Below are 71,354 nucleotides of genomic sequence, written 5' to 3' on the forward strand. Positions count from 1 at the left end.
TTAAGATGTTTAAATATTTTTTCTACAGTCTGATATTATTCAAAGTGATTTTTTTATACAGAATATAATATAATACACTATATCTTTATCAGTTTAGTTTTTAATATAATCAATCTTTATACATTTAGTAAGATAGTGATTGATATTTTTCTGTAGTTTATTCTTCATATGAGAAAGTCAATACTTAAACTTTGACTTCTTATTATTAATATGATGTTTTGAATCATCAATTTTGATAAATCTTCTTATATTCTCTGAGAGAGTGATATTTTGACTTATTGCTTAATTGCTGATTGTTATATAATTTAAAATATAATTAAACTTATCACATTTTGCAATGAGTCTATTAATTTAACTTTATTTGATAGCTGTCTAAGCTGCAACATCATTTCATTTCATCTGCAGATGTGTAACTATATCTTTTAGTACTTTTTTATTATCAAAAATATTGTTAAAGATTGCTGCTAACTCATTAGAGGTATAATTTTTATCTAAATAAATTATTTATCTAAATTTTTTAAATGAGATTTATGATTGATCAGTTGATTTTGTTAGAATATATCATTAGTTCTTTTTGATCTTTTCAGAGAATTAAAAGTCTAAAATAATCATCTTGATCTAAATCTTTCTGATAATTAAAAAGAATAAATTTCTATTCTAAGCTGACTATGTTTAGACTCAGTATGTTATCATATCATCAGATTCTTGCTAAGCAAGTTCTACTCAATTCTGAGTAGAAAGAGTAGGATGAAGCTTAGTATTATATTAGAATGCAATTGAAAGCTGCATAAGAAGAAAACTTTCTACATTACTAATTGTCAGGCTATCTGCCTTCTTATGTAATCCGCACTGTATATAACTTCCGCATAGCTAGCAATCACTTCATAATCAATCAAGCAATCTATTCTTCACAGGTTATGAGACCTATTTTGCGCAAATAACTGCCAATTCAGGGAATTCTTATCAAATATAGTGTATATTAATCACTACTTACTTTATTCAATATAATATTGTCTTATTTTATATCAATTGATCAATTTGATGTACTCTTATATTATTTTTTTTTCTGTGTTTAATCTGTTCACTTAGTGGGTGAAAAAATCTGCAACTCACTAATTTTTCAGTGACTGATCACACAAGAACATGTCAATTCACTTAATCAAGCTTATAGGCAAGAATCTCACTGAATAAGATTACTCTATTATATAGAAAATTAATATGATATGGCAGAACATATGATGACTCACTCACAGTCATGATTGAGTCAATTCAGCTAATCTGACTAATCTGAAAATGATCAGAGGGGCATGAGCTCACTGACCCCCCCAGGGGTGTTCAAGAGTTCCAATATTGGACTTTTTGAAATGCTCAATCAGCAAGCTGAGCTGATTACAGCCTCTATCATGGTGAGGCCAGTCTGCCTATGTCGTGTTGAATATGCTGATCCAACTCCTTCAGAAGATGAGGTGAAGATGCCTGCAGTGATCTCTAACCTGCTGCCAGCAACCAACTCTGAGGAATTGCAACTGGGGAGATTGAATCTCAAATGTCAAAAAATTGATTTAGAACTTCAAAAAGAGAGGTGCAAAGAATTGCAGCTTCAACTTCAATTGAAGAGGCTCTACACTCAGAATGACAGAGCTGTGATGCCCACAAATCCACTAGTGGGTTGACCATTGGCATGAGATCTGAACTTGAGGTCTCAAATGCAATATAACCTCTATGACCTGGATAGCTGCATTGGCAAGGCAATCAGCCAGTTCAAACAGAATACTAAGTATGCCATCAAGCTGAACACTCTGGTCAGATCTTCAAATTACCTCTCCTGGTATGTGAATATGAAGGCCAAGCTAATTGATGCTCAATACTGGGTTATATTAGAGGACAAGCAAGTCAAAAGCCCTGATGAGAACCCCAAATGGGCTTCTTTTTGAAAGGTCAAAAATCACTGGCTTTATACATTCATTTCAAATGTGTTGGCAGCCAGCATTCAGCTCTGTTTTAATAAGTATGATGAGGGCAGGATCACTTATTCTCTTTGACACACAGTTGAGAAGAAGTTCTTCATTCTGAGAATGCAGCTCTGCAGGGAAGCAGTCTTGGCATTTACATCAATGAGTGATGTTCATGTCACTAACATACACATATTTTTCAATAAGTTCAATGATGTTATTATGAAATTGGAAATACTTAATATTTTACTGTCAAATAATGTGGTATTCCACATGTTCTATTCTGCACTTCTCAATATATAGTGAAACTATGTGCAAAAGAAAATTGAGAAGGTACAAGAGTTCAAATTGAAGTCTGTCATGTTGGACATTAATTTGATTATGAAGGAAATATACTCTCAATTGAACCCTCTCAAAGAGGCAAAGAAGGTCATCCAGGCAGCTAATTCTTCAGCCAACATGGCTCAGATCTAAAATGCAGCTGCAGGTTTCAATAACAGCAGCAACATCCAAAATAATTCAGCCCATAAGGGCTGATCCAGGGGACGCGGAGGCTATCAAATGGGCAGATGTTCAAATTTTGACCTCTCAATCTGCCTGGAATGTTAGCATCATCATGGTAGGCTCTGCTGGGCAGCCAATCCAGATAGTGCTTCTGAAGAATAGAGGACCACCAACACAGCAAGAATAGGAAAATATAATAATAAGATGAGTATTGAGGGTAAAAAGGCCCCATCAACTGCAAATAGCAGCTTTGAGATATTCCAAATGGTGAATCTAGTGCAGGTCATTGGGGTGCCTGTGTACTCTGCTGAACCAATTGCCAATCTGCTCATCATATGGAATAGTGAGGCCAGATGTCATATTGCATGTGATCAATCATGATTTTTCTGAATAATAGAGGTTAGTAGCCCTACAATTTAAGTGGCCAATAAGACTACTTTGAAGGTTCAAGGAATTGGGGTTGCCTCCATCCCAGTCAGAGAAAGATTAATCAAATTCAACTATGTCTATTTGATGCCAGACTTATCCGCCAACCTCATATCTGCTGGCCTATTGGAGTGCCAGGGCTATATTCACCATGATCTGCAGATGGATGCTGAAAATTACTTTGAGATAATAGCATCTACAGAAAATGACATCTTCTACATGAATTTGAATTTCAATAATATATATGTTCTATCTGACACCTTCTCTATGTTCAGAGGTATTATGAATGATCTGGAGCTTGAATCACTGACATACTTGATGGTCTCAAAGCCCAGGGCAATTTCAACAGATTATGATCTGAATGCTGCATCACTGGGTCTTTTCAACTGCAGTGATATGGAGCAGCTAATTAACCTGAAGGATCTAAATACTGATACCTTCATTTTGTCCCCATCAATATGACTACCTGCCATTATGCTGAAGCAGCTACTGATTGATGAATGGCATTAGCAATTGAGTTATATTGATGAGAAGAATCTAATTAAAATGTCACAGAAGTTCTGTTTCAGAATTGCCATCATCAGTCTGAAGAAGCTCTCATTCTGCACTATGTGTGTTAAAGTCAAGCATAAATGTGCAAGTTATAAAAACACTCTGCTATGCCATGCCACCCACAAAAGTCTTAAGATCTAGATGGACCTATTTAGAGGTGGAGAAACACTTGATAATAAAGAAGATACACCATCTTATGTGGGTAAGAAGCTTGTAATAGTGATCACTGACAATGCCACACAAATGCAGTGGACCTTTCTATTGGAGTGCTGCAATGAAGCTCTAAAATATATACAGATTTTCAATCAATTTATGAAGAATCTGCTCAATCATGATGTTGCAATTATTCACTCTGACTGCAGCAAGTTGAATTCAAACACCGCAGCCGTCTATATGATGAGTGAGAGTATTAAATGGGAATCAACCCCGCCCTACACTCTGCATCAAGATGGTATGTCTGAATATTCTATTAGTCTGATTATTGAAAAAGTCTGAACATTATTAATAGATTCCTTCCCCCCTCTTCAGATGTGGGGCGAGGCAGTAATTGTGGTGACTGAAATGCTTAATCTTATACCAACATCAGCCAAGCTCTATAACAGTATAGAGGATCTGAATCTGAAGCTGGTCATCTCATATGAAGCTTGACTCAGAGCCTTGCCCTCTGCACATGAGATTCACCAATAGGAGTGCAAGGCTTATTTAAAAATAGTACTCAAGTTAAATATGAAAATGATCTTGCAATCACAGGAGCTTATATTTACAGACTATGATGGCTTTACTAATTATAGATTGGTCAATTCTCCTAACAGTTATCTTTACATGTCAAAAGACATGATATTTCAAGAAGATCTTCATTTGATGAATCCTCTGGCTCTGTCTGAATGAGGTGCCAAGAACCTGCCTTCCACTGCCTGTATAGTTGTGGTTGCAATTCCCTCCACTCAACATGATTTATCAACAGATAATTTTATGATGAATGAGAAGTTTCTATCTGCTTCTCCAGTATTTCTACACTCTATAAATAATTGATAGATAGACTATGAGATTACTATGTGAATTCTGACATTTTTAATGCAGAACACTACTGCCCTCTCAGAGTCCACTTTAGAGACAGAGAATTCTTCAATGCTCACTGAGAATATTACTTCAGTCAGAGAGGCCTCAGTGAGAGATTTCATCAACAATTTGACTGATGTCCCTGCAGACTCTGAGATTGCCAGCTTGTCAGTTCTGAAGAACCTCATCTAGGCTCAGATATCTGCAGATTAGAAATATTACTTCCATGTCTGCATTAAGAAGATTAACTGTCTCAAGCAGATTAGTGCATAGTGGCTAATTGAAAGGACCTCAGATATGACAATTCTACATGATCAATGAGTGTTCAATAAAAAGATTAATAATGCAGGTAGAATTGATTAATATAAGACTCACTAAGTAGTCTGCAGCAATTATCAAGAAAAGAGTGTCAACTATTCAAAGATATTTGCACCAGTTGTATCAGCCTCCACCTTCTAAGCACTTATGGTGATCTTGGTATTCTGAGGATGATATGTTCTTCAGATTGACATGGTTATAGCATTCTTAAATGCTCAGCTTTCTGCCAATAAACATATATATATACATCAATCTGCTGGGTTCCGCAAGGGATGCAGCAATCTGATATGTGAATTGATGCAGGGACTATATGATCTGAAGCAAGCAACATTATTATGATATGAGAAGCTGTGAAAAATGCTATTGAAAACAGACTTCTGTGTCAGTTCTCATGACACTGATTTTTTCACAAATGACATCTGCAAGGTCTATATAATTATCTATGTGGATGATATTCGTCTATATAGTCTGAATATATCAGATATTGAATGGACAAAAGCCCAGATCACCGCTAATTATGAGATCAAGAATGTGGGTGATTTGAACTGATATTTGGGTATGAAGATTGATCAGAATGCTGAATCATTATCACTGTCCCAGTCACTGTTCATAAAGAACCTGCTTAAAGAATTTTCAATGGATAACTGCCACTCAACATCCTCTCCTATGGAGGAGAATGTTGATTTTATGAGTGATAACAAAGAACTGATTGCTTATACAGTGGAATTTACATTACATTTCTACTAATTGAGGGTTGGCTCTCTGCAATATCTCACTGCCAACACACACTCTAATATAAGCTTCACTGCTGGCTTTCTAGTGAGATTCAGCTTCTATTCTATCTCAAAGAATTGAACAGCATTCAAGCAAATTCTTAGATATCTACAAGACACTCCCAACATAGGTGTGTCCTACTGAAAAGATGTGGATATAGAATCTGTGGCATTCACTGATGCTGATTGAGTGGGCTGTGATCCAGGTTCCCACTCCATCATCAGATATGTCATTTATATGACAGGGGGTTCTGTTGCTTGGTGAAGCAGCAAGTAGACAGATATTTTGAAATCATCTACTAAGGTCAAATATATCACATCCTCAGAGGCTGTTTATGAGCTTGTCTGCCTTTAGAAATTGCTGGAGGATGCTGGCTTTGTGCCATCCTAGCTTAATAATCTTGATGATAATGATAGCCCAATTGAATCACCAGTCAATAAGCTAGTGTATACAATTCAAATGGATAATAAATCAGCAATTGAACTGGTCAAAAGTGAGGCTATTCCACATCAATCTAAGCATATAGAGATCTGCTTCCATATTCTTCAGGATCTCATCTGCAAGAATGAGATCTCAATTGATTACGTTCTGTCCGCTGAGAATGCAGCAGACAGACTGATCAAGCTGCTTGAGATGACTAGATACACTCTATGACAGCAGATATTAGAAGATGTGGTAAGCAGGCAGAAATGATTATATGGAGGAAATGACTGGTTTTTCAACAATACAGGTTTTCCAGTCAAATTATGTACTGATACCTAGCTACAGGCTATTTTTTGCATGTAATCTCGCGTACAGTTACATCAGTGAGTGGGGGTGTCAGGCCTATCCGCCTTCTTACGTAATCCGCACTGTATATAACTTCCGCGTAGCTAGTGATCGCTTCATAATCAATCAAGCAATCTATCCTTCACACTAACTGCTTTATAACAGAATACTAAGCTTGATGGGATGAAAGAAGGTGCTGGGGCCTGCCCACATTATAACAACCTGCATGGTCACGTGATGAGGGTTAGGCCTAATCGGGCGTCGAGCCTAATCCAACGTCGAGCTAATCGGGCGCCGGGCCTTGGTCAGGCTCAGTGGGCGCTGAGCCTAACAATATTGCATTTATTTCAAAAGTACTATATATCATTACAAATATTATTTCTTGAATTAGTTTGCTTTTTCTTCTGAATATTTTGAGTTTAAGTTTATCTCACTATGAGAAGAATTTTTTTCTTTCACATTGAGTAGTTAACAAAGTCAATCAATATAATAGATTTTTTGATTAATTTTACTTAATCTCTGAACTTATCAAGTAATTTAACTAAAATCAATGTTCTGCTCATCTGTTATAAGTATTTAGTTAGATCTAAGCTGAAATTATCATCATTAACAAAGATTTCATTGACTCTGCTAGCTTTCATTTATTCAACTTCATATTGAAGTCTGATAATCTTCAATCTTTTATATATATCTTTACTCACATCAGTATGATCTTTATAATCAACTCTATTATCTAACATCTTATTGCTATCTTACATTTTATCATTATTAGTTAAATCTTTATTATTTATACTTGAGTTGTTAATTATTCTTCAATTGTCTCATTAGATTCAAATATCGCTAAGATAGCTATTCTTTATTCAGTTGCAGATGTAGACAAATCTATATTCAATTTTTATATTTCTAATATTTTTGAATTTCTTCTTCTACATGATGATATATATTCTTTTATTAAATTAAATAATTTATCATATCTTAGATTGATTATTTAATTTTATTAATTTTTTATAATAAAATATTTAGATATATATATATTAATATATAAAAATATATTTAGTATATTATTACAGTAGTTTTTTATAATTTTCTCAAAATCATAATCTATGAGAAAATATTATTATTATATATTTATTAATAACTATATAATAATAATATATAATATGATATGATTATATGATAGAGTAGCTATAGTATTCATCAACATTATAAACTATAAAATAGATTACATGATAAAGATAGATCTAATTTAATACTGAGTCTAATCTGATACTAAGTCTTAGTACACTGAGTTTAATACTTTTTAGCAATAATCTATTAACTGCATTAAAAAAAATAATATACTAAGAATAATATACTAAGGAAAAAAATATATAAATAGAGTCTTTCTTAAAACTATCTTTTAAAAATTATTTTATTATTTTATTGAAGTAGTTTATCTAGTTGACAATCAAATATCTATTTATTTATATATAGATTGAAGTTATAATAATTATAACTATCTAGTTAAATTAATGAATTAAGACTTTTATTTTTATATTATTATAACTTTAAATTAAACTATGATACTTAATATTTTATTAAATTATCTTATTTAATTAATAATTAAGTATTTATTTATCAATATCTAGATTAAAGCGGTGATAAATTAAAAAGTAAATGTAACTTAAATATATTATTATTCAAAAGATAAATTATTTAAATATCTATTTTAATATATATATAAAAGTCTTTAAGACTCAGAATATATAAGCAACTTCATAACTAATGAAATAGTCTTATTTGACTTAGATTTAGTTCTTTAATAGTTTAATATTTAATTGTACAGCTGTGCAACCTACATCTTGTGTGGATGTGCTACATCAAAATGATAAAAATACTGAAATGATAAAAATCTTATAATTTCATCATTTTCATCATCTTCATCAATTAATAACTCACTACAATATTAAATAAGAATAAAAATATCAAAGACTGTATTCAAAAAGCTGTCACTTATCATCAAAAAAACACAAATTTCAAAATACTGTCTCTGTCATGAGAATTTGAGGTTTCTTATCAACATCTCTAAGTGCATATCAATGGAAGGAATCTGAATACTGCAAAGATTCCAGTTAATAAAAGATTAAATGAGAGTTAGAAGAATGCAATTAAATAATCAGTCAAGTTATTTGATGAAAAGAATTATTCTCTCATAGTTGAACATATTGAAGATTTTATAAATTCAATGCTCAGATGTTAGCATGTAGATTCTACTATCTTTTCTTCAAAAGTCAGCAAGATGTGAACTTACAGATTCATTGAACATATATCTGAGTATAAGAAGATGAAATAGAAGTCAATGAATTCAAAGAGAGTGACAGTTGAAGATATTAAATATATCAATACATGATTTGAACATCTTCAGATTTTATTTAAGCAGTATTAATTTCACATCTGTGATATATACAACTTCAATGAAATTGATTTTCAAGAAGGACAAGGATGTGGAGAATGAGTTATAACTGCTTTTAAAGAAGCTAATTTCATCATTTCTTCATCCTTTTCAAGAGATTTAATTACAGTCATTGAATGTATATTCATAGATAATCATAGTATTTTGTTATTGATAATCTTGGCCTTCAAAACACACTTGAAGAATTGATATACACAGATAGATTTGCTCAGCAATTATAGAATTGCTATATCAGATACTGAATTTACAAATGATGAGATTGAATTTGAATAACTTAAACATTTTAATACTACTATAGAAAAGAGACAGAAAGAAAGTCATTAATTACTTTTAATGAATAATCATGAATTTCATATCATTGAGAAGTTCATACAATATGCAGATCTTCATAAGATAATTCTATATGAATTTTTATTGCATGTCATTCATTTGCTACAATCTCTGAATAGTTTATCATTTCAACAATATAAGCATTATTATTCAAAAGCAGTCAACTATGCTGCACATCATGGTTTTGTTAAGTATAAAAAACAGCAGTTTCTACAAGACCTCTCAGCTATGTGAAAGCAGATCTTTAAATCTGATACAATAGCTGCAGAATGAGCTCAACATGTGTAAGAGGTTGAACCCCTAGATTCGCTCTGGCTGGCTGACTCAGCCTAGCCATCATTTGCACGTGCGCACGTGATCACGCTACGCGAGCTTGCTTAAGCTCGAGTTCTCATCTCATTCTTTTCTTCCCTTTCTCAAGCAATTCGTCCTTGTTATATAGGAGGACTAGCCTCTAGTTCTTAGAGCTTAACCCTTTACAACATGACATATATTCATGAAATTTTGACTGAGTTCTTGACACTCTTAAGCAGTGAATCTCATCACCTCCTCCACTGCAGATTTATAAAGATGAGAATGATTCAGATTACATATCTATCTCTTTCTCTCAGCTATTCTCATTAAAAATAATTCAAAAGCTGAAACATCTTATTGATATTGCAGAAAACACCATATAAAGTATTAAAGATACTTTTGATTTAAAATCACTCATCTTAACATGTCATTTGAATAAGATATTCAAAGCAAGTCTAATCAATATGAAACTTAATAAGCAGCAGATTACTGAATTAGAGAACTTTCTCAATATCAATAAACACCACAGAGCTAAAACAACTCATCATCAGATTCAAGTAGAGGAAGTCCTCACTATTAAATATGTCAATAGAAAAATCAAACAGCATAAGAATAATGAAGCTGAAAAAGAGCAGAATAAAAAGTGATAGAGACTTAAAGTTGATCTTATGAAAATTGACAAAAACTCACTCACACCACTGACAGAAGAGAAATTAAATCAATTTAAAGATGACTCACATACTGAGAATGATGTAGATAATCTTTTTATTATAAATTAGCTACTAATTGTTGATATAGAGTGCAATAATGAGGGTGTGATTCAAGATTTTAATCATTTTAGTGTTTTTATCGTTTTGATGTGGTGCATCCACAGGAGGTGTGAGTTGCACAGCGGCATGATTAGTGTAAAACTTTTATCTCTCCAGTCAACAAATCTAAGAGTTTTATATTATTTGAAATACTTTAAACATCTTATAATCCACTGGAATTGAATAAGCAAATGAATAAAATCATGAATCTAATAAGATAGTGATTTGAGAGTCCTTCTTAGAGCCTAGTGAAAGATTTGAAATAAATTATTAAAGTCTGTGAATATGAAATAACACCACTATAATGAAGAAGTAATATCAGTGTTTATTTGCTGCAATAAGAAAGAGAAACAAAAACACAAGAGGTCTACTCACAGGACTAAAAGCGCAGGGGATGAAGCTTAGAATCTTATTATTTCATCCACTGAACTTGTTGAATGACCTGTTATTCAACCTTCTGAGCCTCCACGCTCTGACCCTTTGCCATACTCAAGAATAAGGTTCCTGAACCTAGTGTAATTTAATTTAATTTAATTAGAGATTGATGAGCGTAGATAATTTAAAATAAAATCTAGCTGGTACAGTGATTTGAGTGTTCGCTTATTTGAGGTATTCACTCGTATGTGGATTACGTTAAGACCTTAATAAAAATGATAAATAATCGTGTCACACTCTACTCATCTCAGCAAAATTCAATGCAACGCAACACAAGACTCTATCAATAGATTGTATATAGCTATATGTATATCGCGCGCGAGATAAGATAGAGAGGTATTGGCTGGTGAATATGGCCGTGGAAGCGTGGGCGTCGCTACGGGGGTCAAGAAGACACTATTTGATAAGGTAAGAAAATAAAAGATAGCATAATAGGGGACGAGGGGAAATAGCTCTGTACATAGAGACGTGGTTATAACAATAGAGTACCACAAACAGAAAAAAAGACGATTAGTGAGAAGTCAAGAACAACAACAAAGGAAAAGGGGGAATCAAGAATCAAAGAATAAAAGGCAAAAGGTAAATAAAACAAGATAAAAGAATGAAAGTAAAAATCGCCGGCTTGTACATTTAAAAGCATGTCTTATCTTGAGAGCCATTGAAGCCACATGACAACCCATATGGGATAGCATATCAAGTGTCTATATCGTCTGCACAGGTGAATGCCGAGACAAGCATAGTTGGAAACCATTGATAGTTCGAGAAATCAAGCTTGAAAAAAAAAAAAAAAAAAAAAAAAAAAAAAAAAAAAGAGCAAAAAACGGATTTGTAGCCTTTTGTTTCCACCCAGTCCCTTTCTAAGCGTGAGACGAAAATAGCAGTCGATACTTCTCGTCACGTGTCTCGTACAGCCCGGCCTTGGACCTCTTGCCATTTATGATAGCGTTGAACTGAACACCAAGGATGGAAAATTTACCATTTCTTAGTTCCATCCCAGCGAATTCTCGGCCATTACAGGGGCACTGATCATCTGCGTCTTCCCACTCCCTGATCCACCACTATTATGGCTGTTCCGCGCATCATGCTGAATGGAGCTGACATTTCCGTCCCCGCGACCACCGGTCATCAGCGTGTCTGATGTGATCGGCCAGGGTTCAGGCGTACTATTATCTCCAATCCCGCTCGTCAGAGAGCTGGTGCGACGGTGCATCTTGCGCTTCTTGCGGTAGCGGCGTGCGACGAAGAACATTGCTGCACCATAGAGGGCTGCACCGCCGACGACACCGAGACCAATGCCAACCGAGGTTGCGCGCACATTGGATGAGCTGCCTGAGCCGCCGGGACTTTCATTCCCACCTGAGCCGCCATCGTTTCCGTCATCATTGCCACCACCCGGGCGACCGGTGAGGCCACCACCGAGCCCTCCTGTTTCCTGGCCGAGAGGGCCGCCGCCGGGAATCAGGGGGATGGACGGGTCAATCAGGGACATGAGCTGGGCAACGGAAGGGTTTGGGTGCTTGTAGATGAGCGAAAAAGGGTTGTGCAATGAGACAGAAAGTTCTGTCACGAGGTTCTCTGGGATGTAGATAAGAGCCAAAGTGGTAGTGTAGGTGTTCTTTTGGACTGTGTCGTATGGCTCGATGGATCGCATGACGGTGAGACTGCGGGAAATTTGCAGACCATACGAGATGCCGATTGGAGTGTAGCTGAAAATTTGAATGATTGAATCCCTGTTTTTGACAGCGAACTCATAGGGGAGCGAGCCGTTGAATCCGATTTGTACCAGCCTCGAGTCAGCTGGTGCTTGAGGAATGCCACCATCTGGAGATATAATACGGGGAATGGCTGTGGGTTTGTTGGCTTGCGATGTGTTTGGTGGGACAGGAGTTGGCTGGTAGACAATACTTGTCGGGATGTACATGGAAGTTAACGAATCTGTTGAGAGTGGCTTGGTCTCCGTCTGGGTTGGTGCTGGTGCACTTGGGGTCGGGGTGACCACATTTGTATTGGATGGAGACGGTGTCAAAGAAATTCCAGTTCTAGAAGGGCTTGGGTACGTTCCGGTGGGGATCGTTCCGGTGGGGACGACCGTTGAACTAGGAAAGATACCAGATGGAATGGAACTCGTGGTTGAGGTAGTGCTGTTGTTGGTCACAGGGGGGATCGGAGTGAGGGTAACTCTGCCGGTAGGAGGGATACTTGGGGAGCTACTGGGTGATTCCGTGGGCGATTCCGTGGGCGATTCACTGGTAGTTGACGAAGGAGGCACTACGGTGGGCAACTCGGACGTTGGAAGTAGTGTTGTATCTGTCACGTCCGATCTTGTAGTTCTGGAGGGTGAATGGGTGGATGAAGAAGATGGTTCAGAATTCGACGGGCTTGGGTCTGGAATAATGGTGGGAAGAGTAATAATTGGTCCCTGTGATGTCGTAGTTGGTTCTTCACGAGTAAAAGTTCCAGTGCCACCAGGAGCACCTGAGGTTGAAGTACCATCAGTCGGAAGCTGCAGGGTTGGAAGCTTGAGTGTGGGGAAAGTACTGGATGATGATACATCTTCATAGCTCGACGAGGAGGATGGGGTCACGGTCGGAGCAGTGGAACCTGTTCCTCGTAAAGTAGATGAAGAACTGTTGGACGAAACGGTCTCGGTCTCTGATTCCGATTCTGAGGCAGAGGGCGTGCTAAATAGATTCGGTAGACCAAGACTGAGATTGCCCATTGGCTTTGTGGCAGACGAACTGTTGGGTTCGCTGGCGGTAGTGATTCGGTGAGCTGGTCCATCGTAGGAATTTGACGGCCTGGTATTTAAAGGGGGGTCGTTCGAAGCGGTGTCGCTTGAAAGGGGCGTGCTCGAAGAAGTAATACTCGAAGGGGTGACACCTGTTCCTCCAGCAGCCTGGCCTCCTATCGTAAAAGGTTTGCCATCAGGACCTACGTAGACAGTGACGGGTATGACCACAACGGTGGTGTCCTGGTCATTCAATTGTGGAGCACGTTTATCCACGGGTGCTGGAACGGCAGAGCCGCGCTTTATTTCCCGCGGGAAGTAATATCGTGGTCGCGCTGGAGAATCTCCCGCTCCTCGAGCGTGACTTAGAGGAGCGTCCAAGGCACCCAGGGCCAGCAAAGCAGCCAAGATAGAATATCTGTTGGCCCGCATATTTGGTGGTTAGATTTAGGCTGTCCTTTAATTGGATTTCGTAATCGTCAATCCTGCAACCGCATATTAGATTTTGACACAGGCAGCCCACTATATGATGTTTGAGATAGCGGCCTCACCGTTAGAATATGGAGGAATAAAAACGAATGTAGGTGACCAAAAAAATTGTCAAATGATATTGATCTGTCTGGAATTAGTATATGCAGCATCATCGTCATGATGAAAAATGGCAAAATGAAGATAATGATAAAGATAACATGGTCGAACAAATGAGATAGGACATGTTGATGAGATTGATTGAGAAACAGGTGGGATGGATGAAAGCGCATACCTTTTCAAAGGAGTGGAAAGGGACAAAAGTCCCAGATATGAAAGAGAGTCGGCAGTAGAGTATCAAATTACTGCCTCACTCAATAATTGCGGCTGTGAGTGTGAATGAGTCTTAGTGAATTCAACACAAAGTAGCTGGGCGCAAAATCAGATGGAGTGAATTGTGTTCTTTTTTCTGTATTCAGCTTGATCTTTCCCTTGTTTGCCCAGATTGTCGTATCTCCATTAAGTCAAGCAATTGACATAAGTAATTATGGGAGATTATTTTTTAGAATTGACGACAGAATGCGATCGGGAGTATAGAAATTTATCAGAGCGAGACGGCAAAATGTTTTTGCGAATTGTTCCAACCACGGTAAGAGAGGCAGAAGACCAACGTCGCAGGTCCTTTGGGTCCAATTGCAGGTATGTTTTGGTTCCCCGTTATATATTAATAGGAACTTGGCAAGTAGCGAACCAGTCGTTCCGTTACGTGTCTCTTCGTCCTTGTTCTCGATTCTCCTTTTACATATGTATTGTTTCTCCGAAGCTAAAAGGCAGACATATCCGATGCTCGAACTGGTACGCTTGATTTCCACCCCCTCTTTTTATGATTCGTCCAGGGGAAGATATTAGATGGAATAGAGAACGTGGGGGAATCCGACTCAGCCAGAATCCGTTGGGAGGAGAGGGTGCGCGGGTGTTGAAAGGGTCACACACAATATTATTATAATATATAGACGGGTGAAACGAGCGGCACCCAAAGAAGAAGTCCTTGGTGTTGGAGATTGAAAGAGGGGAGAAAGGGCCTGCGGTAGGTTCTCTTTCAGTTACTTAAATCGCGCAAGGTGAGATGGGATAGAGCGAGCAGGGAGATGAGAAAGGAAGTGGAAGATCAACAACACGGACCGTCGAGAGTCAACGTGGAGGATGGATGATGATAAGAGAAGAGGAGGAGGAGGAGGAGGAGAAGGAGGAGAAGAGAGAATAGGCAAGGTTGGGAGAGGAGTGGAGGAGAGGAGTGGAGGATAAGAGGAATAAGTGTGGAGATTAATTGGATTGAGGTTGAGGCTGCTTGAGATGAGAGATGGGAACAGGGGAAGCGAAGGAGCGTAAGGTTCGCATTGAGCAGTTCCAATACGGAACAGAAAAAAACACGATCAAAACAGCGGACATGGGGCGGTCTGCAGCACTTTTTGGTCAGAGTATCAATACACGTAGAATACGAATACGGGCCAATCTCCCTGGGCACATTCACCAACGCTAGCGTGGGTACGGTGCGTATGGGCGTGTAAGCGTATATCCATTCTGCTGCTAAAGAAGAGGCATGGATTTATTTCAAGAATACAGCCAAATCCGCAACAAGGCAGTGATTGGCAGCCCAGTGTCAGCGATGGTCAGCTATGGTCCATTATTGGAGCCTTGGGAGATTCTGACGGCTCCACTCCGCCGAGCCCGTCGCAGGGCCCCAGTGTCTCCAATGATCCAGTGCTTATTGAGGTTAGGGTAGCCCGCCCCCAGAAAACACTTGGAGCCAAGGCTTGACCATTAATATTATTATGAAGACTCTGGATTTATTATTTCGCCCTTGATCCCCAGTCAAATAGACACAATTACATGTATTGCGCTGTAATGGATGTAGTGAACAGACCAACAACTTGGGTAGTGGGCACTTAATAATTATGAAGTATAGTTAGATATAACTAACTGTACGGTATTGGAATCCGTTGGGCACGGAACCTTTTTGTGTTCAGGTACAGATCCATGGATCCTTGGAACAGAGCCAGTCAAAGTCTGGTCTGCCGTCCTGTGAACCATGGAAACTGCTCGCTGCCAGACCAACCAAGGGATAATTCTGGTCCTTGTACTCTGTGTTTCTCCGTGTAAGATGATAACAGAGCGTATTGGTTTGTATAAATTCTGAATTCTTAACCACGAAATATGCAGCTGGCTCCCTGCTGACATATCATTTATTATTGTTTACTCCGTATCCATTTTAGCAGCCCTTCTTTGGACAGACAGTGAACTCGCGCCACATTTTCAAGGGGTGTTAATGTTCACCGTATCCTAGGGACAACTTGATTACGTGATATAGTCTACTTTTTTGAGCAACATAACTAGTTAGTTAAAGTAAAAACAGCTTGAATGTCCCCCCTATTCGGCAATCATATATGCAAATTGACATTAGACCAGACTTGCACCGCTACATTGAAAGTTTGAGCAAAGTCAAATAACTACAGAGTTAGCTAGCTCTACTGAATAGAGTTTTATCACGTGGTCCAAGTAATCTCCTTCTGCCTAACGGGGAAGCCAGTACAGAGTACAGAGTATTATATCCATGTTCCATATACCCGTCATATTATATCCCCCACGTCAGCGGGCAAATTATCATTAGCAAGGGTGAACAACAAATGGATGCTACCATTCTCTTGGGCCTAGGAATTTGATCCAACTGTGATATCTCGCTGGTGCCAAACTTACCAAGTGGTGTTGTAATTCGGCTAAGACAGCTCCTAGGGGCAAGAAAGTGAAAAGGGAAGAGGAAAAAATGGGGAAAAGTGCATGAGAGTCCAACGGAAATTTAGGCCTTGGAATTTTTCAAGGTTTTCTTGTTCTCTTGGACAGAGTGAATCCTCCATATATAGACGACATTGGGCTGATTCAGTGATTCTCCTGACCGGGTCCAGGGACCAGGGGAGGAGCGCTTCTCTATATATGAAAAACCCAAGCTCATTGGGAAGAGTCGGCGAGGAATGTCCAGTCTAGTTACATTGGCGAATGGATATTTGTTCTTGTGGGATGTCTCCAAACAAGGAATCATGTTTCTAATGGTGTTCATAATAAGGATAGGTCAAGAAACCGTTTCAAAATGAAATGTTATGCTCAAAGTCAGTGCGCGGTTGAAGCTCTGCTCAGAGAGAAGAGAAACCTCAAAACATTTGTTCTGTTCTCTCCTCTCCCTTTTCTATCTTTTTTACTTCTCTTTTCCACCTTGATGTCTCAGTCAAAAGAGGAAGCAAGGACATGCCCTTCACCCGATTCAGATTCATGGATTCTGGAAAATAGCACTGCTTAAAAGAATTCGAGTCTAGAGATTGACAAGCCATTGTCAAATTTTATTATTTATTATTTATTATTTGTTATTATATTAATTCAAAAATCTAAGAGTAAAACCAGTTCGGATGTTTCTGTGTGCCGTTGCACTTCAAGCTGCCACTGTAAGTTTATATCGGAGATCTAGGCTGTGCCACATTCCATACGGATTATTCATCCGCAGACTTGCAGCTTTTGACAAAGCCTACGTATGGTTTCTAGGATAAATGGCAAGGAAATAATAAATATATCTGTGAAAAGATATCGACTTCATTCAGACCTTCAAGCTGGATCAGTCATGTTCACATCCTTAGCCATGATGTTCGCGCAACTTTCTGCCCACTCTTAGTGTCGGTAGTTATGATACAGCTCTCTTCTGCTAGAGAATCCATGGTTTGACACGGGCCGATTTCAGGCACCAGGAGTACGTTCCCTTCAAAATGACTAGTTATATGTTGTAGTTATACATATAACAAATCAAGCAATATCATTGTCACATATGCAGTTTCTTTTCGAATAAGATATCTACCTTCACTGGCGCTGTTTTGTTCCTTCTCAGCTCATTCCCCAATCGTCCCTCATCGACCCCGAAGGGAATCGTAAACATAAACTTGGTGATCCTTTTAAGCAGCATAGGCTTCAAAGTACAACGACCATGGATAACATAGCACAGCAGAGCAGAGAGGCATGCAGGAACAGAAATGCATTGTTAGAGATAGTTCAGACACCACAGAGAGCCAGAACTGCTTTCTCTGGTTTTTTGTCGAAACCAAGGTCTTCCTTTCGTACGTGCTGCTTGAATGGGAGTGTATTTTGACATGAAGATATCACAGACTGAAAATTTGAACTGTGTGCAAATAATCATTTGAGTCCACCATGAAAAGGGTTCTATCCAAAGGCTACAATCCTAATTCTTGAAAAGTCCTTTCCATCTTTCTCATCGATCAATCACTCCAATAATCATTAAGTCATTCATTCGCAAATCACAAATCTGCAAACGGACGATCTGCATTTGGTCAGTCTATCTGTCTCCTCTGTAATTCATTCCTCTCCCTGTTACAGATTATCTGTCGTGAAACGCCAAGGAGAGTGTTGAGTATGAATTGCTGGATTCATCATACATACATACAAGTCACAACTTTCACGGTGACAATGGGTTCAGCGGACGGGAGTCCTTTGGCACTGACGAGGCAGCACAGCCATTGTTGGTAGGCCCAGGTGGTAGTTAAGATTAAGAGGGCACGGAAATATAAAATACAGACCCCATTTCAATTCTTAAGGAGGCGAGGCAAAGGTCGCTTAAACAATGGATGTATGGAGTATGCATGCATTTCTTTATATTCATTAAATTTTGGATTCATTAGTTAACGGAGTATCCCGATGCAGAGCTGTGTGAGAGAGGGAATTAATACACAGTTTTTTTTCTTCTCTTTTCTTTTCAGACCGACGGAGCAGCTGTAGATTCTTTTGAGCCTCTTAATGATGAAATTCAAATTCTTATTAAAGAATTGTTGTCACGAGGCTTGCAGGATGCTGATATTCTATTGATTATTAAAGAAAAACATCCTGATTCTCAACTTTGTATACGTCAGCTTCGTCAAATTCGGCAGCAGTTAAAACTTCCTCAGCGAAGAGATAACTGTGAGAGTGATGAAGTACAGAAAGAGCTTATATCAACTGTACAGAAAGAGCTTGACAGTGGATTTATTCAGGGATTTGGAAGAGAACATTTGTACACTCATTTTCGACAGCAAGGGCATAGCATTTCACGGTATGTTTTGATTGATTAATATATTGATTAGTATAATACTAATAAAATCAGAGATCGTCTATTCAAAACAGTTCAGCTTCTCGATCCAGATGGAATTAAACGCCGACTAAATGATCTCCAACGTCATCGAGGATCGTACATTGTTCCAGGACCAAATTATCTATGGTCTATTGATGGTTATTGCAAGCTTCAACACTGGGGAATTGAAATCTATGCAGCAATTGATGCATACTCCCGATACATCGTGTTGATATATATTGGAATCACAAATCGAACTGCTGCTTCTGTTCTTCGACAATTTCTTGATGTTCTTCAAGCCACCTCTACTTTTCCTCAGATTATTCGTTCAGATCGAGGAACTGAAACATCAATGATTGCTGCTGCACAACTCAAACTACATCAAGCAACTGAATCAAATACTTCTTTGAACGAGTGCTATCGATTTGGAACAAGTACACTAAATCAACGGATTGAATCTTGGTGGGGACAACTTGCAAAACAGTTGACAAATTACTGGAGGGTATGAAGCCTGAGTTCCATATTCTTTCTACTAATTATTATACTTATCTTCTCTCAGCGCTATTTTCTGAATCTCAGTCATACTGGTCTATATCACACCAATACATTATCTGATCGTATTGCCTTTCTCGCCGTATATATGCCAATTATTCGACAAGAGGTGACAAACTATGTGAGTGTCTGGAATAATCATCAAATTCGCACTTAACGTAAACGACCTGATGGAGTATATGGACGGCCCTGGAAGCTCTATTATCATCCTGATAATGCATTACAGTATGATTTAAAACCAGATTCACAAGTACTTTCAGAACTTCATATGCACTTTGAAAACTGGGGTATGTAATATCTTTGTTGATCTAATATTATATATACTAATACTTGATAGATATTAATGAGTATCTACCACTGGAGACAAAGAATTGGTGTCAGAATCAGATTTCAAAGTTGGGATTTTCTTCTGGAAGAGTCACTGCTGCAGCAGTCAATAAGCAGGGTGAACGTTTACATAAGATAATATATCTTCAGCTACGAAAACTTGTACATGATCATATAAGATCTCAACAAGTTCCTATTCTACAGGAATCTGAAAAACCAACTGGGGCTTGGGACTGGCTGACAGAGCGATTGCAGGAGCATGAGATGAATTTTGATAATGTGATGGAAATGAACATCTATGATGAGAATAGTGGAGATGTTAAGCCAGATGTATTATAGATGTATTCTACTACTAGTAATATTCTCAAGAATATACTTTTTTATGTTCGTTACTATAACAATTATTCTATAAATTCTATATTGTAGTGCTTCACGAAGATTGAACTAGATATTGTGAAGGATAGATTGCTTGATTGATTATGAAGCGATCGCTAGCTACGCGGAAGTTATATACGGTGCGGATTACATAAGAAGGCGGATAGGCCTGACAGATACATATATATAATGTATGTACACTGCATATACAAAATATATATATCTATTTATATACTCAAACACTTTGTAACTTGAAAATTATAATCATTCATAGTTATGTATTCATATCTAAAGTTATTAACAGTATTAAAATATATATTAATTAATAATTCTCTTTCTTAATTGATACTGAAATACTCCATTGCATGTACATCAAAATAGGCAGATTTTATGTAATATTACTCATCACATCCATCACTCTCAAAGTAGTTAGTTATTATACTAATCAATATACTAATCAAGTTACCGAAATCCACACTCACACACACACTCAAATCTTCTTATTCTTCTCTTTATTGTTGATTATCAACTTTATTTACTTCACTATGTGGACACCATTCTGCCCCAATCGTCCTGGATTTTCCCATGAAACACACTGTAGTGGTGAAGCTGCCTGTTCATATTGTGGTCAAGCCAATCCATCCACAACAAAATCCTCCATCATCTCTTCAACAAATGATGAAATCATTGTCATTGAAGATAGTCTCAGTCCTCCGGCTCTGACACCATCACTCTCCATCTCAATTCTTGATCCTGGGCCTCCTCAGCGAGCACGTCAACTGGCAATTCAAAAAACACAAAAAGTTCAACAAATGACTCCCAATGCCGATACACCAATTCAACGTACATCACCTATAAAGGAATCTGCCACCAAATCCGAGTCGAATCAACTGTCCTCATTGCAGAAAGCCTATGGCAGACTTGTGGTTGAAAGCCGAAAAATGAATTGATTCCTTCTAACATTTCTCTACGTTCCGTTCCCCTTGCCGCTTCTGGCCTCACTTGATGTGTTAATATGAGGTGGGGGGGTATTCAGGTCTTTCTGAGGTCGTTGCTCTGAAGTAGTCAACTACCCCGGAGGGGCATTTGAGTGTTTACCAAGAAGCCAGTTGCCATGTGCTGCTATGCACAGCTGAGTAGGATGTGGAATGGAAGAAAGATGAGATAATTACGATACTGGATGCCGGAGGACAGACAGAGCGAGATGCCTTCTGAGTGGAGTTAGAACAAAAGATTAAATTTTCGAATTAATATAGTTAGTTAAACAACTTGATAACTACTAGATCAGGTCAAACTTTTCCAGATGGAATGCCATCCATAATAAATTCGGCAAGCATATATCCTTCAAACGGGAGATCTCAGAAATCACGTAAGTAATTATATCTCATACCTCCATCCGTTCACTTTAGGAGCCTACCTACCCACCTTAACCTCGACACGACGAAGGCATAAAACGGGCCCGGAAGCCTATCGCCCCTCGAGCCCCCGTGAATCCCTGAGGTCCCAGCCCATCGTGTCCGCCTGTGCGGAAGTACTCAACAACCACCCGAGGGCATAACAGGCGCCCGCCGCGACACCACCTGTCAGCAAAATGCCACGCATGGCCTTGCGGAGGAAGTGGTTTTGTTTCTCGTTATTTGGGGGAGGTGGGGTGGAGGAATCTTGTTTCCCCTCCTGCTGCTGTTTCTGCTGCTCGCTATCTTTAAGGTGAGAGGAGGGCGACTGATTTTGCTGGCCGTGAGGTGAAGTAGATGTCTCTGGGTCTATAATACCCTTGACGGATTGGAAGGATGGCTCTTGGTTCATCTTTGATATTGAAAACAAAGACGAAGCAGGCACTTCGGCTGTGAGACATCCAGAATCGAACTGATCAATGGATTGCCGTTCGAACTTTGCAGCTTGCACTTCAGAATGTAGCATGGCTTCATCCCTACCGTCTGTCTTCTTCCCCATCACCACTTCCGGGGTATCTGGTATCCCAAAACCAGCAGCATTCCCACTTCTTTCCCTTACTTTTTTAAAAATAAGAATATCCCCACCCCCAGATACAATCTCGTAACCTTGGCCTTCCAAACGCGGGAAATGTTCTAGGAACCGTGAGGGGTTGTTGAGACGCGAGAGCGCCTCTGTCGGATGCAATTGTTGCGTGATATCGCCCGAGCCTGAGTGGCTGGATGAAATGCCAATGTCTTTGACTTCCATTGTTAGTGAGTCGTAGGCCAGAACTCTGTATTGAGAAGGGGAGGAAATTTTCCCCTTTGTTTGAGGTAATTCCCTTGTTGGCTTTTTGTTGGCTCGATCACTAATGGACCGCATTCCCTGCATGTTCTCGCCCAGTTCTCTCAGAACGGAGCTGATGGAGGTGTTAATGTTTTTGACCTCGGTCAGAGTTTCTCCAATGGTAGCTAGCTGCTTCAGACATTCTTCCATACTGGTTTTCATCTCCTCTGATAGGATGGGGACGTCTCCACTGTCGCCTTGGGACCTTGAACTTGTCGCTATTTCGTACTGAGCACTCTTTTCTGTCAAAAGTGCGCTCATCGAGTTGGTTTTCTGTTTGATTTTTCGCAATTCCTTCGCAATATTTCCTATTTGACTATGAAGCTTAGCCTTGCTGCTACTTACCCCAAAGACGGGATGGATCTTGTCGCTTTCGGAACTGCTGGTGGTCACAGTTCTATCCGCACGATCGCCTATGTCATGTGTATAGATGATTTTTCCATTCTTTCCCCCTCGGCCATCATCGTTATTAAGTTGTGAGTTGACTCCCTTTGGTATCCGGTCTATTGCTGGCATCAATATAGCAGCAGTGTCCGTTGGAATTGCAATATTGGCGGACTTGTTATTCTCTGAACGAAGTTTCCAACGCAACTCGTCAACGTCCAAGCCACAACCTGCGTCATGAAGGGTTTGAAAGGCTGTTGCAGCTTCATATTGGCTCCCCTCCCGAGGTTCGAAAGAGGCTCGAATATCGCTGGCGCGTAGTTGATCCAAGCCTGCCTCAGATTGGCTACCGCTTCTAAAATTAAACAAGTCACAAACAGGTAACTCACTGGAGGGCTTGTCATTTCGCATATTACCAGAAGAAGAATTCTGCCCAGTCTTCTTCTTTGATTCTCTTGTGTTATCCTGAGCTTCATCTTTAGGAAGCGCCTTCATCAATTTGGCCAGACTCTCACGGCATGGTTGATAGCTGGCTGCAGAGTGTTCTACAGGAGTTTTATCGGTTTGGGAATTGTCCATATACGAATGGCCATTCTCTTCAGTCGTAGCTGCATCCTCTTTCTCAGGTCTGAGCGTAGCTATATTATTGCAGACTACCTGGTCAGGCTCACCCACAGACCATACATCTAACGTGTCAGGACCATTAGATTCAATGGTTCGCCCTTTCGAATCAAGGTTTTGATCTGACTGGGAATTGGACGTTTCGTTGTCAGTTCCCAATTCTGCCTCGCCATCTCGCGGGTTAGCATATATTACAGTGGAGGAATCGTTCGCTTGATGGTCACTTGTTTTGGACTGGCGAGTGGCCATCTTCCCACTGATGGGATCAAATTTAAATACAGCATCGGTCGAAGTGCTGGTTGATGGCGAAGGACCTTCATCGATAGTCACTTTACGAGGAATCGTCACCGAATTTGCCGTTGCATCGATCGTTGGCTTCCTAGAGACCTCAAAAGAACTTGAGGAGGGATTGCGACCCCGATGATTACCATCACCAATAAGGGACCTACAAAAAGATAACCAGGACCCTTCTTCCAGACCAAACGGAAAATGTTCCAATCTTCTCCCGAATATCGCCCCATAAGGATCACTATCAATAGCCCTCTTAAATTCCCGAAACTGCTGCTTTGAATCACGACGCATGGACTCCCCATATTCGCGTTCTTTACCGTCCCAGGACTCGAAGTCCTCTTCCTCTCCAGCGTTTCCATCCTCTTCAAACCACTTTTTAGACCATTGCTCGTTCGCCGCCCTGGGATGCTCGCGTTCAGCTGCCCCTTTCCCTGTCGCTTTGCTAATCTCCTCATAGACCTCACGTCGATTTTGAAAGCGAGTAATCAAGTCGGCACCTCGACATTTGTTGATTCTCCTGCTTTGATAGAGATACGGCCGTCGACGCATAGCATGCGTCAGGTATCTGTTGTAAAACGATCGTATTTCTTTTTCCTTTTCCATTAGTCGCTGCAGTCTAGAGTATGCCTGCGACCTCCATTCTGGGTCACGATGGCGACCCCACCAGAATAGTGACCTTTGCTGGTAGGTTAAGAGAAGGGTGGGAGAGCGGAAGGTGATGGATGCTGAACAAATGGATGTTGAACGAACTGATATTGCGGCATGCCGGGGAATGAGGCGGCTCGATAGAAGAGCTGAAGACTCCATATTTGATTTGATTACAATTCCGGTAGATCACTGGTGGTTGTTTGAAGAGTCAATTCTCAATAAGCTAGATTGTCCTCTGATCCACGACTCCCAAATGTCCCATTGAAGACACAGACTGTTTTGACACAGATCAAACCCTGAATGGAATGTTCCTAAACCTGGTAGTGTAGCTATCTGATTTGAACCTGGGGACGGCCAAATCCGATTAGAAGCACATGGAATCCATGAAGCTGCTGCGGGTACAAGAATGAGCTTGGATTAAACAGTTTTTACATGGGGAGGGGTAGTTATATAGTAGTTGTCACCTTTTTGTTAGACGGTAGAACCGAGCATTATCTTAACTGTCATCAACCATAAACGTCGATATCGGAACTTAGTATTCGAGAGCTGTATATATATCAGAATATATAGATGTGTCTGTATAGTGTACAGTAGGTTGGAGGCTATATAAGTTGTTCTGTCAAATGCATGTCTGAATTGGGTGGAAGCTTTCCCCGCTGACATCATCGCTTTTGCGCTTATCTAATCGCCGTATTCAATCCATCGCAATATCAACTCTGCGCCCTGACATGGTGTAGCTGCGGGATAATATAGCTATCAATCACACAGACCGTATTCGACAAATGTTGGCCCTAAAAATAAATGGAACAGTTGCTGTCAACAACACTTTTTACCAGATCACCTGGATGCCTCTAACCCAACTTCTCAGCGAAGTTCTCTCGATGAATCAATCTTATTAGGAATGTATTTACTGAGATTATCGATGACAACCCAGTTCCCCGGTTCAATGCGGATATTTGAACTGGTCGTTGCAAGGCTCAAGAGTTTGTCACATATCCGGGCCAAGCTCTTTTAAGTGGGCTTCAAGGCAGATGCGCTTGCGATAGATTCAAAAGTTGATCATGTTTCGTTTGCTCTTATGTAACTATTGCATTTGCTAACTAACGTAACTAATAACTACATTAGCTTGCCCAATCTTATCAAAATGCAATTATTGGTCGGGAGGGTTCGAGCTCCGTTTGTTGGAGATGACAGCTACCGCTTTCCACAACATAATGACCTTTCTATTCAACCAAGCTCATCACGAGTTGTGCACAAGTCGTAATCAGGCTTCGCAGCAAGGCTCAATCAACATTACCCCCAAATTCCCAACAAACTCTAAAGCATCTCAACTACAGACATAACGATCAGTATCCATCTGGTGTTACTGATGTAGTTGGTCACTGGGCCGAACTATAGTGTTTGAGGGAGTGGTCTTGTTTGATCGAGATGAATCTGAATGTGAGGCGCGTTTTATTTCCCATCCCACAACGTGTTTTATCGGAGGCTTGTTATTGGAGTCATCACTTACTAAATGTATACATATCTATAGGCTCTCGATGCATACATTCATCCCAGATTCATATTCAAGATCTTCAAACTCTCAGATCCTCAGCTCAACGCATTTGTTGAACAGAATGCTTATGACCAGTCACATATGACATTTCCTCTTCCCTTTATCACCGAAAGGTAGGCGCTGAAGGTGCGGCTGGGCCAGTCGATATCACATCATCTCCTTTGCAACGGATATGAGAGGAAGCTGGTAGATGAGATGCTTTTAGCAAGGGAATATCATTGGCCGCAAAGGCTAGAGGATGAACCTTATATTTAAGATATTATGGAGAAAATGAGTGAAAAGAGGGAGAGCGTAAAATGAAGAAGGGTGAGAACCACTAGAAGGCATGTTTAACGCCATCGTTTTCATTTGCGGTTAGACCTTGGGTCGATGACTCTGATCGCTCAGAAAAGACCCTGAGAGTAGTCAATCACAGGAAGTGAAAACTTACAGCATCACAATACCATAGTATATGTATCTGCTAGGAAGTTAATGCATCCTGTGTGTATCTATAAGTCGTGATGAAATTTTTCCAGAGACAGGAGTTACGAGCCCCATTCAGTAGTTCCACAGGTAGTGGTTTGACAAGATATCATGTTGGGATAGTAGGATTAGTGGGGGTAATAACGTTAACACTTAGCAACGAAAATGTATATGCAATTAATTTTAAATTCATCCGTCAACAAATAATGGACATCGCTCGTATGAAACAGCCTGTGACCGACGGCCTATGAGCTAGGGCTGCTACGGAAAACGTTACGTTTGAGTCGCGTTGTCACTTATGGATAAAAAAAAAAGGAGAACCCATCCATCAAGAGAGTAAATGAGCGAGAAGAGATTTGAAAAAGGGGAAGTGAGGTGGTTAATTGTTAAATGGAAGCTGGCGGGTAGAAAGAGATCTAGATATTGTAGTTCAGCAATATTTTTTGGCTGTAATGAAGTTTGTGAAGGAGAGGGTGTTCTCCATATGAGCACGACACCTCCAGCAAAGCAAAGCCAGTCTGTCCATGACAGAAGTCAACCAAAGTTTGTTTCATTCCCATTTCCAATGCTATGCAAACTTGTATGAGAAGAAAATAAATAAATAAAATGCATCATTTCCTTTCCCAATTCACTTCTATCAAAAATCGCCATCCCATCCTTACCCCAATCCAATTTCCATTCATTCACCCCCCTACTCGCATAAATCAAACAGCGAGGAGAGAAAAGTCCACTTCGAAACCCATCCCTTCGAAAGTATCTGGATCAACGATATAATTCTTCCAAAATCGCAAGCCTTCAATCCCTTCCTCGCGACAGAGAACCCCCCTATCCTCTGCCATCTCCAGTTCCTCGGCAGCGACGCCAACACTCCAACCGAACCGCTCCGCTGCCTCTTGAGCCGTAACGCCTCTACCATACATATGCCAATCCCAAAAAACAACTTCATCAGACAGTGGTGTGGATCGCAACTCTTCAAACCACCCTTTCAACTGTCTAATGGTCTTTTCATCCGTCCAATCGAAACGTTGCACTACAAGCAGCCCACTTTTGAACCGGCGGAGACGAACGGGCAGTTTCAGTTTCTCCCACAGCTCAGCCGCCTTTTGGAAATCTGCCGGGCTTACAAGTTCGACACCATTGCGACTACGATTGAACACAGCCCAAAGGTCGATTAGACTCATGATCCCACCTTCCCGGTGAAGGATACCGTTACGATCATCAGTTAGGTATTCTGCCAGATTGCGAGAGAGCTCCGATAGGTACAAGTTCTCGGAACCACCGCCGGATCCAAGCATATCCTTAGTAGTGGTCATGCCCAGCGCTGCTGCGGATTGCGAAAGAACCCTTCTGGCTTCAGCAGAACTTCCATTGGACATCATTCCCGATTCCACGGCGAAGGTTTCGGCAAGCGCAACGATTTCCTTGGCCGATGCCATCAGTGCCTCGAGATCTTCAAACGCACTTCCAAGAACCACTTGGTTGTTCTGCCTTGCTTCGAATCCCCGGCGTTCAAGTCCGGCAATACCAACCGCAGAGTGTGATGGACGCTGCCCCAGTGAATTGGGGTCGCTACCTGGTGTGGAAGAGGTGGAAGAAGGGTTAGCTTTCGGGACGGGTGGGGCATCATGAAGAAGCCATTTTCGCTGTACCAAAGCGCTTCTGAGCCTTTCATGAAATATCTTCTCACCACCTCCACGGAAGGATAGCTTGACGCTTTCATATACTTCGGTATTATGTAAGTTTGAGGTTGCAAAGAATGGCGCTGGCGAGTCCGAGCGATCCGGGATTTGACTGTTGGTCGCGTGATCACCTCTTTGGAGAGGTGCACCGCATATTTCACAATATAAGAGAGAAGGGTGGTTCGCAAAGGTACATCTTGGGCAAGATATACCTGAATCCGCTGACGAAGGAGGATTATGGAATCGGTTGAAGCTGGGCAGATAATCACCATTACTTCCGATTCTAACAGGATCATACTGGCTGCCTAGTGGCGAAGGATGCACAGAAACAGTGCTAGTTCCTCCACGACTAGACGCTGATGCTGACGTTATTGCTGCTTTCAAAATCGTAGTGAAGGGAGGTTTTATACCGCAAGCCAAACATGAAGGCAGTGTCATGGAGGCGTTCGCCGTTGCAGGGTTAAAATTCGATGGAACTGGATTTGAGAATGAACATATTGGACAAACCCAAGTTGCATTCGGTGTTCTCACAGGAAGAGTGGCTGGAGAGTTGAATGGACTACCACTCCGGCGAAGGGGTGACGATGGACTGCCTGGAGAACCAGGCCTCGCTGCTTGTGGGGTAATCCAACTGCCAGGACCGTTGCTATTTTGACCGAGTACTCTTTTCGACGGCTTTGGATATATCGTTATCTTGGGCGACGACTTTAAGAAGCCTGCCTGTTAAGAGATTCAAGTCAGAGTCTGACAACATACGCCCATGTTAACTGGGACTTAGGGGAACACATACTTGATATTCAACACGATCGACATATTTTAACTCAAGGGCAACAGAGTATTTTCGAGGCTGATCGCCGTCGACATAGCATATGCGATGCGACGTGAGATAGGCATGGCCAGACTGGTAATTTGGAATTTTGTATTTCCTATATAGCGGATAACGCGGTATGAAATTAGCAGTAGAGAAGTAAGTATGACCCAGCCAAGGGTCTTGGAAATTTCGACAAGGACATTCAAGTCTTACCCTTCATACAGTCCGACCTGATCCTGCACAAAGAGAAGAGTCTCATCTGGCAATAGAGACGGGCGGAGGGCAGTCGTAAGATCCAACGCGTTGAAGAACATCTAGCCACGCCCAGTGAGAGAAAGATGAGGACATGCGTATCATTTTGGAGCCAACAACAGACAGAACTACGCCATTCAAGGAGAAAAGCGAAATGTGAAGTTAAGTTATAACCAAACCTCAGAAGCTTCTCACTGTCGTTTACAGACTTAGATTATATAATCGTATATCATGTGACACCAATAGTGGCCACACGCCTTTGTCCAACATGCCAGCGCCCAAAACGGGAATCTAAGCGAACACGCCTCAACTTCACCGTATCGCGTGTCAAAAGTCATCAGGGCTTCAACCTTTCAACGACATCATCTTTTCTTCCCTTCTCTTTATCACCTTTAACCGCTGTAATATACCCTTCTTCATCTACGTCCTGCATATACCTGCTCTCTTTCTCCCATTTCATATATTCCTTTCACTTAGAAGAAAAGGAAACGCACCCACAGCATTGTGTGCTGGTGTTCCTTTTCCTTGGCTTTGTTTCCACCAAGTACCTATTGACCATCACCATCATCCTGTATTTGTCTTCGTAATCACCCATCCTTTGCCGCCGGATCTTGATCTTCTGCCCTTTTCTTCCGTCATGAGTACAGCCCCACCGCCATGGCGAGCCACGGCTACGCCCGTGTATTCATCAAGTGGTGAGTTTTGGTCAATATAATGTCCTTTTTAATGTCCTTTTTAATTAAATAACGTCGGTAGTTGCTAACTGAGAATCTGCTGTAGTGTCTCCTGTGTATACCCAGGTCCAGGCACGACACACTCTCACCCATCATTCTTCCGAATCCACGGCTACGGCTGCGGCTGCGGCTGCGGCTGCGGCTAAACCGGACCAAGGAGAATCGTCAGCACCAAAATCGGCAGATTCCCAATCCGGGAAGTCCAAAATTGACTGGCCACCAGCCGTCCGCCAGTATGTACAGCGCAGCTTTGTTCCTGAGTTTCAAATCGCAAATGTTAGCCGGTTGGAAATGGAACGGAAGCTCAAGCAAGTTATCACAGAGGCTGCAGAAAGTGGTAATCTGCATACCGTCGACTGGGAGAACTTGCCGTTGCCGCAACAGATGATCTGGAATGAACGGAATAAGATTCTTACTTCTGCACCTTCACAGTCCACTTGGGGCATGAAGTCACAAGAAAATGGTTCACAGAAACAAAAGAAACCAAAGGAAGAACCCCCAAAGAAAAGGAAATCGGCAGAATTTAGTGCAGGAAATGATGAGACGGATAACACCCCTCCTTGGAGAAAGACTAACACACGAAATGGTTTTGAAGACCGCATTAGTTACCCATCTACAGTTGATAAACGGCGGCGGATAGATAACAATAACATCAACAGCAAAAATTCAAGTAAGTTCAAATATAATCTGGAGCTACGAAAACGACGCTTTGAGCATTCGCATTCGGAATACCAGTCATCTCAGACCGGCAGTTCTTCTCGAGATGAATCACCAGATGTGGGCGGAGGGCCCATCATCGGACGCTGTCAGACATTGGAGAAGAACTACTTCCGTTTAACTTCTGCCCCCAATCCTGATGCTGTTCGACCTTTGCCCGTGCTGCAGAAAATGCTGGATTTGTTGAAGAAAAAGTGGCGTCTCGAGAATAACTATACCTATGTTTGCGATCAGTTCAAGTCTATGCGCCAGGATTTGACCGTGCAGCACATCAAAAATGAGTTTACAGTGAACGTTTATGAAATACACGCCCGGATTGCGCTGGAAAAAGGGGACCTTGGTGAGTATAATCAATGCCAAACGCAATTGCGGGCATTGTATTCGCAGAACCTTGGAGGACATCCCATGGAGTTCAAGGCATATCGTATCCTATATTTTATCCATACTCGCAACCGGACAGCAATCAACGACGCCCTGGCAGATCTAACTACCGCAGACAAACTGGATCCCGCTGTGAAACATGCCCTCGATGTTCGATCGGCTTTGGCATTGGGAAATTACCATCGATTCTTTCAACTTTATCTGGACACCCCAAACATGGGTGCATATCTCATGGATATGTTCGTTGACCGGGAGCGCCTTGCTGCACTCGCATGCATTTGTAGAGCGTAAGGGTCTCTTTCCCTCCTCTTGGAATGCTGGTTCAAGCTATTCTAACTGCTTACATTAGGTATAAACCTGACGTAAAGATAAGATTCATCACTGAGGAACTTGGCTTTGAGTCCGATGAACAGGCAGCCCGATTTATATTAGACCATGCCCAAGAGGATTTGCTCCAGGAGAAACCTGATGGGGTTAAGCTCCTTACCGGAAAAGCTGGACAGGTTTTTGAATTGGCGAAAGCGGAAGCTCATAAGGTGGTTGATATAAAAGGGCAGATCTAACCAAACCGTTCGATCCATCAAGGCAAAGATTTCTCCTTTATCCCGTGTTTCGTTCCCCCCCTTCCTCCCACGACGCCAACTTTTTATTCTTCTGTCACATGTTCCGTCTTCAAGTGGCCGTATCCTGAACGATACACCCTCGAAACCTTGTTTATTTTCTTTTTTCTTCTTGTCTTCGGCTTGAAATTGCCGTGGACCCGTTCTTATTTCTCTTTTGAAGTTTGTGTCTCTCATCACAACCCTTCTTCATCGCATATCTTTAACCCAACTTACCTTTTCCCACCTTCGAACGAGCGACCAGTATGCGCTTGGAACGCGGGGCTTCGAAACCCTTTTCTCTTTACCTTTACGGAGACAGTGCATTGGGTATCACTATACCCCTCATATAGGCGTTTCTGCATGCATATTCCATTTTGCTCATACACGATCGGCGGGGGTTGCATGGTACAGTTACTGACATTACCTTTTTTCATTTTGAGCCTGTAGCTGTCGGGAATACTAAAACCTAAGAGAAGAAACTTTCTTTTATATTTTTTGATCTGATAAGGGTTCATCTTGAGTCTGCTATATCAGAGAATTAAATTTTAACATGATATATTACAAATGGTGCTGACTGATCTCTGTCCCAGTAAATTCATTATAGATGCTTGTAGGAGTGGGTTCCATGTATTATTTAGTAAATATTTTCATCTCTGTAATCTGCTCGTCTACGTCGTCTGGGCGAACAACTTACTGGTTACATCTCCCGAGTCTAACTAGCGGACAGAGCAACTCTCGTTGATGACTTGCGCTGATGTCCCTTAAGCAACACCTTGCACCCATCATGAAGATGGTTGTTGTCATGGGGATCTGGGGAGGAGAGATAATGTAAGATGGGTAGATTAAGTGGATGTGAATCGGGCAGAGTTGCAGAAGTGGATCGGGGGAGTGAGGACAATTGGTGAGGATGGAACGAAGAAGCAGACTTGAGTGCCAGAGTGAGTGCCAGAGTTGCAACCACGTAGTCGGTGTGCAAAATAAAAGAATCAAAGAGGATTTGGGTAGGGAAATAAATCAGTAAATAAATACCCTAAATACTTAAAGAGCATCACATATATCTCATTACCATATATCATAATGCAGAAACATAAGAACTGTTCATTAATCATTTTTCCTCCTTTGGCTCTCTGAAGAATATCTCTGCTTTGGAGTTGGTTATGAGATCAGCATAACTAGTTATATTAGGGCTCGATCCTATAGTGACAGGTAGTTACATAGTCATCTTCTTTTTATCGCCCTTACTCATATTAAACGCCTTCAAAACTCATAACAATGAGTCCATGAAATCAGATTTCCCTCATGTAATGTTATCTGTATGAAGATGAGTGCACTTAACATTTATTATATTTTGCCTTTCCTTTTCCCCTGAATAATTATGATTATTCCAGTGTGTGGGTTCAACAAAGCCTGTCCAGCAGGAATTAAAGATTGACATTCCATCATGCCCTCGATTGACTACCTCAGGAGCTATTCTATTGTATGAAACATTTGCATCAGCACATGCATCAGCACATGCATCAGCACACGCGATACTGTGACCTGACTCGGGTTGAGCACCTGTTGTCCCCCCTAATTGCCAACTCACTAAAAGTCGGTTATAAAGTTTTATTGTATATTTTCTTACCCTGCTCCGGCGAATTTTCGCCACGGTGATAGCATTATACGCAGAAATAACAATTTTCAAAAAATAAAGGAAATAGGAGGGCCTACCGAGATATGCTTTGGTTACTGTACTCCACTTAAAAGAGTTCACAGGGATGCACAGAACAAAGGCGCACGTCGCAGACACCATTTCATTTCGCGAGAGGAAGTAGTCGAAGATACACTACGTAATGGACGAAAGAGTTTGTTTATTTATTTATCCTGGGGTGGTTCCGAGTTGGTCTCCCTGTTTCAGCACCCGATGATGTCAGAAATCTTTGGAGCAATGTGAGATACACACATAACGTAACTAAGGGGGGGCGAGAGATAGCCACCATCACCGCTCTCCAGCTTCCACGAGAACGGAAACGAAGAGCGGAGAGGCACAGAAAGCGAATCCTGTGTATATGTCATCCAGGTGGAGTAGTTACTCTACTCAATATCCTGAGTAACGTAATTCATGCAGAAGGGAGACAGACGCACACTTTGGGGTCTATCAGGTGCTTCGGAGGGATAAGGAATCTTGGAAAGAGTATGGTTGTTATGGTACATATCACACCGTCGGTATATGCAGGCTGCGCATGTGTGTGATAGAGAAGGACTCACATCCAATGGCAGACGGCTCATATCATATAATGTGATTTGGGATGATGTGTGGATTGGAGTAATCAGCAATAGCCAGTAGGAAAAAACAGGTTCGTGAAATCTCCTCTGCTCAGTCCGTTGCACTACAGGAGAAAGGTAGACGCGTTGTCTTCATGAATCAGTTTCATGTTCGGACTCGAGCGAGGATATCAAGAAAAGAAAAGATGCTTAAAAGCTTTATTCTTTAGGCAGTGATTTAATACTTTCGCGCCTCCCTGAACTAACTAATATTTTTAACCTGGTCTTTAGAGCGTCCCAGTCTCCCAATTTTATTTTATTTTACTTATTTTTGCGCGTTTTATTCTAGTTTGTGCCCACTTTTCTCTGGTTCTTTGGTTCTTCCGAATAAAAAAATGCCTCGATTTATTCCATTCAACAATTTCCCCAGAGTGGTTTTTGCTTTTAGAGCTTAATATATGGGTATAAATTAGATATACTTTTTTGCATCCAGTGGTTTCAACTGATGAAGGTCTGTCCTCTTCCATGAGCCCGGACTTGAAGGCCGCGGTGAACCAGAAAAGAGTTCAGGGGGGCAAATTCCGAACATTTTTGTTAGTTTATTTTTCGGAGAAATGTGCCTTACTTACATTTCATGTACGTAGTATGCAATTTCAAGGAGGAAGAATCTTGTCATAATGCTCATACAGCTTTTGCTGAAGAGTTATCATAAGCCATTGGGTAGATATAACCACATCAACCACCTGATATCACTATCATACTTGAATTCTCAAGCGAGTTGGCCATTTTAAGTTGGTTACTAAAATTAAATACATGATTATTTAATTCAATTAATTAACTGGTTAACTAGTTAGTTAGTTAGTTAGTTGACTGGTTAGTTATGTGATAATGTAATTTATTACTAAGTAATAACCCATTCTCACAGAGTGACTTATTAAAATCATGATAAAATAATCAATAAATTTCAATTTAATTATTTGCACTAGAATTAGAGCATCTTGTTTTTTCATATCGGTGAGAATTAGAGTTACTGTATTATAATAAAGCTTAAGAGCTTGATGTAAAAACTAAAAATAGAGAATTTATATGTAATAGTATTTTCTAAGTCTTAAAATCAATCGTAAATTTTATTCTTACAACCCACCAGGCTGGTGGCGTGGCACTGGGTTTGCATTTAGATTATTCAGACGATAAGATAGATGTCTCTATAAAAGCAGCTCTATTGTTACTAGTGATCTATTTCTCAATGTGCAGAGAAAGAGAACATCCCAGGTTATAGCAGGGCTGAAGTGTGCGCGTCCCCTTGCATTATTGCGGGACCGCCGTTGGACCCACCCGCCTGGACTGAGTCTTGCGGAGTAGACTATTGTGGAGAATGGATTACTACCGAAAGATGAATTTTCCCAGCCACCTTAGAAAATCACAGAATCATCCAATAGGCAGAATTCATCAAAATTCATTATTATCTTGATTTTTCACTATTTTTTTTTTAAAAAGAAATTATATAAAAAATACAAAACAATAAAAATAAAATAAAATAAAATAAAGGGGGCCATGAGATGGAAGATGAAATATGCAGAAAGGGTATTAAATATTTTTCTTCAAATCAAAGTTGAAAAGCTAGTTAAATTATTAATAACTTAGTTAATATTATTATTACTAGTTAACTGACTAGTTAAACACAGCTGAAATTAGAACAATAATTCAAACTATTTTATATTTTATATTTTATATTTTTTATATTTTATAATTTTATATTTAATATTTTATTTTATAAAATAGGAAAAAGAAAAAAAAAGCCTTTTCTAAACTATGGACACCGAGAAGAACTTCAATTGTATGACAGGTGAAAAGCGCACATCAGGCCAACACACCGAATGCGGGCCCTTAGAAGTCACTCGCTTCTGATTCTTCTGCTTTCGCTCCACCAGGCCAGGCCACCCCCCGCCCAACCCCCGCCTCCGGCTGCAGCTTCAGCTTCTCTTTGGACACGTCGGTTGCTGCGATGATGACTAAGATTGTTGAAGGTGTCCATGTGAAGTCATGTGGTGTGGGAAATTGCTCTCGAGGGAAATCGGTTTTTACAAGCGGTTAAAAGTAGAGATTGAAGTGAAATTCATGGTTTATGAAATGGTGAATCCATGGTTTTTAAATTTCTGGAATGGCAATACCTTTGCCATCGCCATCGCCATCGCCATCACTGGAATCTTCTCTGGATTTAGCTTGGCCAGAGCAAGCATACTACTCTTCTCTTCTTCTGTTGTTGGAATCTCAGAAAGCCCTGTGCATTCAGAGGGGTGAAAAAACACATACATAGTTTTCATTCATCACCAATCACCGGCATTTGTTTACTTGTTCTGAAATTACTACCACAATAGGACAAATATTCTTGAACTCGCGGCTTTTCCCTCCACACTTCACAAGGCCACACCTCTCCCTCTCCCTCTCTTACCCTCTCTCACCCTCTGTCACCCTCTCTCTCCCTCTCTCCCTCTCTCCCTCTCTCCCTCCCTCTTCCCCACCTCCACCCCCCCGGCTCCCCCTCTCTTCCCCCCTCTCTCCCCCTCTCCCCCCATCCTGTTCTCCATTTCTCTAGGAACAGAAAACAAGAACCTTATCTATAGTAATAATAGTAGTTAAAAAAGAAAGATCAGCTCTCCAATCCAGAAGCCAGAGAAGTGAGATTGTTTCTCCATCCTGGCGTGACCGCAAACAAACATGAAGGTATGAAACTCGAATCCTGTCATCTCGGTTCTCCGCCATGCTTTAATATAGTTATCATGAGGTTGTTTTCTTTCTGAATCCTCTTCTTCTCATTTGACTAACCAGCAAGCGACCTCGTCTGTCGCTTGTGGTCGGACTAACGGTTTTTTTGCCATCACTAACGTTAAAATTGCTCCTTCATCAACTTGAACAGGCCATCCGGCGCTCTCTCAAAGGCGAGAAAGAGCCTAAACCACAACACATCTCTATCACACCAAAGTCCGCAATTGCTATTCTTCCGCCAAAGAAGGTGAGATTTTTATTTATTTATTTTTATTTTTTAGTTTCAGTTTGTTGTTGATTACTCATCATAAGTTGTCCTCAATTAATTTTTATTTATTTGTTTTATTTTATTTTTGCCGCTTCTTATCTATCACATTTGTTTACCTGCGATGTTGCAACCAACTCACAGAAATGAATGAAAGCAAGCAAGAAAGAAAGAAAGCAAGAAGGAAAGAAATAAAATCATCATACAGAGAGCGGGGATCGATATACCAACGCCACTAACACCAAACCATGTCCCCACATCTAGGTGATCAAAGCCCTTTTTGACCACACCCCCGAACCTGGAAATACTCAGGAGCTGGCCTTTACCAAAGGTGACTTTTTCCATGTCATAAGCAGAGAAGACGACACAGACTGGTACGAGGCGTGCAACCCTCTGATCCCAAGCGCGCGGGGTCTCGTCCCTGTCTCATTTTTCGAGGTTATCGGCAAAAACGAGCGTAACAGTGGTGGCTCGGCGGGGAATATCGAAGATTACATGCAGGAACCACACGACTCTGGATTTTCCGATCGCAGCTCACAACAAGCCACCGCCTACGGTCACGGACGGTCGGACTCGACCAATACCACCAAACAAGCTGCTCGTGCCAGGATGTCCTCCCTTGGGAAAGGGTCTGGGGCCATGGTGTATGGCATTGTACAATATGACTTCAATGCGGAACGCCCGGATGAGCTGGATGCAAAGGCCGGTGAGGCCATTATCGTCATTGCCCAGTCCAATCCCGAGTGGTTTGTTGCGAAACCTATCGGTCGCCTTGGTGGACCAGGCCTGATTCCTGTTTCCTTTATTGAGATACGAGATATGACAACGGGTATGGCCGTGTCGGACCCTCACGAGGCTGTCAGGCGCGCTGGTGTCCCACGCGTTGAAGAGTGGAAGAAAATGACGGCCGAATATAAGAATAGCTCTATAAGTTTGGGCAAACTCGAGAGCGGCGCGCAGGGCGCTGCAGCAGAGATGGGCAGGATGACATTGAATGGCAGTGATCCGGTAAGTTTGCGATTGGAACGGGAGTAACAACTTTATTTCTGCGAAACTGATTAGTTATTCTATGATAATAATTAGTATCAACAACAACAGTGCCATAATTCAGGAGCACACTCACAAAACCACCAATACCAAAATCAACAGTTACGACAGTCCGCCCAGCAAATCCCGCAACGGCAACAGCAACAGCAACAGCAACAAGGATATTATCCTCCTGCCCTCGCACCCGTTTCCGCGACCATCCCCCGATATTGCTTCGATCAGGATAAATACTGGTTCATCATCGAGGCAAAAATGGAGGATGGGCGGTATTGGGAATTGTCAAGATACTATCACGATTTTTACGACTTCCAAATCGCACTCCTGAGAGAATTCGAAGAGGAGGCAGGCAACAAGGGAAAGCCCCGAACGTTGCCCTTCATGCCAGGTCCCGTAACACATGTCACAGATGCAATCACCAACGGTCGACGGCAGAACCTAGATGAATATATTAAAAAGCTACTGTTAATGCCACCGCATATCTCACGCTGCCAGCTCGTCCGTCAACTCTTTGCTCCCCGACCAGGCGACTTCGAAATAGATCCCAACGTTAAAGTGGACGACTACAGGCTTTCCCATGGCTCTCAGCAATCGTCTATCCAGGACCCTTCTCGGCCGGAATCCGGGCATTCGTCAAGGGGCCAGCTGCACGCTGGCGGATACCCGCCTGGCGGCATGGGTCCGCCACATTCACAGCGCCAGGCACAGTCAACATGGCAACCAGCCCTATTGAATGGAGGTAACGGCAGCACACTAGGCAACAGCGGTTCCACCATCACTCGAGCCGATATGCAAAACCAAATGATGAATCGACAAGCCAGCTCGTTGACACAGGGCTCCGCAACCTCGAGCGGCGGCGCGATCAAAATCAAGGTGTTCTTCCAGGACGACCTGATAGCCATCCGCGTGCCGAACGATATCAGCTTTCAGCAACTCAAGGAGAAGCTGAAGGATCGGCTTAAGGTTGACGATGAAATTGTACTGCAGTATAAGGATGAACCGAGTAATGGATTTGTAGGGCTGTCGAATGATAATGATTTGGATACGGCGTTGCAGCGAAATGCGAAGCTCACGCTATATGTTGGGCTTACATAGGGTAAAGAGTCTGTCTCATTTCCTTTCTCGTCCTTGTTATTCCAACCCCGGCCCTTTTTTCTTTTTTTTTCTTCTCCTTTTTATCTCTTTTTATGTATGACCTTTCCTTTCCATCGATTTTTATTCATTTTCCATCTCTTATGTTATGTGGCCTACTAAATTACTAGGATATGGATCGACGTATGGCACTGAAAGGAAAGGAATGTGACGATATTTGAGGGTTTTTTTTGTTTGCTATTTTCGTTCTCCTGATGGTGGATGCGTCTATGATCTATCCATCTATTATCTATCCATCTATTATCACCCACTTACCACAGTCCTTTTGGATGTTGTTCCCCTGCCTCGGACTCCCCTTTTATTTATATTTTTGTCTTTTTTCTACGAAACCAACCGGCCTCAATGTGTTTGTCCTCTGCTCCCTTATGTCCATGTTTACGTTTTTCTCAGTTATGTCATTTTTCTTTCCCTTTTTTCCTCTTCACACTTTTTCCAAACTTCCTGTAGTGTGCAACCCTCCTCGCGGACTAACTCCCCTGACTCAGCCCTCCATTTTTTCCTTCCGCTTCTTTCTTCCTACATTGTTGCTACACGAATCTGTTGTTCCTGGTTTAATCATTTCCGTACATTTTCTATTTCTGTTATGTAAGTACCCATTTTGTTTTGTTCTTCTTTTCATTTCCCTATCAACTCTTCCGCTTCGATTTTCATATGCTACCTTTTTTTTATATCCCGCCCGCCTTCTCTATTAGCAACAAAAGAAAATGACACTCTAATCCTTCCTTTGGTTCAATTGAAACATTTATCCTCTCCCACAGTCCCAATCACGTTCTCAGTTTCAATCGTAATCTGCATTTCAACTAGTATTTGTGAGTCTTAACCTTTTTCATTTTGCTTCTTTTCTTTTGCTGGATATCCTTTCGTTTTCAACTTTAGCTTTTTTTTATAAAACATATATCGCCTTCTATTTCGGCTGTCACTTCTTCTCCAATATCATCTTTCTAGTATTCACTTTGTCCGCATACTTGTCCTCCCCAACCGTGTTTCTGAAGTTACTCCTACATTTGTTCTATAAGCGCTGCAAGGACTTTTTCGCCAATTAGTTAGTTAAGTTATTTTAGTTGACTATCTACTCCATACTAGTAAATTAACAGGCAATTTATTCTCCTATTTTTGCCCCCCTGTTACCTGTATGTCCTTGCATCTACGGAGTATGATCTCATTCTTACCTATCTCCTACAGGCACAAAACACAAGCCTCGGCACAAGCAAAAACCCTTTAACCTTCCGCCCTAACCACAAACAGACTCCGAGATCCCGTGACAATCCTCAACTTGAACTTCAACTTCAACTCCTGAACTTCACACAGTCACTTGCGCATCTCTCTGGCAGACTCCGGTGTCTGTCGCTCACTCCTGTCAGCCGGTTCTATCCATTTACTTCTTCTTTCTCTCCTGTTGCATAGCATGGTAGTTAAACATTTTCTGTATTTTCTGCATTTCCTCCTCTCTCGGCTCGGAACTCACACACCAAGTGCTGGACTCGTCCACTATTTTCCCATTGTCCTCCGCCTTTGACCTACTAATTGCTCTCATTTGATTGTCACTTGTTGGCGGTTAACTGTCGTCTCTTTGTACACATCTTCATGGGCGCTGGTGAACTGGGAAACCGGGGAGCTGCGACGAGTATAGGTCTTTTTCGATTGCTGTGGCAGAATATACCCAATCGCATTTTCGGGCGCACGGGTCAGGAATTTCTCATGGGTTAGGCGTATTATTATTAGAATTCGATCTACGGTTTGTCGAATATCGCAACGGGATATACCCTGGGGTACATTTATTATCCAAATATTCTTTTGAGGCGGGGAGAGAACCCTGAGGTGAAATACAACGAGAATGCGAACCCCGCTACGTTCCCACAATCCCACCCGAATCGCTGATGCGATCCTAGCCCCGTGTTCTCGGCTTCCCACAGTTTCTGGGCTTGTTGGGGGCTGGAATTGCCTTACCTGTGTGGATTGTAGGAGTCGTCTGGCACGCGGGCACGAAAGGGTTTATCGTTATAGAACGACATCGCGGCTCTTTAGTAGCGGAATTGGAATACGGGGCCCCGGACAACAACAACAGCAGCAGCAGCAGCAACAGCAACAGCTGGTAGCGACAATTTCAGGTAGTACACCACGAGTTGCTGAGGTTATAGAGCAGGTGCGTGTAACATCCGTGGCAGATGGTGTTGATCAACAACCAGTTTTCGGTCCGATGCAGGAGTATGAGGCCCGAGTACAGTCAGGAAGATTGAAGGACGATGCTCATCAGAGAGGTATTGTATTCTTAGTCTTATTTGAGTCCCCCTTTAGTGTATTGTTCCGTATAGATTCTCTCAAATGCATAGAATGCGCAACATCAAATCCGTGTAAGCGATTATGCTCACATTGTCTCTTACATAGACATCATCCAACATCTTCAGGACCTCCACGAAATGCTCCGCTCCTACACACCACCAGTCGTAGTCCATCCAATTATCTCCTCCCTCCAGAATCCGGAACCAAGATCCTCTTTCCTTGGTTCACTTTTTAGCCGCACCCCACCGCGGGCAGCCACCACGCAGATCCCACCCAATCTGCCAAAAGGTCTATACATGTTTGGAGACGTTGGTTGCGGCAAGACCATGCTGATGGACCTTTTCTTTGACACCCTGCCGGAAAATATCACGTCACGGCAGCGCATCCACTTCCACAACTTCATGCAGGACGTGCATAAGCAGCTTCATGCGATGAAAATGAAACATGGGAATGATTTTGATGCTGTGCCCTTTGTCGCAGCCGATATCGCGCAGGGGGCTAGCGTGCTTTGCTTCGATGAGTTTCAGTGCACAGACGTGGCGGATGCGATGATTCTGAGAAGGTATGTTACTGTTTCTTTCCCCTCCCGCGTCCATGTCGTATCTGTATCTGCCAAAACTAACGTAAAATGTCAACCAGACTCCTCGAATCGCTCATGTCCCACGGTGTTATCCTCGTCACAACCTCCAACCGCCATCCAGATGACCTGTACAAGAACGGCATCCAACGTGAATCTTTCATCCCATGCATCGCCCTGCTAAAAACCTCCCTAACGGTCCTGAACCTTGACTCTGCCACTGACTACCGCAAAATCCCCCGTCCGCCGTCCGGTGTCTACCACCACCCGCTCGGCATGCCAGCTGACCACCACGCGGACAAATGGTTCGAGTACCTAGGCGATTTCTCCAATGACCCTCCTCACTCCGCAGTGCACCAAGTGTGGGGACGGGATGTGGAAGTTCCTCTGGCAAGTGGCAAGGCGGCACGGTTTACGTTCCAGCAGTTGATTGGGAGGGCGACCGGAGCAGCGGATTATCTTGAGCTGATGAGGAGTTATGATGCCTTTATTGTGACGGATGTACCTGGGATGACGATCAGGGAGCGCGATTTGGCGAGGAGGTTTATTACATTTATTGATGCAGTTTATGAGAGTCGGGTGGGTACTTTCTCTCTTTTTTGGTTTTGTCCCTTGTCTTGCCACCTCTGCCATATATCATTGTCTAACCAATTCACCACAGGCAAAACTCGTCCTCACCACCGCCGTTCCCCTTGCTAATCTCTTCCTCTCCAACGAGGAACTTCAAGAATCAATGTTTGAAAATAAACCATCAAAAGACAACAAAGAAGTTCCTGAGAACCTTTCTGACTCTATGCGCCATCTTATGGATGACCTAGGCCTGTCCATGTCTGCGCTAAAGTCCAGTTCCATATTCAACGGCGAGGAGGAGCGCTTTGCGTTTGCGCGGGCATTGTCGCGGCTGGCTGAAATGGAAGGGAAGGAGTGGGTTGAGCGGGGATTGGGTATTGGAATGGATGCGAAGGCTGGAGATGAGGACAAAGCTGCGTGGAATAAGGCGCGGAGTCGATGGAGGGAGGATAGTTTATAGGTTTGGGATGGTGGAAGAGCAGAATGTATATAGTTTTGGGTTTGGGAAAGTAAGGTTCGTTGTGACAAATTTGGATACCCTTAGTTTCTGACTCTCTTTAAATAGTGTACATTATTTCTCCTTGACACTGCAACTCTCTTTTCACACTTCTACACACGAGTTGATATTTTTCAGCAACTCGGGCAACTACCAGAGCGGAGCCTTCGATGTATCATAAGTTAACATTCAAATCCCTCCGTTTGCAATGCCTTCCTTATCACTCCCTCCCTCCAATGAATTCAAACCCAAAGAAAAACCAAAAAAAAGTTACGATAATTTCCTCGTCGCTCTCAATTTTCTTTTTTACGACAAACATCATCTCCCTCATTCTCCATCCAGCTCCAGCCTATTTCGATTTTCCAAGCTCAGCGCATCTCATTAAAACTTCAAGAAAACACAAAACTGGACCTTATCCATCTTCAGGCCAAGCGAATACCTTGTTGTTGCCCTTTTTTTGCTTCTTCATATCTATCTCTCCCAGCTGCCCTGCTTATGATAACATACTTCACGGAACTAGAAAAACCTCTCTTCCCATCGCCTTTATATCGAGCCACACACACCTTCGAGTCATCCCCGCCACTCAAGGTTATCTATATACATTTCTTTACTGAAATCTACCTCTCATGTGTCAGGTCACAACTATCATAGGATTCTGCGGCCATCAAATGTTTGTGGAGGTTGAGCCTTGTGACCAGTTTGCAAACACCGTGGAGTGTCCGAACACTATCAAAAAGATGAAAGTTGTCGCGGATCTTTGCCGGGATTGCGCATAGTGACATAAGAGGGCGAGCACACTTGTGGATGAGCTGTACTGGGGAGTGCTGAATGGGCTGGCGGTAATTTGGGAGGGAGGAGAGGGGGGTTCGATGGTGGACACTGAAAACAGAAATATGTCTAAGGCATGTTGCATGTTGCTGAGATCAACTGATGGAAAGAGTTGGTTGTTATATGTGCCGTCATTTGTGAGACTATTTCTATTTGAATCTTAAAGAAGATTTGTGTTGGGACAATTACCTTGCAGACTTGGGTTGTTAGCAATTAGTTAACCCAATTTTATTCCTCTTGTTCAGAATTTTACTATCGCATATGACTATATACTCACACAATCAACAAGCAAAGTCTTTTTCCCATTCAAATTACTACTAATCATCCATGCTAGTCCTATGCTCTAACCCCGGAAACTTGAATCCATATTTTATGCACGTTAATTGATGAGGACGAGACCAAAAATACCACGGAAAGTGTCCCTTTTAAGTCATTAATATTAGGTACAGAAAAGAGAACCTTACTCAATTCACAGCGATAAAATACAAGAGAAAAAGTCCCACACTCCAAGACAATATAACGAATCGTAAGAACCAACAAAGCAAGAAGAAATAAGGACCAGCAGTACATACAATTATTCATCAACATCAAGCATGACCACCAAATCAAAAACTAAATGATCACCACCAAACCCACGAAAACAACAAATATACATTAAAACAAAAGAAGTTCAAAAGTACCGACATAAAAACAAAAAAACTCTACCTCCAAAACCTCAATTTCCCCGCCGTCCTTTTAACCGCCCACCCCGTCTCACTAGCCCAATCACTAACCTTCTCCCCCATACCTGAGGAAAGACCCAGAGAGCTCCCAGCCCCGCTGGACCGAGCACCCGAACTCCCACCACCACCACCACTCGAAGAACCAACGTAACTTCCGTACCCATACCCTGTGCCCCCAGCAGCGGCAAACTTCATCTTCCCCTCCATAACCCGATGAACAACATTGAGAATCGCAAACGCTGTCGAACCTACCGCTCTGAAAACCGCCAACGATGCCACGCTCCACAGAACGAAGGCCAAATAGGCATTATTGCCCACTGACTTTTCAGTGAACGCCTCTGACACGGCCATGGCGAGGATCGCATTAGCTATAAACCAGACTGACACCATATACGTGCGCACGGCGCGGTAGTAGTCTTCCTGCATCTGCGCCTCGGATGGCTCTGGCGGGGGCACTTCGAGTCTGTCGCGGAGATTGCGGAGCGACTCGTCGTATCCGCTGTCAATATCGAGTTGTTCCGATGGCATTTCCAACTCGACGGTGGAAGAACCGGTAATACGCGCTGTGCCGAGGTCAGTGCGAATAACGTTATCACCCTTGGTGCCCCAGGTAACGTCGTGAGTGTTGCAGAAAGCATAGATTTGCAGCGTACAGATGTAACTGGGCAGCAGGGCAAAATATTGAATAGATGAGGTGAACATGTGCCATGGGTCAAGATAGAGGAAGGACATAAAAAAGTAGAGGCCGACTGTTGAAAGTGTGGAGACGATGATGTAGGTGAAAGTATTGTTGCCCAGCGACAGACTATCTTTAATCATTTCTTTGCTCGTTTTCAGCTGCATGACAACCATGTATAAGGCGGAGAAGACAGTGTACATCATTATTATGCAGTAGATGATCATGCCAGAGAGGAACATTTTTTTGGCACTAGAAGTGAAGTGTTAGTTAGCAGGAGTGGTGGTAAAGGTTTCGAAAGGACCTAGGTTACATACCCCTGAGGACGATTTCCCATTGACAAGACGAATTGTAGGCAAATAAGGAGCACACAGGTATATCTTAGTATTGCGAATATATATTTTCCAATATTATGTCCAAAGGGGTCCACCGTGGGGTCTGACAGGGCACCAGCAATGAAATAAAAAGTGAGATAGAAATTCGCCTAGATGAGCGAGAATTATTGTTAATTCACTGAAATATCAACGCTAGGATCTGGGAGTATTTTGCTGGAGGTGTTAGCTACTCACTAAAGAAAAGAACGTAAAAGCCAAGGAGACAAATTGATACAGAAACTCGATGTGAAGGAGGATCTTCCTTGTAATTGTGTGGTCTGTCCGCCAAATTTGCCGGAAATGAATAAGGGAATACACAGCCGCAAAGAAGGCACCGTTAAGCCATCGTCTTCTCTGCGAGATAAACTCAGGTACAGTATCTACACCGAAAATGCAAGTTAACCCCAAGCCAAAAAGGACTCTATATCTCACAATCAAGGAAAATCAAATCATACCTGGAACGTCAGTCTCCCCAACAGCACTTTTCACAAACTTCAAAACCCACTGCTCCTCTCGCTTGGCCACCAACTCCCAGCACAGAATCCGATCTTCTGCCAGGTACATGTTGGCAGTGAACACATCCGCGTTTTTTCCGTGAAGCATCTCACCCTTGAAGTACATACTCAGGGGTCCGTGGCCAGTACTATCATTCTGCAGTGCGTGGTATCGGTATGCACTCAACGCACCAGGTAGCACAGTAATGTAACCAAACACAGACTCGAGAGGCTTATCGAGGATATTCGACATCTTGTATTCGAAGTTTTGGGATGCAACGAGAGGGTTGAACAAACCGAGGCAGCCCTTGCCCTTACCCGCTTTAATCTCCCCAGCGGCTCCTGCGACGTTCGAGTCTTGGTCAAAGGCTTTCCAGAGATGATAAAGTGCAGTAGGTTCGGGTTTCGTGCCGACATCAAGCAGAATACAGATGTTGGGATTCAGAGCGCGTCCGAACGCATTGAAGAACCACCTGTGAGAATTGAGTTTCTTCTCATTTCGTTCCTTCATACAAAAGATGATCTGGCAAGGCATGATTCCCTTCTCTGCTCCCTTGAATTTAAGATCGGGATCTAAGGACACTTGAGTAGTGTATTCATACACGTGTGCATTTACCGGTTTCTGATTGACGACGTTCTTTGCAATTCCATCTTGATAAACACCCATGGCTGCAAGGGCGTTCAATGTCCGCGGATGCACCTTTTGTCTCCCATCCGCGATAATACACACAACAATTTTCTGCCAACCGTCCTTGCCCCATGTTCGTGATTTGGTTCTGGAACAGAAGTGTGAGATATTTCGCATGATACCGTGCATCGTACGTGTGAAATCGATTTCATTCTCGTTGTACATGGTCACGCAGACAAACAACTCAGTTTCGCGCATTGTGCTGCCAATGTTTTGTCGCAGTTTAAACCCCTTTACCGTAAAATCATCAGGGTCACAGGTGACAGCTGTGTATCTCATATGAGTGAATTCACGGTCATCTCGACGGGGAAGGAAGCTATGCAAGATTGTTGGGATTTTGCATTCTAAGATAAGCTCTCCATTGATAAGGCGGACTTCCTTCTTCGTCATCTGTGCCTTACGCACACCTCTGCGCTCTTGACGTCCAGTTGGCGCAGGCCCATAGTGAACATTAAAGTCGGATTCGTCATCCTCACCATCATCAAGGTTAGCTTTACTCATGGCGTCCTTTTCATCTGTAACAACTGTGGACTCAGTTGCATATGAATTGTATGATTTGATACTTGAGCGTGTGTTACTTCTTTGATGTACCGTTCTCTCACCTACCACAAAGGGGTCCTCACTATCGTCACCTCCATCAGCAATGTCAATGCTCGTTTCTCCTGCTGATGATGCTGGTGGCCCAGCAAACAACGGGGCTGGCGGCAGTGGCCGTCGGGGGCTTCCTCCATACTTCGAGCTTGGGGTTCCAGGTCTTGGGCTACAATTGATTTCTGGAGGCTCATAATTTACACTTGATACAGAAGGGGCATGTGGGCGTGACCATTCCGAACCCCGCGAGGGGGTCCAAGGCCGGGTTGGTGACACCGATCGAGCGGGAAGGTGTAGAGTGTCAGATGTGAGGATTGATGGGGTTATGTTTGGTGACTGCCCAGGACTGGACGAGGGTCGTGAGGTTGGGAGAGATGAGGTGGATGCGGATTGTTGGTGCAGAGGATGGCATCGCTGGGGTGACGGTCGGGCCATAGATATGAGGCTTCTATTAGGCTTATTGTCAGTCACATTATCCGATTTGGATTGATCCATATTAGAAGATTCTTGGGCCATTATATGTTTATCTAAACATGATAGTGTAATTGACTTGGAGAGAGTATTTGGGAGTTTGGGTAATATATGGGCCGGGGTTTTGGGTGAAGCAAGGCGCAGGGGGTCAGGAATCATCGCGGAGTCCTGTGGCTTTCTGCGGCAAATGGTTTTGGTCCTGGCTAGCTTGCTCTGGGTAGAGTTGCTTTCTTGCTTTGTAGATTCATCCTCCCAGGTGACATGTAATTGTTTTGTGCTAGTGGCTGGTCGTGATGATGGCGATGCAATTAGAAGGGTGCTCGACTCGTCCCCAGCTGAAGCCTTATGTCCTAACAGCATGGGGGCCTCATCTTGAGTCTTCTTGGAAGGCTCTTCGGCTTTGTCTGCCATCACAGAGCGTAGAGAAGCATTTCCGGGTAAAAGTATAAAAGAGGGAATAGTATAGGAGTGAGGGCCATTTCCCAGAGACACATACTGCTGACGTTGAGGCATATTTGGATGCCGTCTGAATCTTCCTGCACTCCCCAAATCGGATGGGTCCTCACCAGCGCTGCCTAAATTAGTTCCACCACCTGGTAGAAGTCTCATGGCTGAGGGGTCATTTCGTGCACTTCCAGGAGCTGAGGTAGTCTCACGGTCGGTATCATTCAGAACAGAAGGTTCACCTGGATATGCGTACAACGGGGGTTCTTCATCGTATGTTGGGGCTGCTGATCTCCCTTGCGGGGATGAAAACGGCTCCATTGCCGCTTGTTTATTCCGTGTTTATTCCGTATTTATTCCTTGCATTTAACAGCAACTGGAGCTTTGGTGTATCACTCTATATAAATATAATATCAAATACTTAGTATCAGAGGATGATAGTTTGGCTCTAAGAGTATAAAAGAGTTGAAGCGCTCGCAGACTTTTATAGTATGGCGGATCTCGGGTTTTGAAGCAGCAAACATTGGTGGAAAAGAAATGAATGGTGAATAATTCTGCTATTTTCGTTGACTCGAGAGCTGGGTGAATGTCAAAAACCAAGCGAGCGGCAGAAGTCTTTAAGACGATCACAGCGAGCTTCAGAAACTGTATAATCTATCAGTAGGTGAATTGCGACTCAGGGAATGAGAAGATTTATTCAAAAGAGGTAGATTACCAAAAGCTGCGGTTACACGTCAAAAGTCCGTCAAGTCAATTGCTCCAGTGGTAGAGGAGTGTAAACAAACGAGCGCCAAACACGACGTCGGAGGGTTGGTTAACGGTTGTAGAAGCTATACAACGGACGAAGGAATCACATATGGATGGTGATTTTCCAAAAGAATGAGCACGACTAATTACAGCACTAGAGCCCTGCAGTGTGCAGCCTGAAGCATGTAGGAGAAAGACTGTTGTTGTACTCCGTAGACCGTGGGTGGGATGTCTGGAGGTGGGTTAGTGTTGAAGAAACGGTCTGTTATCAGATCAGATATCGGATTGCAGCGTTTGTTGGTAAACGGCGCCGTTGCTACGACAACCAGACTGCCCGCTTAGTCAGACAGGAAACAGGGGCTCCTCATCGCCCCACCGCAACAGGATGTAGATGAGTTAACTTCACTAAAAGACTTGGCCCAACCTCACCATGTGAACTGACCTCTTTCTAGCCAGAACAAACCTCTCACAATACACTGTAAATCATTTATCAACCAACTGTGCCACACGCACTCACTACCTCCCATAGTAAGTGCGCCTTACTATAAAGGAAATATCATAATTGAAATATTCTAGGATTATCACTCTTCAAAATTAATTAATAATCAATATCATGTCTATCTATAATATAAAGATTGTCTATATACTTACAAGAATATATAAAATCTCCAGTTGATTGAGATTCATTAATAATATCACATTGTGATTGATTGACATTAGATTTGAGAACTTTGATTCCAATTGACTATAGAGCTTTATTTTTTTCTTTTCTTAATTCCTTCTACTTATAATATGTAATCTTGTAATTGATATTTTTAATAATGAGAACATTCTCTATCTGAATCTGCCTGTGGTTTTTTTAACAATTTAGTATTTATTCATTATATAATAAACAGATAACTCATTCTCTCAATATATATTTAATTCTGTCTGTATCAGATTTCTTTTAATAATCTTATTCAATTACTAGATTAGATCAGATATCAGAGTATTTTTCATCTTTTGTAAAATCTTATTTGCTGTCTCAATTTAATAACATAATTTTACAATTATATCTGAAAATGTCAACTGAGAAGATATAATAAAGAGTTAGATTTCAGAAATTAAGATAAAATTAAAGTATTCTTCATTATCACTGTAATAGATAAGTAGCTTCAAACTATTATTTATATTATATTATCTCAAATATTGAAGAATTTCTTTTTATTTAATTAAATATATTTTATAATTAGTAAAATTAACTCTAATGATAGTAGATTTGAAGATTTGATTACAGATACTCTCTTAATTAGCAAGAAACTATTATTTATCATATTGCTCATATTCATATTGAATGATCTTATTAACTGCTTTTATATAATAATACTTATATTACTAAAAAGATATATCATTAAGAAATTGCAATAAATGACTTATATAAGATGAAAATTTAAATATAATAATATTATAAAGTTATAATATTGAAAAAAGTCTTCAGTAAGATGAAATTCATAATTATCAAATAGTAATAATTAATAACTACTAATCTGATATATTTTAATAGTAGTATTTAAATGTTTTATACATTCAAATTCAATCACATCATTTGAGAAGCTGGTGTTATATATAGTAATGATGTAATTATTAGATAGATTAAAGTATATATATCAATCTTCTAGATAAATTTTTAATTTTATTATAATCAATAACTTCAATACTGTGTCATTTATACTGATATATTTCATCACTATTATTAACTTACAAGAATATGATAACTATATTATTATTATTATTATTATTATTATTATTATTATTATTATTATTATTTCTTATTTAAGATATATTTAGTCAGTAATTATAATATCTATTTAATTAAAACAAGAATTTTTTGATAAAAAGATTAGATATATAATTAACTTTTTTAATAGATTTTATTTATAGTATATTTTTTTATCAAATTTATTAATTAAATTAAATTCTTTCAAGATCAGTCAATCTATCAATTTGTCTACTCTTATAGACTGAATGCAGTTATCATTTCACTATGAGTGATGAGAATTAAAATCTTTATTTATAATTAATTATTTATTTACTGATAAGTTAAAAAGAGCTCTATTCACTATTCAGCTATTATTATTTTCTTGTAATAATTTTTTATTATAGATATTAACTAGCTAAATAAATTTAACTTAATTAAATTTATCTATAATATTATTAACTAGAATATCTAAATATAAAACTATATCATATATCAAATTGAATGAAAATTTTAAACTCTTTCTAAAGTACATCATTACTTTAGATTTGATTTTAATTTTTTAATATTTTTCTTTATAATATAATTGAAACTTAGATATAGCTACTTTAAATCATATATAAAAAGATTTAAAGATTTTTTGAAGTTTGATAAATATGATTTCTGTGTTATAGATAAAAGTTTAAATTATATACTAATGAATTACTTATTAAATATTAAGATAAGAAAGAAATTAAAAGAGAAATATTTAATTAATTAATTAAATATAATTTTTTTTATTTAATACTAAATTAAAAAGAATGATTATAATTGAATTTATTAAGAGAATAAAAATTATCTCTAGAGAATAAAATTTAATATCAAATAAATTTAATATTTAATTTATAAAATAGCTGAAAATATTTTCAAGAATATTTTTATTAAATTTTTTTTTATATTAAGTTTATTGTTTTTACTTTATTTTATTTAAGTTAAAAAAGAAAATAGATTAAAATTAAAACTATAAATATATCTTTTGTAAAAAGATTATTAAATACTATATTATTTTGAAATAAAACTCTATAATTATATAGATTAATTACTATTTAATAGTTAAATTAATAAAATAGTTAAATTTTAGTTTTTACTAAATAGATATCATAATTACTGATTGAGTATATTATAGATAAAGAATAATAATAATAATAATCTATTTTTTTTTAATCTATAAATTATATAATCAAATCATATATATGAATGCTCAATTGAAGAATTGAAAACTGATCTCTAGAGAAGAAGAACCTCTAGTTGAATAAATAATCTTTATGAATAAGTGAGAATAGCTACTTTGAATTATAAATACATAAGAAATAGTCAATCTATCACTTAAAAAATATAGATTCAGTACTTTTACTATTGTAGAAAAATATCAAATCAATAAATTTATACACTAATATTCTGAACTAAAAACAAAGTTCTCATATAAATACAATTATTAGTGAGCTCAGTATAAGGATTCAAAGATTCTATATAAATGATTTATTTTGATAAATCATATAATACAGAAGTATAAAATTATACTAAAGAATATTTACAACTTTAATAAGATTAACTTTTTGATGAGAATTATCTCAATAGCCAGAGTGGTCACTAGAGCTGAGAAAGATAATAAGTCATCTCTTATATAGTCAGAGAATAGTGAATGAGCAACTGTGATTGAACCAGTCAATGCTATAGACTGAACTCTATCTCTGATAATTATATTAAAGAGCAAGCATTGTTAGGCCGACTGAGCCCGACCGAGGCCCGGCGCCCGATTAGGCCTAACCCTCATCACGTGACCAGCGACCATGCGTGTCGCCCGATTACGCCTAATCCTCATCATGTGACCATGCGACCATGCAGGTTGTTATGCCCCTTTCGTCCCATCAAGCTTAGTATTCGGTTACATAGCAGTTAGCAACGCATAGAGTTTCCTTATGCAGCTCGCATTCGCACCCTAACAAGCATCATCAATTATTATGATATGAGCAACTGCCAAAGAACTGGACAATTGATATTAGTGAGAAGAGTTGAACCACAGATGAGCTTGATTTGACATGACTATGAAAGATATTCAATAGATCTACTAAGGCTTATACAATTGACAAAAAGAGACTGCTGATTCTGAATAAATATAATAGTTATGTCACAGTCAAATTTAACAAGTTCTATTTGAATTATAACATTATAGCATTATATATGTCTTCTCACTTCTCTCATCTACTGCAGCTAGTAGATGTGAGCTGCTTTTTATTATTGAAGAAAGTATATAACAAGAAGATGGAGCAAAGCATATGACTAGAAATCAATCATATTGATAAAAAGAAATTTTTAGTTAGCTACATAGCAGCTAGACAGAAGATCATAAAGGACACTATTATAAAAAATGAATTCAAAGTCATAGGTCTAGCGCCATACAATTTAGACAAGGTTTTTATGCAACTATATAATTAATTTCATACGCCTTTCTTCCCAGGGTCAGTGTATGAATCTTAGCTTTTCTGAACTTCTAAGACATTCTGCAATATGACTCAGTTGGAGCTGTAGAGCAGCATGATTAAATGTCATATTGAGATTCTTTCTAGTCCTATCAACCAAGCTCTTGATCAATTAATAAAGAAATATCAGCTGGCCATATATAGTACTGCTATATTAGCAAAGGAAAACACAAAGCTGAGAGCTGCCAACATCAAACAGAAGTGAAAGAGAGAGAAATTACATTTTTATATAGCTAAGAAAGGAATCTTAACAGCTCAAGATGCATTAGCTAGGACGGCTAGACCTCAGAAGCCTGATCAACATATGGAGGAAGGAATTGAAGATTTGAACCCAGGGACTAGAAAGTAAAGACACTTAACCTGCAGCAAGTGTAATACACCTGGACATAATATTAAGCAGTGTCAACAAATCTAAGTGTCTATCCTGTATAATTTCTATATAGAATTCCTTGTGGTTATTGCTTAATTTGAAATTTTGTCCGATAGAATGATGGGGGTGATCCGGTAGGTGATTGATTACATTAATCCATTTTTGAATGTTTCCTTACAGATTATCCATGGATAATGATGAGTGGCACCGCATACTCTTACAATGAGCCTTCTGCATCTGGCCTGGAACCCGTTGATGCAATGCAATGCCCGAAACTTATAGGGTTTCCTTCAACCACCTCCAACTACTTCTTGCAGTGTCACATTAGGGATAATTGGAACCTGATTTCTGTACCCGTTGTCCCACTGTGGGAATTTCAATCTTTCCGCAGCAGAAACCTGGGATCCTTCGGATCCCACCCATTTCAAATACGGTTATCTGTATGCTTCTCAAAGCTGTTGAGGAGAAACTGTTTATCTTTCTATTTCAGCGTCCTTGAAGGTCCAGCTTCCTCTGAACCTCTATATGGGATGTTGATATCACCGCATTAAGTCAAATCAATCAAATGACCACTCGGGAGAACTACAACTTACCACTGTGGTTACTCTTGTGATCGACCAACATTTAAAGACGTCATTGGGACCAACTCACCTAGGCTTGAGCTGGGGTTCTACACAAGAGCTCATTGCAGAAGAACGACTGTTGGAACTTCTCGAAACATGAGACTGGAAAAAGGAAAATTGTTCTATGAGCTGTTTAGGATTAATTATTGAGATATATCCTGAATCCATTCATTTAGACGCTACAAGGCTTCTAACAAATTCATTCTGAACTGATAGCTGCAGGTGATCAGATCAACAAAAGGCATTTGATACCAGAGTTGATGCAATATCCCAAATGACTAACGTAATCCACCACCCAACGCCCGTTTACACCCAACGCCCGCCATTTCGCCATCACTATGATGAAATATTTTCAATGTTATTTCAACAACACAATTAGATTTTAAGATGATATATTATAGGATGAAAATATATATAGAAAATTACATATAAAAATATATAGCTAATTCAGTAAATGTTTGTTTGACTTAATAACTCATCTGAAATGTGAAATCTTAGATTGAAGCAGATTCAGTAAGCAAGCAGTCATTAAATCAGTAGAGATTGCAATATCATCATATCCCTCTGACAGTAGATCTGTGGGCACTCTGACAGAGCTCTGAAAATGTGATTTAGTCACTTTTTGTGAAATCAAGAGTCTACTTTCCTGATTAGAAAGGTGATTTTTGAATTCTTCAATCATTTTCTTATTTAATTATGATTGTAGCTGTACAGCAGCTTGTTCTTTCTTTTTCTTTTGCTTCTGAGTCTTTTTCTCATCTCTAAGCTTCTTGTCAATCTGCTGTTGAGCAGTTCTTGCAGTTTTATTTATTTTCTTTTGCTGTTTTATAATCTGATAAGCTGTCTTCTACTTCATTCTCTGCTAGATGATATCTGTCTTCTTCTGTTTCTTAAGAATAGTATGTTGCAGCTTTGCATTCTTCTTATAAGCTTGCTCATTCTTTTTGACAATCTCTAAGATCATCAAATTCTTGCAGATGCTCTGCATCTTTGCTGATGAGAAGAACTGCATCAATGATGAATTCAAGAAATATAGTAATATCATTGCTCTGTCATGCTTATGACATCTTCTTGATTAAGAGTTTTTTAAAGCTGCTAATTCTCTATTAAAAGAATCTCTTTATCAAGAGCAAGATTTTCTCCTGCACAGATTATCTGATTGAGATCATTAGATATTTGATGCTGCTGTTGCTTGACTTGCTTCATTAATTTCCATAGATCAACAATAGAAGTAGATGTTCTTGATTGATATATTGTGTCAGAGAAGATGCAAGATCATATTTGAAGCTTTTTAAGAATGTGTTCTGAATTGAATGAATATAGACCAGTAGTAGTAAATGCAGCTTCAATATTTGAAGATATAACTGCCTTCTTCTATGCAGTGTCAAAAAGCTGCCAAAAAGACCTCTTTATAGTGTGTATAAATTCCATTCCAGTTCTTATTTGTTTATTCAGTTGTTTGGAATATGATTTACTCAATAATTCAAATATTCCAACATCTAGTAGCTGTAATCAGTGTGTAGAATGAGAAGAAAAGACAGTAAGTAGAATTCAATTCTGATCTGCATAATTGATAAATATCATATTAACATAGAATGAGTGGTCATTCAATATAAAAAATCTATATCTATAATCTGTCTTTTTTTTTGTAAGAGGTTCAAAGATCTTCTTTAATCATGTTAACTTATATTCATTATTACTTTAATTATTTTCTGCAGCAGTGAAGTAGATCTGATTCTTTTCACTATTAAAATCTTCAAGTGAAGTATCTTATATATCTCTTGATTTCTCTTGATATATGAGAGCAAATGAAAATGAAGTTCCATCTGCACAAATTGAGACAAGTAGTATTATGAATTCTAAACTGTCATTCTGACTGACATCTATCATATGACTCAATTTGAGTGAATTAATCAATACAATATGTTTGAGAGTATAAATAAATTTTAATAGAAATTCTTTGTTATCAAAGTTGTAGATATTCATAGATTCAAGATTATATTTTGTGAGTTTTGTTTACAGCTAAAAAATTAATATAAGTTAGCAAGATAAGAATTAAAAAAGCAGTATAAGAAAGAAATCTATTACAAGATTAAAATAATGCTTGAAGTATGCAGAATTATCTGCAATCTTGTGTTTTTAATCAATATTTCATAAATAGAATGACTTCATCACATTTTTGTGATGCTTGCAGAACTGAGTCATTTAATTGACTTCAATAGATGCTTTTAGAATCTCAACAACAAGATTATAAAGAATTTGAGATGTACAAAAAAAACCATGATCTGCTAATTGATTAATATGAAAAAGAAGTCATTTTTCTTGTGAATCAGTGAGAGCTTTGCAGTGGATAGAGCTTGCTTTTTTTCTTGACATTTGAATACCTCTATAATACCTTGATAATATATATCAGCTGATTCTATATTTTTTAGTGGTCTCAGTGTAATTAGGTGTTAATTGTGCATTCAAATCATTAATTACAGCTTGTATAACTGCTTCATGATGCATGTTGTGAGTGGTTAAAGATAAATGAAAAATGAAGATTTGAGTAGGCATTGGGTGTAAACGGGCGTTGAGTGGTTGATTACGTTATACTTGGTCAAATATGCTTTAATGCAGGCCAATTTTTGATAAATAATTATCTCAAGCAGAAGGGATTTCAGGAGGGTGTTTACCAACATCCCAGTGGCATTTCCAGCGGTTTACTTACCACACCCGTTTCCATCGTGATTTTAACTAGCACCAGGCAACGTGGTCGCGGATATACGAAGAAGGAACCATTTGTCATACATTGAACATAACATAATCAATAAGCAAGTCGACCACATAAGCAAGTTGATCACTTCTCACCCACTATATGATGAGAATGCATTTATGCCTTAATCATAAAGAAAAAAAGAAAGAATTATATTATCAATTATTTTCTATATGCCTAGAGCATGTATGAGCAGTATGCTTAGTAATTCCACATATACTATATTGTGATGCTATCTGTTTTTGTGATCAGAACTCAGCAGTTTCAATCACCTCTCTTTTTCATTCATTGATGCTTTATATGTGATTCAAGCCTTCTTCAACCTCTAAAGCACTTTTTTGAGCTATATATGTATAGTTTCTTTCTCACTTCTTCTTTTGTTTAGCATTTGCAGCTTTTAACTCTTCATTTTCAGTTGCTAGAATAGCAATACTGTGCATTGTCATTTGACACTTCTTGATCAGCTGACTCAGAGCTTGATTGCTTGAACTGAGTGGACTATGTGTACAGTACATGATATATTTTTTGACCTTCTTAGTCTGCTGCTTCAATTGATATACATTATGTAATATGGCAGTGGCCCAGGAGGTCTAAAAGCTATGAGAGATTTCAGAGAGAATGAGAGTATGTATTGTTATATTAAGATGTGAGAAAATCTACTCAGAGTTGTATAGAATCAATTCAGCTGCTCTGAAGTCATTTTTGATGTTGTTTTCAGTCAGAGCCTGCATCTGAGCTGCAGAATATAGGGTCAGAAACTTTCTGTTGTTAATATGATTGATCTTAAGCTGCATCTGATTCTTCATCTGTTGTCTGTATACTGTTTTCAGAGAGAAGAAGCAGTTAACATTCAATGACTAAAGAAGATGAGAGGAATGAGATGACATATAGAGAGCAATGATCTGATTCTCAGAGCAGAATTGATTAAATTCAATAGAAATATGACTTCTATACCAGTCCAAAGTCAACAGTCAGTGTGTACTCTTCATATAGAATAAGATCTTCTTATTGAACATCTCTTTCAGTCAGTATAAGTCTAGCTGATTATTTATCTAGTCATTCTCACTAACTTTAATCTCTGAACAGTCTCTCAGTTTCTTATTAATAGAAATGATGCATCTTTCTCTTAAGAATAATCATTGTACACAGAGCTCAGTCACAGATATTGACTTCAGTAATGACAGTCATTCATTCTCAATCTTCAGACTGTATAAATTTGAGATTTCTGATTCTTTCAAATTCAGTAATTACTCTGATAGTCTCAATAACTCTCATTTCAAATTCAGTCTTATTAAAGTTATAGATATCATCTTTCAGAATCTCATACTTTGCAATAATATTTTGTACAAGTCTAAATCACTTATAGGTAATCTTAGAATTTTCACATAGTGTACATTGATAATTATACTTATGGGAGAACTTGAATTTCAGCTCTTCATGATGTTTGACAAAGTTTCATATTTAGCATTCACTCACTGTAATTGTGAGGTTGAATCTCTGACTGGTAAGGAGGAGGTTAATCATTTCTCATATAACTGCAACTCAGAATGATAGATCTCACTCATTTATGATTAAAATTCATTGAATAAGAGATTTTTTCTCTGTAAGACTAAGTTTTTGATTCTTTGAGAAAGTGTTAATGCATGCTATATGATCATGTATCTGATCATCTAAGATGAAATGTAGAAAATCATATAGCTTTGATGTAGCTTATATACTTGAAATTTAATCATTTTTAAATATTTGAATGACTAAAAGAAGCCTTTTTTCTTGAGTAAAAACTTTATTTCTTTATGTGATTGGCATTTTTGATGATAAAGATGTTGTTCTGAGATGAGATGAAAAGTGATCAACTTGCTTATATGACTGACTAATCTATTGATTATGTTAAGTGGAAAAATCAGCATATCATATTCAATTTCATTATTATAAAGAGTTACGTGGCAGCGCGGTAATTATTAAACATAGAAAATATAATGTGATCTGATTAAGTGAGTTACCAGCAATTAGTTAACTAACTAGTTAGCTAACTAACTAACTAGTTAACTAATAGTTAGTTAGCATAGCTAAGTCAAATTACATGCACAAAAATACACTATACTCAAATCTATTAATAGCTAACTTCTCTAAGTGTGCGTGATATCAGAAATTTTCTAGTAAAGAATATATCTGAGAAATTGCTTATTTTATTTTTATTGAAGAGTATATTTAATTTTTATTTATACTAAGCTAGTTGATCTATATTTTGACCAGATTCTTTTTCAACCACTCTATTTAAACCTAACTCATTATCTTTACCACGTGTTTTCTCAACCATATTATTAAAATGAAGTCTAATAACAAAGCTGCTATAGCTGCTGCTATAGAGAATTTAAAAAATGATATTTTTCAATCTGAACAAGCTGCTGCTAAAGCATATAACATCTTATGAAGCATATTGAAGAGCAGAAAGAATGATTCCATTCAATAAGCAATTGCTCATCAACATTGACAAAAGTTGACTTTAAAGCAAGAGATCTTTCTAGTTCAATAAATTAAAGAGCAAGATTCATAAGAATTTACATCCTCTCATATATGTGTATGAGAAATAATGACTCAAATTTTATAAATAAGTTAATATCTCACTCAGCTGAGTAAGAATTGAATAAAAAAGTTTTTAAAATGAAATTATATAATAAGATCTATGATTGACTAAAGATTGAGTCTCAAAGAATAGAGAATACTCAGCAGAGAACACTTCAGCAGTTCTATAACTACTTTTTTGAGACACAACAGACTCATAAGATAGTCATTAAAAATATGTGAAATATGAATAAGTATGATATTGCTTTAGTAGTATATATGAACATCAGAGTGCTTGCTGAGTAAAGAAAAGGTAAAATCTATATTAAATCTCTCTCTAATCACAAGTGAGTTTCAATTATTGAAGTTATTAGCGCTGATGAGTACTATATAGACCTTCTAGTTATTTTTCAAGGTTAAAATGTATAATCTAGCTGGTTTGAGGATATGAATATATCCAATTAGACCTATACAATATCAGATAATGAATAGATATCAAATAATATATATCTCAACTGGTTATGTATGATTTTTCTACTTCAAATGTTTAAGAAAGGTCAGTATATATTATTAGTGTTGAATGATCAAAGCAGTCACATCACTATTAAATTTCTATAAAAATGTCATATAAATTTGATTCATTTAGTGTTTCTATTTGCTCATATATCTCATGTTCTTCAGCTATTGAATCTTGAAGTGTTTTTATCTATGAAAAGCTACTATAGAGTTGAGATCATTGTCTTAAGTTATCTGAATGATGCAGCTTCTGTGAAGAAAAGAAGATTTATATAAGTCTATGAACAAGCACATTCAAAGGCCTTAGAATCTTATAATATATATAGATTGTGGAAAGCAGCTGGTTTAGTGCCATTTAAATCTTTTAAAGAATTAAATTTCTCTCAGATTCAAGATCAAAGTCAATTTAATTCTAGATCAGTGACATCTACAACCTCTCTATCTTCTGAACTACAAGATTTCTTGCTTATAGCTCTTTGAGATTCTAGACATATATATAAGACTCTACAGCAGTTGAATAAAAAGAGAATTCTTACAAGAAAGCAGTGAGTTTTTCTTTGCAAAGCTAGCAAGATGATTGATGAGTTGAATGCTCTACAAGCTGTCAGTCAGTCTACAATTTTTAAACTCTCTAATCAACTAGAGACCCTATAGCAGTCAAAAATCAAAAAGAAGGTAAAAGTTGATCTAAATACTCAGTTTATCAATATAGAAAAGATTAAGAAGGCTCAAGAGAAAACTGCTGCTCTAGAGGCTAGAAAACAACTACAGAAGCCAGAAATTGAGGCTAAAAAAGCAGCAGCAGCAGCTTTAGCAGCAGGTCTGGAAGCCTGCATGTTTGAATGGCAATTAGATTGAATTTGTAGTTAAATATTTACCCAAAATAGAAAGGGTGGTTACTTTGGATAAGGTGGTCGAAAAAGGGTCTGGTCGAAATATAGACCGGCTAGCTTATATAATATAAAGTTAGCACTGAAGGGTGAACGCCTGGAATCCTTCTTTTGATAGTTAAACTTTAGTCAAGCCTTGACTGGATGGACAAACTACGTAACTTGGAAGTCATTTTCATCATCATCATCATCATCATCGTCGCCCTTGCACCAGCTCCAGTCAGTAACATACGGAATAAATCAGCAACATGTCAGGCCTATCCGCCTTCTTACGTAATCCGCACCATATATAACTTCCCCGTAGCTAGCGATCGCTTCATAATCAATCAAGCAATCTATCCTTCACACAACAAACATCCTCCTCCCCCTCAACCTGAATATCCGCCTTATCTCCATCATCCTATCCAATACTTCAACATATCTCATCCCCATCTATATTTTCTAGCCTTATTTCATTCTCGTTCTTTAACGACTTGTATACCTGCCACAACATCCAATATCATTCCCTGCAAGATTGCATCAGTGGTCTCCGAAAACAATGAAGCTCCCTGCCTTGCTCACCCTGGGTGTCGCAGCTTCGACAATGGTTTTGGCAGCGATTGCTCCAGATCAAGTACCCCTAAACGACGCGAAGAAGGATGAACTCCCTGAGAAGTTCCTGATTGAGCTCGCTCCCGGCGATACTCGATGGGTTACGGAGGACGAGAAATGGGAGCTGAAACGGGTACGTTTTTTTTCAATATCTGGTCTCTATATGGCTTCTACAACATGCACTTGACATGAAGTTGTTGCTGATCTACTGTATCTTTCCCCGCTACAATAGGAGGGCCTCAAATTCTTCGATATCACCGCCGAGGTCGAGCAGGGTTTCCTCCCCAAGGTATTCCCCACACCAGCCGTTGTTAACTTCCCAAGCGAACTTAATCGAACAGCCGAAGTCAAACAATTAGCATCGCAACTATCAAAAGAAAACATGTTCAACCATTTAACCAACTTCACCTCTTTCCACACGAGATACTACAAATCCACGGCCGGCACACAATCAGCGACCTGGTTGTTCGAGCAGGTGCAGCAGACTGTCAATAATTCTTTAGCAGTCAAGTATGGAGCGAAGGTTGAGACGTTCAACCATTCGTGGAGCCAGTTCAGCATCATCGCCAGCATCCCTGGCCGGACTAATAAAACTGTGGTAGTCGGTGCGCATCAGGACAGCATCAACATGTACCTGCCGACGATCATGGCAGCTCCCGGTGCAGATGACGACGGCAGCGGAACAGTAACTATCCTTGAAGCTCTTCGTGTCCTTCTTCAGTCAGACGCGGTTGCGCAGGGAAATGCGACAAACACGATTGAGTTCCATTGGTATTCTGCTGAGGAAGCCGGCTTGCTGGGTTCCCAGGCTGTGTTCTCCAAGTACAAGAACGAAAATAGGGATATCAAGTCCATGCTTCAGCAGGACATGACTGGGTATTCTCAGGGGACCCTTGATGCCGGTGAACAAGAGTCTGTGGGTGTGATTACGGACTACGTTCATTCTGGATTGACCGAGTTTATCATGAAGGTCGTAACAGGGGTAAGTTCATTGCTCACATTTCAGATAAGAAAACATAATTCTATTTAAGTAAATCACTAAATGATTTCCTCTTTTTTCTTTAAACAAAACAGTACTGCGACATCCCTTTCGTCCTTACAAAGTGCGGCTATGCGTGCTCCGACCACGCCTCGGCCAGTCGATACGGCTACCCATCCGCCTTCGTGATCGAGTCGAAATTCGAGCATTCGAGTCAACGAATCCACACCATGTGGGATACGGTCGAGTATCTCGACTTCGACCACATGCTGCAGCATGCTAAGATGACCCTGGGTCTAGTTTATGAGCTTGCATTCGCTGAGCTATAAACCAAAACACAAACCCTACCTAGAGTATAGATATTTACATGATTTCCTTCTCTTCAAATTACTTTTATCCATTCCCTATGATGACTGGAAGGAAGACCCTCCCAACATTCTCACAGGCACTCTGAAAGTGGATTATGGCACATGATCTACAGGGATGCATACAAACACATAATGTCATGGGCACATCGTTGACAACTACAGAAACAAAAAGCAATAATCAGACTTCTTCGCATCACCCCAACCTGAGACATGACTCAGGGTCATCCATTCCACAACAAAAGTCCAATGGCACTAAAGTGTTAGAAGTGACATGGCGCATATACGCTTGCAACCCTGGGAGTTCTCAAACATGTCCACCGCCTTAAAAAAAAAATTCTTCACATACTGTTTAAACCCTTTTATTAATAGACAAGAACAAGAGCTTCAGCGTTTCCTCCTAGAAAGACAATGTGATGCAGAGGTGACACTGAGCATGAATGAAATACCTAACAACAGGAACTCACTCTCATTTCTTTCTTTTTCTCTTTCTTTTTTTTTTCTTTTTTCTTTTTCTTTTTCTTTTCTTTTTTCTTTTTCTTTTTTCTTCTTTTTTCTTTCTTTCTTCTTCTTCTTCTTCTTCTTCTTCTTTTTTTTTTTTTTTTTTTTTTTTTTATTTTATTTTATTTTTTTGACAAATGATACAATCAATCAATAGGAGTCGAATAAATAGAATGCATGGAGTTTAATATACACTTTATCTGAATAATTCGAGCTGAGTTATCAAATTTTGAAGTATTGGCATTATTATCATGACATCTTCCTGCCATCCCTCAAATTCCCTTTCCTACCGTTTCTGCGACACTTATTGAAAAAGTAACATGGCAGCCTAACGCCAGATCATCAAAAACAAAATACTGCTATAAGAGCAGACACCAACTATGCCTATACTAACCTAGGTTGGGATAAATTATGCAACGGATCCATGCAATGATGCATTGTCCCGCCAATATGCACTCTTGTACTCCGTACTTCCCAACAACTAGAGAAAACGTCATTTTTGTCGTTATTTATGAAAGGGGGAGATGAGGGAGATTGGGAGATGAGAATCCTTTAAGGATCAACGATGACGCGAAGATGAAGATGAGGATATAAGGATAGAGATATATTACATGGTATGTATGTAACTACAGTATAAGCTTACCGTATACTTGAATGTTTATGAAGTGGAGTATAAACATCCCGTCATGTCAATCCAAAGTGCTCGTAACTGAACATACAGATACAAAAGAGCTCGCTCCCCTGGCCATAGTCACATTGGCACTGTCACCTCGACGTAAAAGGAGACAAATAAAAGACAAACCCTATAACTATATGCCAGCCTATGGGATATCCACGAGACCCCTCTCAACTCGGTTTAGCTTTTCTTAGCTTGTAAGTACCACTACATCCCGCTGCATCCGTAGGTTGTGAAAAATGCATCCCCATCACTTACATCCGAACATTCGTACTTCCGCCTCCAAGGCTCCCTGCTTCCCAAGAACCTCTTGTTTCCGGCTATGGATGCCGTCAGTAGTATCTAGGAACCAGGAACAGTGACCTAAGGTCTTAAAGGGCTAGAAACTGAAAAAATTCCGCCCGTCAATCACCATAAAATCCTGTTACCCGCTGTATCCACTCCTCAAGAGTTCATTCAAGTTTCAAGGTGCAGATGAAAAAAGGGTCCGAATGAATTTGTGTCCACAGAAAACAATAAGATGCAATAAAATGCGGGGGTGTTGCGGAACCCACCCATGCATGCTCCATGAACCATGGATGGAGGGACCATGAGGCATGTTATGCAGGCTGTTAGTCAACTATTGGCTTTAGCGGCTTTCTGTTTTTGGGTTAACTAAGGGTTCTTAATAGGTTTTCTTCACATGAGGCCCATCATCCCCACGAATTATGATAAATATGATATAGTTATATAATAACAGAGGATTTGACAGAGGATGTACAGGTACGAGAAGGGAATATAATAATCAACAAAACCCCGTACATACAGATATAAGGGAACCGCAGCTTCCCCGCAGTCAATCCATGAGGTACGTTACATAACTCACCCAAGCCATTCCCCTTCGCTCTCCTACTCCTCCTGCTCCTTCTCATCTCATTTCCAATTCAAACATCAACCCTCATCTCATCTCCTCAACTTCATCCCAATCCTCGTCTCTTCTCTCGACCCTGTTCATCTCTCCCCATCGTTCATCTCCGCACTCTTCCTTGATTGCATGATCAAGCTTCCGACTCTCTCCCAAGGTTGACTTTACCACGTAACTAGTTAACTTCCACATTGCGTCATCGGAAGGTACCTTGCCTTGCCCCTGTGTCACGAAACCAGCAACAAGGACTCTAGAATCGGTCCAGTTTGCGAATTCCAGTTCTTCGGATTTTACTGTTGATTTAAAGACTTCCTTTTATTAGGCCAGCCCTTGACCTCCTCTGATCGAGCGCCCGCCATTTTTATTTTCATTTTACATTCTTCACTCAACTCGCGACTGACTGCACGCATTGTTGAAATAAACCACAACCCCTTTATCAGCCAATTAAGCAATGGCGGACATAGTACATCACTGTATGTTAATATATCTTATACCCTTTCCAACTTCTCATTTTACGATAATTGATATATCACCCTATGAAATAACTAGACAACCCCTTTGCGAAACGGGAGACCCATACCAGGAATGCCTTAAATGCTTATCGCGTCCTGGCTCCCCTCTCCTGGCTATTAGTGGTTGTTGTCGGCATCTTCTATTCCATCCACAAGCCAGACGATGTCGCCCACAGACATACAGTCTGGGAGCAGATACAGAAGCACCCCACCCCGTTCTCGCAGAGCTCAGTTGTGACTGCAATCTTCTGGTAAGTCGCTTTTCCTAACAGTATTCCATGTTAGTATTTCCTAAGGCAGCAGGGGGGAAAATAAACCATCAGCATCTAACCTGTCTTCCAGGATCACTCTCCTAATCTCCCAACTTGGATACATCGCCAACTTGTTCTCTTCGGAACCTGTAAAAGTAACAGCTGCAGCAAACGTCGCTAGCTTCTTTGTCCTAAACAACCTTTTCGTCTTGACTTTCATTCTTCTCTGGGTCAGATCCCGCTTCTGGGGCGCAGAAATTATCGACATTGCCAACCTGATTAGCCAGAGCATTGTATATTGGAAGCATCAGGGTCTACCTTTGGACATTCACCTCCCAGCAGTCGCTGGTCCTTATGCCTGGACTCTATCCACTCTCTTTTGGAATGGCGCTGTTTCTATAGGCGGAGACAGCACGGCCAAGAGCATCATGGCTAATATTTTCATCTGGGTCCTGTTCGTCTTTGGCCAGGGACATATTGCCCACAGGGGTGATTTTGCATACGGATATGCCTTGAGCTTGTTGACTCTATGTAAGTTCCCGGGATTTGAATGATGTGTTTACCAGATTCGTATCACTAACAGAAGATAACCCCCACAGCCCTTGCCCTCAAGCAGTTCTCGCTCAAGATCATCTCGCTCCAGTGGATTTTCGCATTTGTAATCTTTGCCGTTTTCTTCGTCACGTCCCTTTCTACCTCAGTCGCCAGATACAAGAACAGAGACTTCTTCTTCCGAAGCCTCGCGGAGCCAGCGGAGACAGCTGATCGTGAACGCCAGCCACTGCTTAGCGAAGAGTAGGGGATGGGAATAGAGAAGGTTATGTTGGGGAACTTGAACTGAAGTTGGAATGGGGAAGTGAGTTCTTATTTCTTATGCAGAACGGATTTGAGGGAAGCAGCTCCCTCTTTTTCTCTCTATATTCTTACCAGAGAACAAGTGTGGTGAAGAAGCGAATATTACCAATCCTCATCATATCTTCTACGGAGAGTTTGCCGCGGATACACGAAATTGAAACAACCTTCAGAATATGACTTGGGATTTCAAAATGGCAAAACTTTTAACGGAACAAAATGAACGCAGATCATAAAAGAGACGATCGGACAAACTGATTCCGATGGATCAAGATGGAAACAGGAGAATGGTGGCAGTTTGTTACAGAAAAAGACAGAAGAAACCCAAATGAAAATGATGGTAACATAAAAAAAAAATATAAAAAAACCTTCACTCTTTTCATTGAATATGAAGTAAAACCTTTTTTTTTATGTGTGTTGTTGTCGTCCAACCACCCGTAGCAGCTATTATGAATTATACCTCTTACAAGTTCTATGTCTTTTTTATCTCATATGTTTGCTTTTTGCTTTCTTGCTTTGCTTCATGAAGTTATTTGTGTTATATTTATGATAGTAATTAAGCATTAACCAACTCCGCTACATGTTTTATCATTGAGTTGCATCTTTGATTTTAATTTTGATTTTTTTTCCTTTTTTTTTCAATTTTAGTTTTTGGCTTTGCTAGTATGACTTTATATATGATATTTTATGCTTTGGTATAATTGTTATATATATGAATGTTTATGTGTTTGTGTCTATTTGTCTTCTTCATTAATATGACTTATTACTAAATGAGTCATATCACTAAATGAGCTGCTTTTAGCAAAACTGTCTCAATTTGATAGAATCTAATTAATTCCACAACAATAAAATAAATATGAATTAGATTATTAAATAGTAATAAGAGTATTCTCTAGTTTCATACAAAATAGATAATTTTATAAAATAGATGTGTGTTTGACTGAAGAACACAATTATGATAGAAAACTCAACATGAAATAAGAAGATTGATCAAAGAAGTGTCAATTTCTGAATTAGTAGTAGAAGCAGCAATAAGCTGCTTTGAAAGATTGTAATTAATCTCATTTTCCAAACTGAATAATTAGATAAAGTTTAAAGAATTAAAATCTGCTATAAATGTTTACTTTCACTATCACATTAAAGCAGCTGTAGTTGAACTGATCAATTTTCACTTTACAGCATGAGTATGAGTCTGTTCTTACTTCTTAGCTTCAAGCTGAGTTTTTTTAAACTTTCTAGCAAGCTACTGAGCTTTACACTGCTCTGTCTTTCTAGTCTTCTCTTTCTCACAGACTTTGTAAGCTGCTATTTGAGCTGTTTATTATTCAATTTATTTTTACTGAGTCTCTTCAGCTTCATGTGCTTTTCAAAGATTATATTAAAGTTATTTTTGTATTTATTGAGCAGTTTTTTTCTTTTTTTCAAAATCTACTTTTTGAATTCTCTTGTGAGCTTATTGAATCTTGAATGATGAGAAGAATTGAGTCTGACTAGACTACTGCTTCAGATTCAATAGATTTAAGAACTTTTCATACTGTCATTACTTCTTTTCATTGTATAAAGTTTTAATTAAAGTCTTATTTTCATGCACAAGCATCTTTTTTTCAAAGATAAACTTTTTACTAGTATGTATAATTTTTTTTTTATGTTTTTAAAGAGCAGACTCTGCTGAATTCAAATTCTCTTAATATTATATCAAAAAGTATAGATAGTTATAAATATAGCAATCTCAGTTGAAGCTGAATTGACTAAAGATATAGACTGTTTTGTAAATAAGTAAAGAATATACTCAGAAGTAAAAGAGTAAATATCAATAATAATAAATAAAGATTAAATATTCTTTATTATTAAAGACTAATCTTACAGAGAATTAAAGACTAATAAAAAAAAAATTTTATTATTTAAATAAATTCAAATTCATTGCAAAGAAGATTATTAATATTATAAAAATATACTTCTGCTAGAGAACTAAAAATGTCAATATTCAAAGATTAAAGTCAGTAAGTTGAATGTGAAGACAGTACTACAAGAAAAATTCAATTTTAATTTATAAAATTAATAAATCTCATATTAATATAAGAAAAGTATTTATTTAGAATAAGAAAATATCTTCTATAATTTGCTTTAATTTTGATGTGTATATTAAAGATTCACTACAGTCAATTAAGTCTATAGTTATCATTATTTTAATATTTTTTAGAAACTGTAAAATAAGCTGTATTATTTTCATTCAGATTCTCTAGTCATGTATCCAACATATTATGAGACTCTTCTTAATAAATAAAAGTGAATGAAAGAGCTGTTTTATCTGCATATATTGCTGTGAGTAGAGAGATGAATTCATAGCTGTCATCTTGAACTGCTGTAATTTAATTTGTCTTCAGAGCTTCAACTGAAACAATCTACTTAATAGTCTGACTAATATCAATTAAAAAGCTTTTTTTATCAAAATTGTAGATATTTGATAACTTAATATTATATTTTTTAATCTTCTTATTCAACTATGTAGTTATACAGCAAAATAGTTAACAAGAGTCTATAGAGAACTTAATGCAAGAAAACAAGCAAAAGATCAAAGTACTAGCTGAAAATAATACTCAAAGTAAGTAGAATTATCTGCTATCTTATATTTTTGATCAGTGTCATGAACATGAATTCTTTAAATGTGAGTTTTATAGCACTCAGTAAAACATCTCACTCAGTGAATTTTAACAGATTTTTTGATGATTTCTGCAATAAGATTTTAAATGATTTGAGATACAGAAGCAAAGTCATGAGCTGCAAGTTTCTCTATATAAAGCAGAAGCATTTGTTCTTGCTGATTTGAGAGCTTCTTCTTATATTAGAAGACTACTTCATTCTATGTGAATTGCAAGTCATTATAATGCCAGCATAGTGTTTTCTTATTAATTAAGTGCTTTCTAGCAGTTGCAGTGTAATTTTTAACTTTTTGAGCTTTTAAATCCTTAATTGCAAGTTGAATAGCTTCTTTATTTGACATCTTGAAGTAGGGGAAGTTGAAGAATTAAATTGCAGTGTGTCACAAAAATGCAGCTCATTTAGTGGTAAGTTATATTATTCTTTATCATCATACAATTGCTTGGTGAATTTCTTGTGTTTGAGGAGCTTATTGTTGCAGTGTTTACCCATTTAGTTAGCTAGCAGATAGGTTATGCACTTGCTGGGAATGATAAGGAACAGAAATTAAAGACTGTTAAGTTTATATTTTGAAAGAATTGCATGTATGCACTTTCTTTGAGCAATATAACTGCCAGAGCTGGCAGTGAAGGAACTGTAGTTTTGACTGCTAGATTGTCAGGGATCGCTTTGGGATTACTTTCTCCATATAGTGATCTTCACCTGGGCGCTTAGCTACAGATCCAGAAGTTATATATGTATATGGCCTGCCTATGCATTAGTTACATTAACCAACCAGTTGACATAATTGATCCTCCCATCTTAAACCATCTATCTAACTAGAAATATCTACTATAAAATAAACCCTAACCACCAACCAAAAATGCCACCCACACCCACACCCGCATCTCACTTCCACACTCTTATCTACCCTGGCACCCCCTCCTCGCCGCCACAAACAAAATCTTCACCCGCCTCCCACCTCCCACAAGATGACCGCACCATCGTCAGCGCCGGCCTCTCCAGTGACGGCCGCATCTTCACAGGAGTAAATACACACCACTTTATGAGGGGGCCATGATAGTTATGCTCGGCAACGCTGCGACTGATGGGGTGATTCCTGTTGTTACAGCGAAGATTAAAGATGCAGATTGGAGGTGCACCAGCAGAGGCACCGCGGCTAAAGCATGAAGTTGCGGTGGTAGATAAAGGAAGGGCAGTGCTGGGCCCGAGTGGGAGATGTAGGCAGGTTTGGATAGATTGTTGGCCTGGCATTATGGTTGTCTTGCAGAGGGCACGGATTGAAGGAGGGGAGGGAAGATGTTGGGGATTAAGAGAGTTGATACATGTGTATTTGGTTGAGGGCAGCAAATGAGAGGAGAGGGTAGGGTTTGGTTTCACCTAGTTAATGTGATTGACCACCTAACAATTTCTACCACCCAACAAATTTCATAAATTCTACTTCAATTCTTCAACTTTAAATCTCAACATCATGATCAACAAAGTTGCAATTCAGCTTGCAGTTGAAGATTTAAGATTGCAAGAATTTCCAAATTATAAGCAAACTACTTTAAATATAAAATCAGTCTGACTACATTGACATAGCAGCATAAAGATAAGCAGATTTGTAAATCTGATATGATATTAAAATATGATAAAAAGTTAATCAACTCATAAGAAGAAACACTTATTCAGCATATTAATCATTTAGCAGATCATAGCCTTGCTTTTACATCTTAAATAGTGCAAAATTTGATGATTGAATTCAGTAAAGAATCTATTAAAAAGTACTAAATGAATTGATTTTATCTATATTATAAAAATAAGTTAAAAAGTATCTATTTATATACAATTGATTAAAAGCAGCAGATCATAGACAATTTTAATTATTTTAAAAACTATTTCAAGTAGATTAATTAAGTATTTATTGTTTTTTTCTGTTAGATTTAGAGACTACTAATGAAGTAAATCTATTTTTAATTAATTCATTCT

At 39.4% G+C, this 71,354-nt stretch overlaps 15 protein-coding genes across 15 annotated transcripts; 11 read left to right on the forward strand and 4 right to left on the reverse strand.

The window, feature by feature from the left end:
- Positions 1-1,364: 1,364 nt before the first annotated feature.
- PADG_12495 (uncharacterized protein) lies at positions 1,365-1,673 on the forward strand (the record flags this gene model as incomplete). The annotated part of the gene is made up of 1 exon (XM_010765626.1): positions 1,365-1,673. The coding sequence occupies one exon, from the start codon at positions 1,365-1,367 to the stop codon at positions 1,671-1,673; it is 309 nt and encodes a 102-aa protein (XP_010763928.1).
- A 9,982-nt stretch (positions 1,674-11,655) lies between these two features.
- PADG_08626 (uncharacterized protein) lies at positions 11,656-13,833 on the reverse strand (the record flags this gene model as incomplete). The annotated part of the gene is made up of 1 exon (XM_010765627.1): positions 11,656-13,833. The coding sequence occupies one exon, from the start codon at positions 13,831-13,833 to the stop codon at positions 11,656-11,658; it is 2,178 nt and encodes a 725-aa protein (XP_010763929.1).
- A 1,396-nt stretch (positions 13,834-15,229) lies between these two features.
- PADG_08628 (uncharacterized protein) lies at positions 15,230-15,687 on the forward strand (the record flags this gene model as incomplete). Its single annotated transcript, XM_010765628.1, has 3 exons — positions 15,230-15,259; positions 15,312-15,419; positions 15,493-15,687. 3 exons carry the CDS (start codon positions 15,230-15,232, stop codon positions 15,685-15,687), a joined length of 333 nt encoding a protein of 110 aa, XP_010763930.1.
- Positions 15,688-18,541: 2,854 nt separating this feature from the next.
- PADG_08629 (uncharacterized protein) lies at positions 18,542-20,242 on the forward strand (the record flags this gene model as incomplete). The annotated part of the gene is made up of 6 exons (XM_010765629.1): positions 18,542-18,547; positions 18,678-19,006; positions 19,058-19,526; positions 19,584-19,697; positions 19,803-19,863; positions 19,914-20,242. The coding sequence occupies 6 exons, from the start codon at positions 18,542-18,544 to the stop codon at positions 20,240-20,242; spliced, it is 1,308 nt and encodes a 435-aa protein (XP_010763931.1).
- Positions 20,243-20,823: 581 nt separating this feature from the next.
- On the forward strand, positions 20,824-21,228 carry PADG_12496 (uncharacterized protein; the record flags this gene model as incomplete). Its single annotated transcript, XM_010765630.1, has 1 exon — positions 20,824-21,228. The coding sequence occupies one exon, from the start codon at positions 20,824-20,826 to the stop codon at positions 21,226-21,228; it is 405 nt and encodes a 134-aa protein (XP_010763932.1).
- Positions 21,229-21,745: 517 nt separating this feature from the next.
- Positions 21,746-24,661, reverse strand: PADG_08630 (uncharacterized protein; the record flags this gene model as incomplete). The annotated part of the gene is made up of 1 exon (XM_010765631.1): positions 21,746-24,661. The coding sequence occupies one exon, from the start codon at positions 24,659-24,661 to the stop codon at positions 21,746-21,748; it is 2,916 nt and encodes a 971-aa protein (XP_010763933.1).
- A 2,562-nt stretch (positions 24,662-27,223) lies between these two features.
- On the reverse strand, positions 27,224-29,323 carry PADG_08632 (ESCRT-II subunit protein VPS36; the record flags this gene model as incomplete). Its single annotated transcript, XM_010765632.1, has 3 exons — positions 27,224-28,918; positions 28,989-29,124; positions 29,223-29,323. 3 exons carry the CDS (start codon positions 29,321-29,323, stop codon positions 27,224-27,226), a joined length of 1,932 nt encoding a protein of 643 aa, XP_010763934.1.
- Positions 29,324-29,898: 575 nt separating this feature from the next.
- On the forward strand, positions 29,899-31,656 carry PADG_08633 (uncharacterized protein; the record flags this gene model as incomplete). Its single annotated transcript, XM_010765633.1, has 3 exons — positions 29,899-29,956; positions 30,042-31,380; positions 31,443-31,656. 3 exons carry the CDS (start codon positions 29,899-29,901, stop codon positions 31,654-31,656), a joined length of 1,611 nt encoding a protein of 536 aa, XP_010763935.1.
- Positions 31,657-36,657: 5,001 nt separating this feature from the next.
- Positions 36,658-39,109, forward strand: PADG_08634 (phosphatidylinositol-3-phosphate-binding protein BEM1; the record flags this gene model as incomplete). Its single annotated transcript, XM_010765634.1, has 4 exons — positions 36,658-36,663; positions 36,857-36,952; positions 37,235-37,978; positions 38,054-39,109. 4 exons carry the CDS (start codon positions 36,658-36,660, stop codon positions 39,107-39,109), a joined length of 1,902 nt encoding a protein of 633 aa, XP_010763936.1.
- A 1,891-nt stretch (positions 39,110-41,000) lies between these two features.
- Positions 41,001-43,053, forward strand: PADG_08635 (uncharacterized protein; the record flags this gene model as incomplete). Its single annotated transcript, XM_010765635.1, has 4 exons — positions 41,001-41,424; positions 41,552-42,008; positions 42,086-42,602; positions 42,685-43,053. 4 exons carry the CDS (start codon positions 41,001-41,003, stop codon positions 43,051-43,053), a joined length of 1,767 nt encoding a protein of 588 aa, XP_010763937.1.
- Positions 43,054-44,618: 1,565 nt separating this feature from the next.
- Positions 44,619-48,698, reverse strand: PADG_08636 (chitin synthase 2; the record flags this gene model as incomplete). The annotated part of the gene is made up of 4 exons (XM_010765636.1): positions 44,619-45,567; positions 45,633-45,799; positions 45,885-46,069; positions 46,145-48,698. The coding sequence occupies 4 exons, from the start codon at positions 48,696-48,698 to the stop codon at positions 44,619-44,621; spliced, it is 3,855 nt and encodes a 1,284-aa protein (XP_010763938.1).
- Positions 48,699-53,945: 5,247 nt separating this feature from the next.
- Positions 53,946-54,471, forward strand: PADG_12497 (uncharacterized protein; the record flags this gene model as incomplete). Its single annotated transcript, XM_010765637.1, has 2 exons — positions 53,946-54,188; positions 54,301-54,471. The coding sequence occupies 2 exons, from the start codon at positions 53,946-53,948 to the stop codon at positions 54,469-54,471; spliced, it is 414 nt and encodes a 137-aa protein (XP_010763939.1).
- Positions 54,472-61,632: 7,161 nt separating this feature from the next.
- PADG_08639 (uncharacterized protein) lies at positions 61,633-62,993 on the forward strand (the record flags this gene model as incomplete). The annotated part of the gene is made up of 3 exons (XM_010765638.1): positions 61,633-61,818; positions 61,918-62,667; positions 62,760-62,993. 3 exons carry the CDS (start codon positions 61,633-61,635, stop codon positions 62,991-62,993), a joined length of 1,170 nt encoding a protein of 389 aa, XP_010763940.1.
- A 2,568-nt stretch (positions 62,994-65,561) lies between these two features.
- On the forward strand, positions 65,562-66,672 carry PADG_08640 (uncharacterized protein; the record flags this gene model as incomplete). Its single annotated transcript, XM_010765639.1, has 4 exons — positions 65,562-65,583; positions 65,660-65,873; positions 65,965-66,404; positions 66,473-66,672. The coding sequence occupies 4 exons, from the start codon at positions 65,562-65,564 to the stop codon at positions 66,670-66,672; spliced, it is 876 nt and encodes a 291-aa protein (XP_010763941.1).
- A 3,573-nt stretch (positions 66,673-70,245) lies between these two features.
- On the forward strand, positions 70,246-70,737 carry PADG_08641 (uncharacterized protein; the record flags this gene model as incomplete). Its single annotated transcript, XM_010765640.1, has 2 exons — positions 70,246-70,410; positions 70,495-70,737. The coding sequence occupies 2 exons, from the start codon at positions 70,246-70,248 to the stop codon at positions 70,735-70,737; spliced, it is 408 nt and encodes a 135-aa protein (XP_010763942.1).
- Positions 70,738-71,354: the final 617 nt, after the last annotated feature.

The sequence above is a fragment of the Paracoccidioides brasiliensis genome (genome assembly GCF_000150735.1).
Source record: "Paracoccidioides brasiliensis Pb18 unplaced genomic scaffold supercont2.25, whole genome shotgun sequence".
Taxonomy (NCBI): domain Eukaryota; kingdom Fungi; phylum Ascomycota; class Eurotiomycetes; order Onygenales; family Ajellomycetaceae; genus Paracoccidioides; species Paracoccidioides brasiliensis.